The sequence below is a fragment of the Ciconia boyciana genome, chromosome 3, assembly GCF_034638445.1.
Source record: "Ciconia boyciana chromosome 3, ASM3463844v1, whole genome shotgun sequence".
NCBI lineage: Eukaryota > Metazoa > Chordata > Aves > Ciconiiformes > Ciconiidae > Ciconia > Ciconia boyciana.
In genome coordinates this window covers 107,474,256-107,545,053 of record NC_132936.1, presented here as the reverse complement: position 1 = coordinate 107,545,053, position 70,798 = coordinate 107,474,256, and the positions used below count along the sequence as shown (strand labels likewise).

General features: G+C 46.8%; 1 protein-coding gene across 1 annotated transcript; it reads left to right on the top strand.

The window, feature by feature from the left end:
- Positions 1-15,546: 15,546 nt before the first annotated feature.
- DUSP10 (dual specificity phosphatase 10) lies at positions 15,547-42,742 on the top strand. The gene is made up of 4 exons (XM_072856986.1): positions 15,547-15,656; positions 17,244-18,089; positions 36,660-37,037; positions 40,488-42,742. Exons 2-4 carry the CDS (start codon positions 17,288-17,290, stop codon positions 40,751-40,753), a joined length of 1,446 nt encoding a protein of 481 aa, XP_072713087.1. The 5' UTR covers positions 15,547-15,656; positions 17,244-17,287; the 3' UTR covers positions 40,754-42,742.
- The last annotated feature ends 28,056 nt before the right edge of the window (positions 42,743-70,798 follow it).

Below are 70,798 nucleotides of genomic sequence, written 5' to 3'. Positions count from 1 at the left end.
ACCTCTGTGTCAGTTTTGATTTCTAAATGGTTAAAGCTCATGAATGATCTTTCGTTTCTCTTTTCCATAGCTTGATAACAAATGTTTTTCCCTTAAAGTGTTTCCTGTACTGCGAACTTCTGACCATGACTGATCAACTCCAGTCATCACCGTCGTGAATGATTGCAAATTGTGCAACATTGTCCCTTGATGAAGATGAGTGAGCTCATCGTTTGGACCCGAACGTGACTGTTCTCCCAGGCATTTTTTCATTAGCAGGAAAATAAAGTCATAGAGGAGCAGGAAGGCTCCCGTAATGGGAAAGATCGAACCAAAAGATTAGGGAACGTCTCACTGAAACCGCCTGAGATTATAGCAGCCCTTTTCACTCGGCTAACTAGCACGTGAATTAGGGAAGTTAGGTCACCAAATTTTTATGGTGCTTCTTGCAGTGTGGGAGTACCCCAGAAAAATTAGGAGGCAGCAAATGTGTGAGGAGTAATAACACTCTGTTTTACACACGGTGTAATTAACACGTGGAAATTCCTTTCAAAGAGCATCTTGAGGTCAAGAGGCAAGCAGGATTAAGAGAGTGAATGAAACACTTAGAGGTCTAATGAGACTGCTCCTAACAACTCTGTTAGAAGGAATCAAAAGCACTTGCCTTCAGGAGCATTTGCCAAGGCTTGGATATTGTAGCTGTTCCTTGGTTGTCCACTGAGGGGTTCATTCAATCTTTTGCTGACTCTCTTTGCTCTCAGAGGCTCAGTATCAGAGTAGGTGGGTCACAGGGATAGCCCGCAACGCCAATTTATTTGTATAGCATGCAGAGAATCACCAAAAGCATTTTGTGTCTGTGTGTGTAAATATACCTATGCACACTCTGTAAACTGAAACTATTTAATATGCATAGTTGGACAGACCTCACTATTTTTATGGCTGAAAACTCCAAAGGCATGACATTGCCAAGGAGAAAAGTTGCATTTATCACCTTTTTACTTGCAGGCTCCATTTTATATACTGACCTCAGCAAATGTAGCAATGAAGACAGCAGTATCAAGGAAAAAAATCAAAACAAAGCCTCCCAGCTGCTTACCCGTGCATGTTCCCAAATCCTACACTGAGCTAGGTTTGAATTTTGCAAACCTTTCCTTTATAATGGGCTGAACAAGCAATAAGGTTAAAACAACCTCCTTTTCCCTTCCTCTCCCCACTCCCTCTCCAAATCTGCACTGTGTAAGATCCTCACACCAAAGTTTGCAGTTTAAGCTAAAATTTCCGAGCTCTTCCTGATATCCAGATTTCTTTGGAGTGCCTTAGTGGAATGTGCACGTCCCAGGCCTCTGAGCAGTGGCTCATGGTCCCTGCTGTTCCCCGGCGGGCCGGGCTGCGGGACGTTGATCCAGCTGGGATGACAGAATGCTTGGAAGCCCCCATCGCTCTCCTGAGCCCAAGCTGAAGTTTTATTTATGCAAAGTTTGCCAGAAAAATGTTAGTCATGAATGAAATATCCATAAGATCACACAACTGTCCTCCTAAGCTTTTATTTCATCTATTTTGAAAGGATGTATAATTTTATAATACAATGCAGTCTTTTAAGAAATGCTATGGATGAAAGATGACTTATATTTGCAGTGATGAATGGAACAGATGAAGAGACCTGTTGTTTATTGTCTATCATGGCAGTTGCATACATCCTTCCTCTGATGAAGCAATTCCTTATTTGTGTATTGAGCACTAATTGTTTGTGTGTGCTGTGTTTAACACAGAGGACATTGCTCACTCCCGTGGCATTTACAATCAGTGCTAATCACAGGCAGTGTAGTCAGATGTAGGTGGTATCTAAATCAAAAGCCAAAGGGGTGCTGATTTTGTTAAACCTATAGGCAGGAATGTCACTATTTCCTTCACCAGGAGCAGTTTATCCCTGCCACGGGCACACTGTGCTATCCGAGCTCCTCCTGGGAATGAAGTGTGATCCGAGAGTTGGGAGGGGGCCAGTCAGTGGACAGGACAAAAACCGGGATGCCTGGGAACTGCAGGACCCCTCTTCTCTTCTGGTCTTGACGCCCTGACGAGAGAGCGGCGGGAAGACGAGGGCAGAGGAGAAGCAGTGCTCGGGCTGTGCTTCGGATTAGAAATATGTTCCCTGGCAGGGAAAGCTTTGGTGATTCATTATCAGAGCCTCCATGGGTCTGAAACAATTTTGCTGCACATTTCTCAATCCTTGTTCTGCTCGTCCTGCAGATAACTAGGTGACAGGCAAAGACTGAGAAAAAAAAAATGTTAGAAGCGAGCAACAGCACCAGAGCAGCAGCTGGCAGAGCTGCTGCAGATAAGGGCTTGTGACGATTTCCATTACCCTGTTGTCTGAGTGCTTACGGTTCAGCCATTAAAATTAGTTTGGAGCTAAAAACTGACGTTGAGTTGCTCATCTCTAACACTGAACACACACAAGGTACCTTTTTTATAGCGTAGGTTCCCCATTCTTGGCAAAATTTATAGTAAATATATTTGCTGCCATCCGTTAGCTGCAGGCACAGACTTACGCACGCCGTTTGCAGGTACGGGGCACAGAGCTACAAGGGAAATTATCCAGGTTTGGACCCAGAGCTTGTTCTCTGTCCTCAAAACGGGCAGGTTAACCTATGGCTGAGCGTATAACATACCCCAGAGCTTCTCCACTTACACCAGTGAGAGCAGCACATGAGCACACAGTGCTGGTGTACTCAGCTGTGCCTACTGGTGATTCTGGACGTGCGGCTGGGCTGAGTTGTGACATTTGCTGGCCCCTGTTCGGCCATGATGCCAGAAAGAATTTATTTTTTTTTTTAAAGATAATGCAAACCATAAGTTTCAGTCCTTTACATTTTTGGTTTTGGAACCTGTTTATTTGATGATGTGTGCCCTTAAAAGGGTAATAAAACTCCAGTTCCCATCTCTTTCTATCCTCCAGCTGCCCCTAGGCAGCGCTGCTACTGCTAATAGTTGCTGAATCGTCATGTAAGGCTGCCCATGTGGGCAGGGAACTACATCTTCAGTAATATAACAGGAAAAGTCCCTTTGGAGTGCTTATTTCTGAAGAGGTTGTTCTCCACTGTAGGAAGTAAAGAAATAGAGAAGATAAATCTTCCTGAACTTGTGTTGTGCCTGTACAGGCACGCGGAGATCTGGTAGCTGCTACTGTCAACGCGTATGTCTACTGCAATGCCTCTGGAAATACCTCTTGGAAAAATTGTTCTTCCTTAGTGATTTTCTGTGCTGTTTCCGAAACACCACGCGTGCCTGACCACTGCTTATGGGGTGGATTTTCCCTGGCCAAGCAGCGAAGCAGAACGGGGCCGGGATGTGGAGGGGAACCGGGATATCTTACACCAGATGAAAGGTCTAATCCCCTCTTTGGGAAGGGGAAGAACCAAAAGGGATCAGGGAGATGGTGAGAGAGAGTTTTCTCTCGCAGGATGAGTGCAGGGATGGTAACTGCCCCTTGCTGAACATTAATCCCATAATGGCCGTAGGGCTCAGCAGACCCACTGTTGCCCCACCTGAAGACCATAATCTACTCACAGTTCCTGCAGGGGCTGTGTGACCATGACTTAATTAATGCTCATCAGGAAAGAATCTTTCACTTCATTATATCATCACTTTTTATTTTTACACTCCTTCAATTAAAACAGTGAGTAATTACTCACACTGTTGACTTTGGCATCTCCTCTTAGATCTCCTGCGATAAGCAGTGGACAGGGGGGTGACTCAGAGCACTGGAGTGATCCAGGGGCTGCGTCTAATTTAGGCAGCGACGGTCAGGTGCCTCATCTGGGTGGTTTGGGTGCCTCATCCGGATGGCATGGCTGCCTAGAAAGGAAGGGGACTAAAATCCTGAATGAAAGTCTCTTTGCAGGACTCAGAGCAGACCCACGTGATACCTGGAGTGACAGTGTTTGCCGTAGTACCGCTGCATCTGACGGGAAAAAAAAAGCTGTTATTTACTTTCTTGCTGGCCAGATGGGATTAGTCATATTTGAAAACTACTTTAATCAGACTAATAGTAAATGCACTCGCTGGGCTAGGAAAAATCCTTTTCCTTTTTGAGGAAATCCGCTTGATTTGCCTGATGCAGCACGAATGATTGGCACAGCTTGGAAATATTTGCACAATGCTCTGTCCTGGTGTACAGGTGATTATTTTACTTGGCTTTGCTATCAAAATCTTTCTCTTCTGCTAGGTTACAGCCTCTTACACTGGCTTCCGCAGCATTTTAAGGCTGAGTCACCACCTCATAAACAACATACAAAGTCCTGCAAGTTTACTGTGTCTTTATTATTAGAGCTCTGTACTTAATGGCCTTATTTTGGAGAAGAAGGAGGGGAAGTAGTGTTCTTTGAGCATGTTTATAAAAGCAAAATTGAGCAGGGCTTTAGGAAAAAGAGCAGAATTTGGAAGCAATGGTGAAAAACACCCAGGCGTTGTTTATGCCATCAGCCCGTCTCAGTCTGTTGCTGCTGATGCGGGATTCACATAGAACTGAAATTCTGATGCGTGTCCTGGTACACTCTTACTGGTTTGATCTTGGGGCTGAGAGACATCTGCCCTGGATTCTTCCTTCTGTGTCTGCTCCTCACCCTTTTATGTCCTAAACAGTCTGTTATTAAGTCACCTGGGATCTCTAAGCCACCATGCCCCCCCACCCCTTGGACAGGATCTTATCACTCAGATGGTCACTTTGGAGCTTGTAGGGCCACTTCTGGGTATGGCACCATCTGACTGGCTTGCAAAGTGCCAGGTCCTCTTTTCCTCATCTCATGCAGGTGGCATGGCGGACTGGTCAACACCCTGACGATGCTCGGAGGATGCACAATGTCTTTCTATGAGCTTGCTCTAAGCTCTTCTTCAGTGGTGCAGAAGGAGGCCAGCCTGGGGGTTGGTGAGGTTGCAGCCATGTGGGTGGCGTGGGCAACACTGACTCAGCTGTAGAGGACTGGCACTACCACTGTTTTCATCTGTAGTGACTCTTTCCAGACAGAGCTCAAAGGATGACCCATAAGTTACGGAGATCACCTGCAAAAGGCCCCTGGGGTGAAGTGATGGAGCAATACAGTGTTGCATGCTAATGATCCTTATAGTAGTGGCAGCCTGTCCCACACCTCCGAGAATACCACATGCACCGTTTCAGGTGCTGCTTTGCTAAAACAAAGGGGGCTGTGATTAAAGCTTGCCCATCCAGTTCCTAATATCTGCAGTTTGCTGCTGAACAGAGAAACAAGGGCTGAGCTGACCAAAACCACCAGCAGATGCTGAAGTGACACTACAGCTGGGCTCCTTGAGAGACTACCATAGGCAGAGCAGAGCTGCGTAACCCAAAACTGTGGCATGAACATCTCACTAAGAGATGTCTTTCCAATGCATTGCACCTGCTGCAGGGCAGAGTGCTGCTGGGATCTGGAGCCAGCACCGCTGCTTGCTGCTAGGGATTTTATGGCCAGCTCAGGAGCAGCCATGTGGCTGCCTAGTGAGAACGGGATACTTATAGAGACTGAAGGAGCTCATTAGAGGTCAGGAGAACTACAGGAACTGGACTAGAGTAAGGAAAAGGACTGGTCAGCTGTTGGCTGCATGCTGAATTGCTTTCAGCAGGTAGCAGGGGAAAAAATGATTATTGGTCCAACCAACAAATTAATCTCTCAAAGAGGTATCTAAGTAGATGGTAGGTGTGGTGATAATCCTCAGTGGGCTGGGGAAGCAAGCCCATAGTGTGTAATCTCCACTGCTGACATCTGTTGTGTGAGTCCCTGCACTGTGGTTTCACAATCCATCAGCTGCAGGATCAGCAGCGTGGGAAAACAGAAGTTGTAAGAAATGCCTGGGACATTAATATTAATTCTAAATAAACATGGTTTTATTTTTTGTACCTTGCTATATAAGAGAAGGGCACTGCCATTTCCTATGAGGAGCAGCCAACCTAACCCAAGCGTGGGTAATCTACCTTCTAAGCAAGAATAAGCATTTTGCACAAGATCTATATTTACAGCCAAATACTGCTTGCTGTAGTCTCACAAGTGGGCACGAGGGAGCCAGCTTCTGCTTCTCCCTCGATTACGTCATGTTGTTTTCCTTCTACCAAGAGTGGTAAAAGTCCCTTAGGAAGTCCCTTAATCCCGTAAGTCAACTCAGCAGGATTTGCCTTAAAATTTTTATCAGTTGCAAGCATTGATTATACTGATTAGCTGATTATACTGTCCCACTGCTCTGTTATCTGAATGACCCACACTGATATATGTGCTAAGAGCATAGTCTGCCTGCCTAAAGTTTGGTCGCAAGCATGAACCGCACAGACAGGCTCACCTGGTAAGAGCAAAATTGATCTGTAGTTTTCTCCTACCATCTTTAACCCTCAATGTCCTTCCCTCATCTCCCGGTGGCTTTAATATATTTACCTCACAAAGGAAGAGGGGACACCTGAACCACGGCGAGAGAACGTGCCGCTCCCCTTCGAGCAACGTCCTTTTTAGAGGCTCGGCAAGGCCAGTGCATTGCGCTGAGCTAAAAGTGGTGGTCACCTCCTGAGGAAAGAACTTGGCACCAGCAACCTGTGAGCTGGTGTCCCCCATCAGCTTGCCTCACCTGCAGGGATTAGTGGGGTTGTGGCCTCCTGCATCCCCTCCGGGAAGTCCCGGCAGCCCCTGGCGTCGCAGTCGACGGGCCGAAATTAAGGGGGATCACGGGCATGTTGTGGGACCCAGCTGGCAGCTGTGAGAGCAGAAGGAAGCAAGGAGTGGTTTTTCTGGTGGAAGGGAGGCTCTGTGGAGGCAGGAGATGCTTTTGATTAAACTGTCATCCCTTTCAAAGGGAAAATCTCTTCAATGAAAGCTGCATAAACCTGCATGGGGCTCACTGGCCTTTGGTACAACAGGCTGGCAAGAGAAGCACCCTCTGTAGTTAAACTGGTTTGTCGTATTAGTGTAAGGAAGATGGTGAGCGTAATTATTGCTCATCGCCTCGGGGAAGCGGAGGATGAGGGAAACAAGCTGGTCCTGTGACCCAGAGCACTTTGCTCGTTGACTAGCGAGATGAAAATCTGGAGCCCATTAATACGAATTCCACTTTCCCTGTGGCCTGGCTTTGGCTGCATGGGGGTGACTGCTGGTCTCTCGACCGTGGTGGGAGGCATGGGTTTTGTGAAGCAGGGTGAGAGCCCTGGGCGGAGGGTGCCGAGGAGCCTCTGCTGTACCTGCTCGCCCTGCACTGGTGGTAAAGCAAACCGTGGCTTGCGCTGTGGTAGTCATAAGTAGAACAAGGTCAACTGCCTATTTCAGTCAATGTGACAGAAATAGAGTTGATCTCAATAAGATCCCAGCTCTTTCTTCCTGTTAACTTCTCAGTTCCAATTTTAGGATTGCTGTAATCAAGCCGAGGAAGAGGCTGTTTATCCCACGGAGGGGAAGTTGCTTGAAGCCCAGGCAGGAGGAGAGGACTCGCTTGAAAATGTACTTCAAGAAATGAGTCTCTGGCCCACAGAGAGGGTCTGTGCAGTTCAGGAGTTGTTCCCGTCCAGTCATCGGAGTGGCCACACAAAAGGTACACAGGTCAGAAGAGGACCTGTTCTCCTTCCCTTCTGGCAGCCACACCGAAGGAGGGATGTGGTTGGGCTGAACCACCTAGTCTGGCTGAGCAAAAGTTTCCAGGTTCACAAGTCTGCATATCCATTAAACTGTTAAAACTCTGACTTTGCGCAGAGCCTCCCCTGCCTGCTGCCAAAGAATATTGATGCTCTTTTCGTTGGAGGCGAGATGCTGACAGCTCTGTCTAATACAGACGGAAATGGGGTGGAGTGGAAACTGGCACTGAATGCTAATCTAAATGAGCAGCAACTTACAATACAAAGCCTCTGCCGTAAACAAATTACTTAGGATGTTCTCTTAGGACAAACATTTGGAGTGGTTTTATGATAGTTCTATTAGTTTCCTCCGAAACACCTGCGAATGCCAGAGCGCAGCGCTGCTGACGGCTGACTTCACGTTGCAGCCTGCCTGCGCGTGTCCTCCGTCCCCTCGTCTCCCCTGGGCTGGAGGGAGGGCTGGGAGCCCAGGGTCCTTCTCCCTGGTTAAGGTGAGAGTGAGCCATGTCGTTGACACCCCTGAGAAAGGCTGGTGCAGGCTCAGGCGGTCTTTGAGCAAAGGAGCAGAGCCAGTGGTTTCCCTGCATGGGTGGTGCTTTGCCGGTGAAGCTCTTATGCTCTGTGCCCCTGGGCAGGGGCAGAGCTGCCCACCCCGGTGGCTGCTCGCTGGTGCCCCTCTGCTGCTTTGGCACAGGTGCTGGTGCAAATTCAAGAACTGACCTGGTGCGAGAAGAGGTAGAAGAAGGGGGATCCACGCCTCTTCTGCTGGTTCCTGTCTCCGTGGGATGATCTCCCCACGCCACGTGCCTGTGCGCGTGGATGGACCAGCGAGGCAGGAGCAGCAGCCAGAGGTGACGCAGGCACAAAATTCTGGATTAAAAAGTTGCTTGCGAACCAGGACTGCTAGCGCTGGTTATCTGGGCTGCGATTTGCCCCCTGGTAGGCAGGTCGCTCATGGCAGTGAGTGGGGCTGGTAGGATGTCAGCTGTGTTAGAAAGGCACATCTGCTGTCTAGCGGGGCTTCATCTGGCCATGCAGCGCTGCGCTTTTTCACACCCCTGACCTTCAGAGCCTGGCCAGTATTTGCAGCCGAGCAGGACCAAAACTGCGGTCCGGGTGGAAGGTCTGATGTGGAAGCTTGTTCTGGAGGATGAGAACCTTCTCACGTAAGACAGGAGCTGCCCTTCCCGAAGAGGGGCCGAACAGGGGCTGCTGCTGAAACAGCTACAGCGGCAGTTGAAACAAGCGTCTCCAAAGATCTCTTCTGGTACACTTCCAAGCGTGGATAAGCCATAAAGGTCATATTCCCATCCTGCTTCTCCTTTTGTTTATGGGGGTGGAGGGAGAAATATGCAAGACAGAGTATTCTCACTCTTGTGGCTCAGGAAGGAGGAGCCGCACTGGCCCGTGAAAGAAAAATCAGGAGGGAGAGCACACAAAAGGCAAGAGCTGTCACTTCTGGCCGGCACGCAGCCATCCTCCCCAGCACGAGGAGGAAAGGGCTTGGCCTTACCCGGCTTTGCAAAGGGGCACCAGGGTTCAGGTTTGCCTGGGAGCACACCTACAGCATCTCTCAGCCAGGGGCCTGGAAGGAGCCTCAGAAGCCCCCTGTCCCGTGGTGTTAGCTGTGGCATGCCCTCGCCTACCCCGTGCACATCCATCTGCAGTTCCCAGGCTGCAGGGACAGGACAAATGGATATTTGCCTCTGGGAAGGAGACCTTGTGCCAGTGCACCGAAAGGCAGAGTTTGCTCTCACTGAATCAATAAGGTGGTTTGGGTGCGATGGAGAGCGGGATTTGGCCCAGCTGGCTGTCAATAGCGCTTCAGCTTTCTCAGCTCACAGTTATTGTCAGGGCAGCAACTATTCATGCACTTATTTTCCGATAGAGCTGATTTGAATAATTCATCTTCCCTGATCTCTTTTTGAAGCCAGGAGGGACTAGCCTTTCTGACCCCAAACTGCTGAACAGAGCAGTAGGAGTGACTCCAGCTGGACTTTCTCCAGTCCTCTTGCTTCCTAGCTCTGCTCCCCATCACCGGTGTCTTCCCCTTTGGCTCTCCTAAGGAGAGACAGAGCAAGGGATCTCACGCAATCTCTAAGAAAAGGAAGTAAGACCGTGTCTGGCCTGTACGTGATTTATAAATAAAGACCTTCAGAAAGCAGTTCCCTTTTTCTTTTCACACTCTCCTACTCCTTCCCTCCGTGGCCCTCATGTCCCCTCCTGCACAGCACAGATGTGCCGCCTGTCCCTTCCTGTTGACGTGCTCCTGGCGTTGCTTCGTGCTGGCGGTGTGGGGGCTCCAGGAGCACACCTGAAGACTTCTTGTGACCCGAGTCTGTTCTGCTCCCCGTGGTACATGTACCCTGGGGAGGTTACTCTCTGCATGCTCACTCAAACAGCCATTGCTTAAACAAGGAAATCATAATGATAAAAAGACTGCTAAAAAAAAAAAATCTGGGTCTGTCCTGCTGAGGTTCCTGGCCAGGCTACAGCCAGAGATGGTTGGAGAAGCTTAAATACAAATGAGCAAGTTGGACACAGGCAAGTTTGAAAAACTAGCTGACTTTACGGAAGCAAACTTCTATTTAATCATTCCTCTGTTGCTTTAAAGGTGGCATATACTGCCAGGTAAGTGGAAATATGTTTGTTTTGAAGCCCTGGGTAAATGTCCTGTAGAGGAATTAAAATGTCAATCTGTAGCTGCATTTGTTTAATGAAATTGTATAAACAAGGCTGTGAACACAGATCATCTTCTCACTCGAGCGCCGCTTCTTAAAGGTGTCGAACCACTTCCCACTCCTCCCAGCACGCAGCCGTCCCCACGCTCTGCCAGCAGCAGAGTCACAGGGGTGCTCACGGGGCTGCTGGAGGCAAATTCCCCCGGGTTACCTTGTCCCCTACTTCAGCTGCTGTTCAACCTAACCCATCCCACCTGCAGCGGCTCAGGGTGCTTGCAGCATGGTCTCGAGCTGAGATCTGCCACCAAGCACCAGGAAGGCAAGGATGTCTGCACGGGCTGCGGGGTGAGCGTCCAACCGCAGCCCCACGGCAGAGGCTGACAGCTAAACTGGAGGAGGCATGGAGGTCAGCAGACATGGGTTGACTTCATCTGTCCAACCGCCTGCGTTGTTGCTTTGTTTATGCAATACTGCTCACTGCCGTGACCTCCTTGCCCAAATGGTCCCATGGTGTGGTCCGGGGAAGGGACACCGGGCATCACCCGTGGCTTACCAAACCCATGCAGGCTGCTTACTGTGCATCAAAAGCATCCATGTGGAGTTACAGTGCCATAGCTATTGCATTTTAATTTCTCACCTAGGTCATTTTATAGCAGCTTCCCCATTGGGGATAAGGCATAAAAAGCAAGCAGGACTACAAGGATACCTCTTTATGCTTACTACTGGATCTCATTTTCCTCATAAACTCATTTTGTGCACGGTTTTAAACCCCCTCCCCTTCCTTAGAAGATGAACTGTTTGTCTAAAAGGGGTTATGTTTCCTCTCTTACTAGAGGATCAGTTAAGAGGGAAGTTTGTATTTTACTGAGGAAGGTGCCTTGAAAGCAGACTTCAAAAAATAAAAAAAAAAAGAAAATAAAAAAGGGGGTATCCTTTTCTTGCAAAAGGCTAACAGAAATGAAATCAAGTGGTTTCTCAGCTTTGCCTGTGTAGTGAACTGACATTCCTAATGAGGACAAATGAAGGCACGATGCGGTGCATTAAAACCTATCGAGAATCAAAGAGTGCTTAAAAAACCAAATGGGGAAACTTAAGTAGTGAACACATAGAAGTTCAGTCTGGCCCCAGGGAGATCTGCTTTTAGCCAGTTCATGCGATACCTGCTGAAGTGCAGGATACTGGTTTGCAATTTAAATACTGTGCTGGTTAGCACCTTTGCTTTCCCCAGGTTTCCCCATTTTCTGCTCCACGGTGTAAGCTGTTCTGGAGCTTTGGGCAAGTCATTCAACCTCTTGCTTCCCATTTCTGTCGGTAAATTTGGGAACTTTCTTTGCTCTGTTTAAATCCCAGTCTCAGGAGGGACAAGCGGCTGTCCTTTATTGTCTTTACACAGCCTGTTACAGTGAACACCTAACTTTGGTTGTTACTCTCGTCCTAAAACCGAAATAACACTACCACTGAGAGGGCGGTGCTGACAGCAGCAGACACAGGAGTGCCCGGTCCTGCCATCGTACGGAGTACACAGCCTGCGGTGGTCGCGGCGGAGGGACGTACCATCTCGTACATCAGGTCAAATCCTTTCCTCACACATCATTTCAGAGGAGATCTGAATGTTAAGGGGGGGACAGGACAGCAGACCTTCCTCTCCACTTAAACACAGGGTCGGTGCTGTACATGGCTGTGTTGGTGAAGGTAATTATTATTTTTTTTAATCCCAAACAAGAGAAAAGGTGCCTGATTGTAAAGCAGAAGAATGGTTTGACATGGAATAAATCTTTCAATAACAAGGGGCTCTTTAGTTTGAGAGCACTTAAGGGATGTCTGTGTTATTGGCGAGAATTTTGATGGCTTCTTTTTCACATCTGTTCAATATTCAGTGTGTGTTTTTAGCAATCTTTACCCTTTTTGTGAGGTTGAACGGGTTTGATTGGATTTTATGCAATTAGTATACTGTGAGAGTTTGTGAGGATTTGCTTCAATTCTGAGATGATTTCTCTTTGTCTGCTTGTGGTTTTTGACAAATATCTGAGCAAGTGCACCATGATGGCAAAAGCATTTGAGGAAAATGAATGTCAAAATCCCGTGTGCTGCTGCTGCTGGAAGTGGGAATTTAACTAAGATCTGCCAGCTTTCGTAGTAAGAATTCTTGCATGCTTTTTAGAAAATAGAAGTTTAATTGTTAGGGGATAGATAAGTTGTGTCTCTTATGGGTGTTGAATTACAGAAAGCAAAAGCATTTAGAAAACTGTTCATTGAATATGCTCAGAAAAAAAAAAAAACACAGCAGGTTGTGGTTTCTGAGAGCAGGAAAAAGGCCAATCTTATGTCATAGGCTAATAAAATATATTAAGGATGAAGTCAGTAAAAGTTCTGTAGGAAATCCTCTGAAACCAGGGACGAATAGCAACTTATAGTCAACATTCTTAGAAAAATATAAAGTTAAGTCAAATATGAGACAAAATGACATTTGGTCTCCCTTTGTATTGGAAGAAAACCTGGCAAAGGCTGAGTATCCTTCAGAAGGGAGCAGTGCTTGCCACGGGTGAGCTCTGCACAGCTCTTCTGCAAGGTGAGCTCCTCCATAAACAAGTCACAAAACATTTCCTTGGTTCACATTGGTAGTACTGAGAAATTTGGTCAGAAAGTAAAAGATAGCTAAATCAATGATTCCAAGGGTTTTCTAGCAAATCTTTGCTTCAGGACACATCTAGCTTTGGGAGGATGCCCACATACAGAAACACCATTTCCAGCTCCCCTGGTTGGAAGGACCATTTCAGGCGGTGAATCAAAGACAAGCCCATGGAGAGCTCCTTCCCCAAGCCCAAGCGTGGATTGAAAGGAGTTTTGAGGGAAGCATGAGCTAACCGTCCTCTCTGTGGTGAGCCCGGTGCCAACCGCAGCAAGCCACGGACAAAGAGGAATAGAGAGCATGAAAAAGACACAGTGGTGTCTCACGCTGGCAGCTCTGGGGGACTGAACCATGTTTGTGGAGAGAGTCTGCGACCGATGCATTTCTCCATTGATCTGTTCGCTGTCTCGTTGTGGAGGGCAACTGCTAATGCAGTAATTACATGCCATTATTAGAAGCCCAACTTGCCTTTATGCTGGGTATCACGGTGAGTTATATTTTATAAGTCTTCAGAAGGGGATACCTCCAGACTGCAGTCTTTGCCAGTGTGAGGATGAAGCCACTCCACGACTTACTTGCTCAAAGCCCTTGCCCACGTGTTTGCCCTCAGTGGGAGCAGATTGCTGGAGGTGAAGCTGTTGCATGTGAGAGCCTCGCTCTGGCTCCCCTTTCTCCTCCAGCGTGCAGGAGAACTGGTGCCCTACTGTGGCATTGCAGGACTGGAAACCAAAAGCCTGAGTTTGTGCTGGATGGGTCACTGTCCTGCAAGGAATGTTTAGGGGAAAGCAACTGATTGTTTAAGGGATGGCTGTGAGGCGAATGACTCAACTTGCTGTTTAAGTTAGAACTATTCGTCAAAAAAATGAAGTATTCAGTGCTTCTGAAATATTGTTATCTGTTTTTGTGAGATTTTTTTACTCTGAATTGCTGAATGCTGATATTACTGCATTTGACACTATTTTTGGTAATAGTCCCGGTTGGATTGGTAGTCACAGCTTGAAAATCCCCATTGAAAAACGAATTCTCCATGTTCACCCCAGAACTAAAATCTTTGGGGGCTAATTTAGGTTCAATGTTATCATACTGACAACACCTCATCTGCTCTAACTTCACCCTTCCTTCTCTAGCTCAAAGGGTTTGCATTCCTGGTTGTAGGTGAAACTCTCCGGCACTCCCTCCCTCAGGGAGGATATGGTGGGATGCATCGTTCTGGCAACGCCGCTTTCCCTGTCTCTGATGTGACAGAGTGATGTGTAATGAGATGTGGTTGCTGAACCAGGAAATGCTAAAATGGATTGCACGGTGGGGAAGGAAGGGGTGCAAAAATCTCATGCTGCTGCCAGGTACCCTCCCAGTGTTTGATGAGTTGATCCATAGGGCTCGAAAATCAATTTTCACCTTTTGGCTGGTAGTGCACCTGTAGCAAGGGTGAGAGCTCATTATATCACCCATACCGAGGTCTGTGACAGAAAGGATGAAAGGGATTTACGCTTGTCCTTGTACCAGGTCCCTAAAATCTTGTCCTCAAGCCTGTACCACTTCCCTTTTTTACGCTGGGAGAGTCCAGTCTAACCCAAACGCTCACAGTCTTTGCCGGACAAGGATGGACTGGCAGTATGCCAGAAGCTGGATTTGATCTGAATTTGCATGACACAGAGCAACTAGGATCCATCTTTAACATGGAGGTCGGGCAGGTGGAGACCTACAGGCCTAGCCAGCTCCGAGCTGCCTGCGGGGAACACCTCCTGCCCTTCCCGTGATTTGTAGCTGCCTTTCAGGGAAGTTACTGTTTTTCTACTCGAAGTCTCTTCTGCGGGCTTATTTTTGTTAGAAGAGGATTGTTTGGAAAAGCATCTAAAAAGAGGCCTCCTTGATTTGACATCATCGAACCGCTTGTTGCGGGGCACTGACACGCAGCACTGCGCCGCTGCCCCGAAACGCCAGGAGCGGGGGGCTTTGCTCTCCCCGCCCTGCCTCGCAGACGGTCGGTGGTCTCGCTGGCCCTTTCCCGTGGGCTGCGTGGATAGCTCTGCCCGTGGAAACGACGCGTGGGGGCTGCGGGCGCCTGCAGCCGCTCTCTGTCAGCTTGCTCTCTTCGCCGGGCAGTTTGGGGGGGGTGGTGACGGGGAGGTGGCACATCCCTCCGAGGTGCGGCTGCCTGACGCGGCGGCGCGGCCCAGGAGGCGGCAGGCCGGGGGTTGCTGGGATGTTCGTGGCTTTTCCCGCCGAAGGGACCGATCCGGGACGTTTAATGGCTATTGGCTTTTGCAAACGGTTTCCCTCAGCGGCCGCGCAGGCGGCTAGCACCGGCGACCCCACTTCACCAGCCCGGCGCTTCCAGCCCCTCCGGCAGCGCGGGTCCCGCTGCCGCCTGCGCACCGCCCGCCCTGCAGGGGGCGCTGCGGCGGGGGGCGCGCGGCCCGGCCGCCTCCGCCTGTCAACGGGGAGCAGCTGCTGCCCCGCGGCGCGGGCCGGCGCCGCGCCCTCCCCATTGGCTGCCGATGACATCACCGCCCCGGCGCCCGGCGGGCCGGCCACGCCTCGGGCCCCGCCCCGCCGCCCGCCGCCGCGCGGCCATTGGCCAGCGGGGCCGCCCGTCGCCGCCCGCCCCGCCCCCGCCGAGCCGTACATTTACGCGGTAGCAAAAGAGAAAGTAACGAGGATGGTGCAGGCGGCGCGCGGGGCAGCGGGCGCGAGACGCAGCGGCGGCCGCGCGGGGCCGCGACGCACCGGGCCGGAGCGCGCCGCGCCGGTGAGTGAGGGCGGGAGGGGAGGGGAGGGGAGCCGAGCCGAGCCTCCCCGGGGCTGCGGGAGCCCGGGCAGGGCTGCGGCGGCAGGGAGCACCGGCCCGGCCCGCCGTGCCGGTAGCGGTGGCCACCCGTGTCCCTGCGCTCGGGGGTAAAACTTCAGTTTCCCGCTTCTCTCGTGCTTTGTTTCTTGTTTCCCCCGTCCCTAGCTAGAGGAGCCGGGTTATCTCCCTCGTTTATTTAAATTTTTTTTTAATTGCATCAGGCGAAGACGCTCAGGGCTTGTTTATCCTTTTTCTAAACAGCCAAAAGGGCGAGGGGAGGTTTGGGAAAAGAAGAGGAGGCTGGAGAGCCTCCTGGGTGAGCCGGCGCCGCTCCGCCCGGCCCCGGGACCTCGGGCGGGTGGGTCGCGGCACCTTTCCTCGCTCCGGAGGTGCCCGCGGGTTTGCTCCGGTGGCTGCTGAGGGAGAAAAGCGGCTTGCGGGCCGCCCCGGGAGGAGGTCTCGCTGTTCGGGATGGGGCATCTCCGTGCCGCTGATCAACGGGCCCGGTGCAAAGCTGGATGGGGAGGCGAACCAGCGCTGCAAGCGCTCGCTCGGTTTTTGGGGCTTTGGTGGAGTTCGTGAAGTTGCTGCTAGGATGTGTTTTCCAGCGAGAGCTGCAGCGGCTCCGAAAGTTGCTGGGGAAGGGGAGGCACTGTCTGGGCTTTCTCAGGTTGTTTTGCTCTTGTTTTCCTTCCCTCCCGAGGGGAAAGGGCGGGGGGTTCTGATCCTGTGTGCTGTCTCTTAGCAAATGGCAAGCCAGAGGTTGGGCAGGCTGTGACCTTGGCTGGGGTGGAGGGGACCCCCTCTTTCTAGAAGCTCTGAAACATGCTAGGGAGGAGGGAACTACTGCTCCGGGACTGCTGGAGAACAGCAGCCTTCCCGGGCCTGGAGCTGGGGGCTTAACTGGGGCTGGATTAACCTCTCTGACAGGGGGATGGAAGTGTAAGGCACACGCTTACTTCATGTAAAGATCTCCAGAAGCTAATTTTCCTGTCTTCTCCTGGGTGTTTTTTGTTTAGCTTTATGTGTTCAAGTTTGTAACCATCTTGGAGAATTTATTCACAAGCTAATTTTATTCCAGCTTGCTGGACAAGTTGTATATCACCACTTGACACATTCAGCTCCTGTGTGTTCCTCCCAGTAGTAGAGTCAGCCCAGTAGTTGCTTCCCTTGCAGTAAGCGATGGGAACAAGAGAACTTGCCTCTTTGTCGTTATCAGTTGTGTGCCTTGCAGCCTGGGGTTTCAGAATAGCTCAGCACCATCTGCATGTAGACAAATGCCTCCTCCTGGGTGTAGCTGCACAGTCCAGGCTAGTCGTGTGTATTCTGCGTGCCATGTGCGTGCACGCAGATAGCCAAAGTATTTGCTGCAGGATTGGAAAAGGTTCTTTAGCAACTACTGTGAGCTGATAACTGTCAGAAGGGGTTGTTACCTGTGGGTAATGGGTGTTAGCAAAGTGAGTTGTCATATCTGTGGGCTTATGTGATTTCATGACCTGTTTTCATCACCTTTCTCTTCCCGTTCCCCTTCCCTTTTTTCTTTTGCAGGGTGATCTTGAGTTCTTTTTAACTTGCTAGTGCTCAGCCTCCTCATGCCTCCATCTCCTTTAGACGACAGGGTAGTAGTGGCACTTTCGAGGCCAGTGAGACCTCAGGATCTCAACCTTTGTTTAGACTCTAGCTATCTTGAATCTGCCTCTTCTGCTGGTGAGAGCCACTCCAGTCTGCTCGGCACAGCTGTCGTGTCCCTAAAGACTGCTAATCTCACGTATATGCCCTCATCTAACGGCTCTGCACGCTCCCTGAGTTGTGGATGCAGCAGTGCCAGTTGCTGCACTGTGGCAACGTACGACAAGGACACTCAGGCCCAAACTCAAGCGAGCACCAGCAGCGTTAACGCCGGAGCCTCCACTGCCTGCTCTGCCAACCAAATGGTCAACAGCAATGAGAACGCCGGCAGCTTGAGCCCGCTGGGCGGAGTGGGGAGCCCGGTCTCAGGCACCACCAAGCAACTCGCTAGCATCAAAATCATTTACCCCAACGATCTGGCGAAGAAGATGACCAAATGCAGCAAGAGCCACCAACAGAACCAAGGGCCTGTCATCATTGACTGCAGGCCGTTCATGGAGTATAATAAGAGCCACATTCAAGGGGCTGTCCACATTAACTGTTCCGACAAGATCAGCCGGCGAAGGCTCCAGCAGGGCAAGATCACAGTCTTGGACTTGATCTCCTGCCGGGAAGGCAAGGACTCCTTCAAGAGGATCTTTTCCAAAGAAATCATAGTTTATGATGAGAATACCAATGAGCCAAGCAGAGTAATGCCTTCCCAGCCACTCCACATAGTGCTGGAGTCACTCAAGCGAGAAGGCAAGGAACCCCTAGTCCTAAAAGGTAATCCTCCTCTTTGCCCACACATAACCTCATGGTTTGCTTTGCAGTGCGTGTACTCTGGTGTCAGCCTTGCTGATGGTTGAACTTTGGAAGTGTCTGCTTATCTCTCTAGGAAGGCCTGTGTGCTTTTGAGTCACCAGTACCAAAGCAAATGCCTTCTGTGGGCTAATCGTGGAGCCCGTAGCAGGGAGATGCTTGCTTTTCTGACTGTTGTCCTTGAGTAGCGGAGGGGGTGGGAACTGGAAGGAGAAGGAAGCGTGCTTCCTGGTGTCTGTCTGTGTAGACAAAGAATTTCCCCCAGTACTTGCTTTGAGTATTTATAGCCCAAGGGGCAGAGGTCCAGGAGGGTATACTTCTCTTTTAGCTCATCAGACTGACCTTTACTTAGCAGCCTTATTTTAGTCTGCATAAAACTGAACTCATAGGTGCTGGAGATGGGCAGTGGGAGAGTAGAAGAAGGGAGGAGTAAAGATGAGGGAGGCCACTTGGTCCAAGGCATTGCATCATGGACTAGTCAGCAAAACTTGAGGAGCAGTCAAGCCTTGTTTTGGTGGGATGGGGTCAGAATAATGGATAGAGGGAGATACCTTGTCTAAAAAGTGATCTGGAAGTGTTGTGTTTACATGTATGCATGCTTATGTATGTATATGGCTTTCCTGTAAAGGCTCCTGTTTTAATGTGGTGTTTGGTCTATCCCTTAATGCTTTGGGGGAAACAAGCCCCACCAATTAAGGCAGCATCCAAGGACACTTGCTTTTCTTCACTTTATTCTGTAGCTCCTATTTATAACAATGCTGCCCTCTAGATTGAATCCCCTTTCCCCCATGTGTTTATGCCATTCAGAGGCATGGTTGGCAGAGACTGGCTGTGGCACTGAGAAACTATGGAAGGATTTGTTGCTTAGCTCATACTGTATGTTTAATTCACTCAGTTTTCCTGTACAGCTTATTACTTCCAACCTGCACAACGTGGCAGGAGAATGGATTGGGCTGATGGTTTATTGCCTTTCCTCTGTTTAGTTTCATAGCTTTATAGGAGCTAAGGGTCCTGTGAGATCCTCCGCTGTGGGTGTATCTTGTGGAAGCTTAAAATTGCACTGAACTTTCTCCTTGCTCCCAGCAAGCGTGTGGTCATGCTGGGCTGGCTTTGACGTTTGCTACAGGTTCCCAGTATGCTTTTACTGAGTCTTTCAGGTCATGATGGTGCCCTTCATCTGTAAAAGAAGGAGAGGAGGTGCTTTGCAGAGTGAGGTTACTGCTGATGTCCCACATTTCTGGTGATAGTCATTCTGTTGTAACAGCCCTTGCAACCAGATGTATGCTTGTAGCCTTGCAAGCCTTCCTATGCTTAGAAAAGTGGGATGCTGAAGGTGTTTTTCCTCTGTGTTTCACTGAAAATGCTGAAGCTCCTGTGAACCTCAAACTGGCAGTTTTTTCAGTGTCTGAAGTAAGATCCTGGCTGAGATGGAGCTGCAGAGCCATAGTTGGGCAGCACCAAGCTGTCGAGCCCCTTCTCCCGCTTTCCAATGCTGGTCGCTGCCCCTGGGTGCTGCGCTGGATTTAACTGAGTGCTTGCGGGATTGCTTGGGCCACTTCTGGTTTTCAGCCACTGAGAAATGTTAGCATCTGCCTTGAAGACCTGCTTAGCAGAAATCCCCTCCCCAAACTATTCTGCCAACAGATCTGGAAGCGTGCTAGAAGGCAGAGAAAGCCCAAATCCTTTGCTTTTTGGATGTAGTGATTGGCTGGGCCAGAGCAGACCTCACCTGGGGAAGTGTGTAGCGAGGAGCTCCCCCCGTCACCTTAACTCCCCTCCTCTCCTTTGAAGTGGTCTCAAACTGGGGTTGAATGGAGTCTAGTGTGTGATAAAGCAGCATTTAGGAAGGCTGTGGTTAAGTTTCCGAGCCGGAGGACGGTTCTGGAAGCGCTTGTTATTTAGTTTCACTTGTCAGATAGCGTTTTTTCCATCATGCTTCAGCAGCCCAGGAGCTGGCGGGTGCACACCCCTGGGTTCAGGCACCGAAATGAAACTGGGGGTAGCTGGGGAGCCCTCTTTGCCTCCATCTGTTATTTTGGGAGATTTCTCCTGCTCGCAGCAATCTGGTCCTAATTTATTGCTGGCCCATCTGATCCCCCGTGTTGTGTTTGCAAACACTGGTTGCTAGCCTGGCCGTCCAAGTTTATGTCCCCCTGATCTGGTGCCACCTTCTCCATGTTTGGTGCTGCCTGTCAGCCCGCGGCCCCGGTGCCGTTTTCGTGGCACGGTGTCATGTTGTGGGGCGAATCTGATCGGCGAAGCTGAGGGTTGAGTTACAGCTTTGGCTTACAGCGCAAGGGGGTAGCAACGTGGCCATGCCTGCATTTAGGTTTTAGGTGCCTGAGTCTTTTCAAGCAGCAGAGAAACTCTGTGCTGTTTCCAAAGGCCAGAGCTGTGATCTATAGATAAATGTATGTATGGGGCACCTTTTTAGGCTCAAGTTAAAAAGAGGTGGCCTGATTTATTTTTGATATAGCAAACCAATATATAAACTAGCACTGTGATGAGAGTGTTGGTTTTATGTATGCTGTGATATGGGGGGATTTTAAGACCTCTGTTCCTCCCTTCCTATCCATGCCTCTCTTTGCTGCTTCCTTTAACATGGAGCATTTATTTTGTCATAAATATAACATTTGCATAATTTTGATTTAAGCTCTTTAGAAGCAAATCTTTGCTTATTTCTTTGTTCAGGAGGCACAACAGCACTTGAGACGGGCATAAACCCCCTATTTTTACAAAAAGAAAAAGAAAAGAATCATGTACTTCACAGGGCTGCCACATGGGCTCTAGCAGCCTAAGGTGTCAGGGCTGAAGCTGCTGCTCAGTCTGTCTGTATACAAAATAGGAAGAAGTCATGTTTCCCCACCCCGCACACCTACACACCTTTGTACTAGACCATGGTGTTGCGTGCTTACTGAAACCTAAAGGCCTTCCTTTTTGTGGGTTTTTTTTTTTGCTTAGTTTTGGGAAGGAGAGGAGGAAAAACCAGTGATGTGAGCTCAGCGTCCCTTCTGCTTGAGGCCAGTGGCAAAGCTGTTGCTAAATTTGGGGAGGAAGAGCATGCCGGTGCAGCCCCAGGCTGGCTTAGCAGCCCTGGCCCTCCTTGGAGGGGTTGTGCCCCTTTCTCTCCCGTAAACCCAATGCTGAGGCATCTCTGCCTTCCCCAAGTGCCTCAGCTCATGACAAAAGTGGCCTGGAGTCTTGGGGGCTTGTGTGCTTGAGTTTGCTACTGGGACCTAAAAATAGGAAGTGGGAGATTCATTTGTATTCAGATGAAGAGTATTCTTTTTACCCAGAATTAAATGTTTAGGTTTGGAGTTGAGCGTCTCTCTTCCAAGTTAAATTGAATTTACTTATGAAATAAAAATGAAAAATGGAAGCATCCGTGCCAACACATTTCAACAGCTTTTAACGCAAGAGGAGTTGCATTTGTCTCCCTGGCTGGTGTCTAGCAGTGTTGTCTTCATCCTGCCCTTCCTCCTCTGCCTTCGAGCCCCAGCAGTGGGAGCCTTGTGAACCTGCCGAAGTCTTGTGTTTCTTTTTTAAAGGCTTCTCCGTTTGACTGCAGAGAAACACCAAATTCAAAAGCAGAGGTGCAAAACATAATTTGGTGAATAATGATTCCCCCCCCCCCGCCCCGAGTGCTGTAAACTAATGGCCGGACTGCTGCAAGGGGGATGGGGAGGAACTGGCTGGTGGTGGTGGTAACTGGTTGCTTCTCTGTTCTTGTTCCTGGTCTGAGGAGCTTATTTATGCTCTGGCTTTCAGTCTTCTCATTGCTCATCTAACAGGGAAATAAATGAAGTGACTTGTTGTCATTATAGTGGGGAGTATAAGACCTGCCAGCAAACCACTTCATGCTTTCTGCCACAGTCTAAGAATAGCTTCAGATCTCTTACCACACCAAAGTCTCATATCAGTGAAGTTGAAACGACTACAGAGGGACTGAGACACCTATAAAAGGAATAAGTACCTGTTTTATGTTGTCCCATGTTCGTATAAAACACTGTCATCAACTGCCTTTGGAATACCTGACCTGGTCATAATCTGTTACAAATACATTATTAATTATTATTATTAATGATATAATTTAACAGTGCTGGTGTTACTTTAAACCCTAATTGGATTACACTGCACAAGTGTATTTGAGAGTAAAACTAGACTCCGTGGTCAACAAATCCAGCTGACTAACAAAACACGTGCCTGGCACTTATTTCCACCAGAGATCTCCACTGAATAATTATTAGGTCATGGTTGTAATAGGGAAATGTGTATTTTTAAGTGTTAAGTAATGCGTGTGAAGTGTCCAATGTGTTTAAAACTAAAGCATGTTCCCTCTGGGCTGCAGAGGAAATCTGGCCCCATCAGTCACTGGGGGGAAAAAAACTTCTGCTGGCTCTAGGGCTGAGATTTCACCTTCAGTTTTCAGACTCTGGTTGCTGGAGCTTAAAAAAGTATGTCTTTCTCCACTGGAATAGATAATCTTATTGGCCATAACACTTGAAAATTGGTTGTGTGTGTCTATACCTTTTGCGTACAGGTAAATGGGGGCAATAGTGTGGTTGGAGACCACAGTCTTTTCTGTACTTCGAGGGGATGCTTCTGCAGAGGAGTGTACCTCTAAACTTTGCCTCTTCAACAGTAATGGAAAGTGTAGCATTTCCTCCCAAATGATGGCATCTGAGAGTTCAAAGCGCTGGCTTGCACAGTGCCTGTCACATTTTAGCTGTCCTTGGGGGGAAGAGAGCAATGACCCTGCCTTGGAAAGAGAGGAACAGGAAGGAGATTTTTTTTTTTAGCTCTCCAGCTTCTCATACCCTTGGAAACCAAACTAAGAGTCAAGAAGCAAACTGTTACATTAGGCAAATATCTCTGCTTGTTAAAAAAAAAAAAAATCTGTCTCCAGCTCTGTTTAAACTGGGGGGACATCCCCTGCAATGTTCCTGGTAGGTAAATGTTGGGTTATAATTAGCTGAATGCCTCATGTGCTGCCCTTATCCTTACCCTGTTGGAAGCGAGACACTCTACTAGTAAAATCTTTATAGAGTTGCTTGCTGGTGTGTCTTCTGGCTTTTTATTCTTAAGCTGAGCACAGCCTTTTTGAGAGAGGCTCAGGGTGGGAGAGTAGCTATATTTGAGGCTTGAGTGGTGTCTGGATGTTGAGTAATACAGATAGACTTTTTTTTAGGACCTATACATGGGTTGTTTTCCTTCTAAAGCAGCAGCCAATGTTTTTACTACACTTAGGAGCACAAAAGTGAGATTACCTTGGCTTTACAGTGCATTTGAAGTGGGGGATCAGCCACTTGTCTTTAGGTTATGACTCTTTCTTCACTGTGTGAAAAGCCACATTATAGTTAGGTTTTTTTATTTATGCAAGCAACTCTGAAGTGAAGAAATGCCATAAATAGGAGCAGCATGCACATCGTCTTAACTTTTGTCTGTTTTGTGTGTTTACCAGCCAACCAGGAGGGAAATATTTCTCAAATATTCAGCATGGGCTTGCAGGGCTACAGAAGTCATGCTGTTTAAAGACATAAATTATGGTAATCTATGAAGATGACCTAATGCATTGTCCCTTTGCGCATAAGATAATCTTATGCGTGGATCCTTGGCCTTGTTGGGAAGTCTCTGGTGAGCCTGGGAGATCACTGGCTACAGAAATCACAAGGCTGACCTGAATTATCACGAGCAGTTGTTTGCCTGGAGCTTTGTTTCTAGGTACTCACCTGAATCTGTCTTCAGTGGTTTTTAAACACCTCTATACTGTAAAAGTTAAACTTTTTTTGAGGTTCTTGTTACCGCAAAGGTGTTTGGTAAGCCAGGGCTTAAAGAAGAGTGGTGGATATTGTGGATGTCACCTTTCCCCTCCTCCCCTAAAAGTCAGAGCTGGCGAAGAGTCCTGTTGAAAGGAGCTGGATAAAGGTGCTGTCTTGAGCATTGCACTTGCTTCAGCTGGCAGGTCTTCCCCGTGGCTGCCTTGCACCTGGTCTTGATCCAGTGAATGCTATGGTGCACCAGTGCCTTTGGGTTTGACCACCAGTCCTGGCTGTGCCTCTCAATGTACCCTGTGTGGAGGCAGGACGGGGGGCTCCTGTGAGCAGGAGGCATGGAGGGGTTCAGCAGGGTTATTTCTGCAGCTGGAAAGTCCCAGGGTGCTCATGGTTTCTGTGCGGGGTGGCTGATCAATGCTCCAGTAGCTTCAGTAGTGAAGCTGCGGGGTTTGGGGTTTTTTTAATGCCTTGTGACTTTTTAGTACAGGAAACTCTTTGCTTCAATCAATACTTATGGTTAAGGCAACCTTGTGTCTGGAAGCATCTCAGCCCACTGGAGGCTGGTTTTGATGTGTCCTCTCCTGCTCTGAAAGATGTTGGTTCCCCAGGAGCATGTGTCCCTCCAGAACGTGGTCTCTGACTTGGTTCTGGACCTGTATAGCAGCATTTTGGGGCTTGAAGGAGAGGAGGGGGGAGATAGGAGAAGTAAGTGTCTCTTCTGTGTGGTGCAGAAAGGGGGTAATCTGGCTAGAGGGATAACTCTGTGCCTAGATAGCAGGGCAGTCTTGGGGCCAGGGGAGCTCTGGCCAAGGCCGTGCAATGGTCATTCTCCTGCTCTGTGACTAAGCACACACAGCAGACTTGCTGTGAGGCCTTGGACAAGTCATTTTAATCTGTCTGGGTTTTCTTTTTGTCCTCTCTATCATTTGTAACACTGAGCTCATCTCTCTTGTTGCCATCAGTGTTAAGCGTGGCCAACCCAGGTTCATCCACTGTCCGAGCAGCTGCCTGTTGCAGAAAGTTGGAGAGGCTTGTGAGCACCCCCTTCCCCTCCTCTCTTAAAAGTATGTCTTTGCTAAAGTGATAAACTGTAGGCTCTGATTTGCCTCTAGGGGTTTTTTGTTCTTTTAAAAATTCAAGGTTCATTTTCATGTCTTTCTCTGCTTGGGTGAGCAGGTTACCTCCTTTCTACAGGAAAGCTCCACTCCCAGTGAAGAGACTGAGATCCAGAAGGGGCAGAAGCTTATGATCTCCTGGTGCTTGTTTTTAGTGGAGCCCCTAAGAGCATGTCCCAGGGGAGTGCATGCAGAGAGGCCAGAGCCAGCAAGTCTGCGGGGAGTAACTGGGACCTTGCAGGTCTGGGTGCTACCTAGTCCCTCTTGTCCTGAAGGAATGAGCCTCCGATTGCTGCTGCTTGGGGCAACGCTAGCCTTGTTCAGCTCAACTACACCCACAGTTCCCTTGGCTGGGGTCCAGCCAGCTCATGTGTCCCTGCGCTGGGCTGTCCCCCCCAGAGGGGTCTGGGGTTAGTGCAGTGGGGTGATCACCTTCTGCTGGGGGGACGTGAATGCGCTCAGTGGGTGGGAGGGCTTGGGAGCCACTGCTCCCACTACGGTTAGATGCTGCTTTGCACGTGTGCACCACTCTTTCAAAGATAATGGCTTTGAAGGAGGAAACTGGAAAAAATAAAAAAGAAGTAGTGATGTGAACACGTTGGTTCCAACTCTTTTACTATGCTCTAGCTTTAGAAAGCATACAGCATACCTGGGTTAATTCCCACTTGATTCGCTGCAACAGAGAAGAACAGCTTCTAATTAATAAAATGAAGAACAAATGTTACTCCTTGTCCACACATGAATTATCATATATATATTTTTATGATGGCTTAGAGATTTGGAAAAAAGAAGATAACTTGCAAGCTTCTGTCATATCAGGTGAATTGGTTGTCTCCAGTTTATTATGCCAAAGTGCGATACTAAGCTGTATGTAAGCAGTTGACCAATGATGTTTTAAAGCAAAAGCTGTTGTTAGAGCAGTTGACCTGTGCTGTGTTGGAGACGGGCTCTAATTCTTCTTGGTCTCTGCTAAGATAATGGGAGTCCATCTGCTCAGTTGATGGAAACTAAGAATAAGCCACCACTTAGAATTTGTAGGCATATTTTAGGTACAAAACTACTTAATGTGGTTGTTTAACATGAGGTTAATCTTAGGTTCATAGGTGTTTGTTAGTCCTGTAAGGCAGGGTGACATCTCTGTTGAGGGATAACACAGTGCTTTTGCTTACTGGGAAACATTAGTGTTAACTCACCTGTGGAGACAAGGAGACCTGGGTTGGTTTTGATCTGGTTGGAGATTCCTTGTTTGATTCCTGTTTAGCTCTGGATTCTGTAAATGTGTCTCTTTTGCCTTTTTTTTTTTTTTTCCTCCTTCCCTTGACTCTGGAGTGTATGCATGCAAACTGGGTCAACTTTCTCTTGCCCTTTGGGGTTTTTAGGGTCTGGCCTTGCCTACCTGACTATTAGGATTAGTATTTAAGTGCCTGCAAGGCTGGCCTTGAAGTTTGTGTCGGTGTGGGGGCTGGCTTGCACCATGCTGGTTCCAGTAGTTTGCTGTTTTTATTTTTGGACAGTGTGGCACTGGGATATGTCAAGACAGCACCCTTCACTTTCTCTGGGTTTTCTTCATGTGCTTTGAAATACCTTGCTGGAAAGTGTCAAATCAGAGCCAGATATTTTTATTATAATTTCTATCCAAAAGGATAGAAACTCTTCACTTTTTGAAAGAGTTTAGATCCAGCAGGGATGGATGGCACTCCCAAATGCTGGTGTGGTATATCAGCATCCTGTTTTCCTTTCATATCAATGCAAATGTTGCTGGTGTTTCTGATGTGGAGGAGCAGTGGTTGGGACTGGAAAAGAGCCTGTGTTCATCCTTGGGAGAAACAAAGCAGCCTGCTCTGTTAGAAAGAAGCTGCCCTGAAGAGGTTGCCCTTAAAAGAGTAAAGGGAATAAATGGATGGCTGAACCATGAAAATGTCAGTGTTCTCTAAAACATGTGAATTAAACAGAAATGTCCACTCCTACGCATCCAGTGTTACAGATGTCTGACACAGTGCCGGGACCCTTCTCCTTCTTCAGACGTCCTGAGCCAAAGCCCTCGTGTGCCATCAGACTGGCTGCGGGCTGTCTCCAGGCCAAGTGGGCCAGTTGCTTCAGGGGTGCACATGGTGATGGGCAGGGAGAGAATTGGTAACTGGTTAGGTGGGTTTTTTTTCTTTTTTTAACCCAACCTGGTGTTTTGGGCAAATCTGGTCTACTGTACCTCTGTGAAAACAGACTCGTAGCTCTTTGTCAATATAAAACCATTTGTGGTATCCTTATTGCATTAAAATAGTTTCTGTTCCCTCCCCCCTCACTTCCGCTGCCTCCTTTGTACATAGCTTTAGCATTTCTTGATGACCTTTTTGTTAATATGATTTCCAGTGGGAGCATTTCACAGTAGAAGTATGTATTCCTTCAGGGTTTATGCTGACATTTCCAGTGATTATTTAATTGGACTTCATGTTAGCCTACATCCCCACGGGTATGCATACTTTTGCTATGAGAAGTTGTAATGTGTCTAATTTTGAGTTTCTGCTATAAATGCCTGCCCTCCAGGGAGGGCAAGTCCAATCCTCGTCTGTCGCCACAGAATTGTCACCATATTGTGTTTGGGATGTGGGGTTTCTTGTCTTGTTCTTAATTATATTATTGTATAGCTTAATCCTTGTACCAAAATTGAGAGCAGGCCTTCTCCTCTCTTACCTTCCTGAACATTCCCTGAGGATAACTCGGAGCTTCGAAGGATTCTGTCATGTGGTTTATTTTCCTGTGAATACTCTTCCCCCCCCCCCCCTTTCTTTTTTCTTTCAAATGGGTAGACTCTGGACTCACTTAGCATAGTGGGATTTCCAGTTACACGCTGGAACCACTGTCTTGAATTCAGAGGTGTGGTCCAGAAGTATTCATGGTGGCTTCTGGACAGGCTGAGTAGTCCAGAAGTTAGTGGCATCTCTTGAAAAAGCTGGTGAGTAAGGTAGGGAAGGGATGTGTGGGATTTGCATGGGTGGCCTGGGCACAAAACATAAAGGCAGAGTTAAAGCTAAGTTTAAGACAAAAAAAAAAAAATCCCAAACTGAAATCCCAAGAAAGGTTCCCTAGCAGCAGGTTAAAAAACAAAAAAAAATTATTGGTGGTTTCTGTTTGTAACTAATTGGGATGATCTAGTGGTCCTCAGAAGAAGAAAAGCGAAGGGGTGAGAGCTGATGGCGGAAAGAAGCGAGTCATGTGTTGGGGTGTGTTAGGCATCGGGGTGACAGGGTGGCTGAGAGGAGGGGATGGTGAGGCAGGAGGAGCCGAGAGCGGAGCTGGGCAGAGCCAGCATCTCCAGCACAGCCTGGCAAGGGAAGGGGCTTTCAGTGACCTCCCTCATGCCCCCCTGGGATGTGTCCCTAGGGCAGCCGGCTGCACTGTGCCTGGTGTCAAAGGACAAAATAAAAGTAGATGAGACCAGGGACTGCGAAGGCCAGTGGGAGAGGATGTGCTGTGGCAAGGGGCATGAGCCACAGAGAGATGAAATTAGAAATAACGTGCGAATGTGCGCGCGTGTGCCTCGATGCTGAGGGGAAACCTTTCCTCTTTTTCCAGCATCACGCTCTTGACTTCTAAAGGGACCTCAAAGTGGTTGTGTCAAGGATGTGCTTGTAACTCCTCTAGGCCAGAATCCGTGTACAAACTGACCTCTCGGGATAGTTCCCACATGGAAAAAAACCTGACCTTGCAAGTTCTCCAGAATGCAGGGTTTTGCCTTCCTTTTTTTTTTTTGAAGTGCTGTTGGCAGCTTGATTAGAGGGAGAGACTAGATTAGATTGAGTGTATTGAGGTGGAAGCTGTTCTTTGTGAACTATGTTTACCTTTTTTATGTTTGTTTAAAGCTTAATCTTTTGCGGCAAGGCTGATGCTGAATGCCGTGTGGGTGACAGGGAAAGAAACCCTGCGATGGGTCTCTTGAACCTCCTGCAGACAGGTGAGAAATATGCTCGCAGGACCAGAAAGTCAGACCTATTCTACTTGCTAGTAGCAACGTAAGTAGAAAAACTTTCAGTTATGCCTTTGCTCCCCTCGTTTTCCAGAATCAATGTCGGTCGTTGAGGTAAATGTGGATACTTATAAAAGGATGATTCTTTTGATCTCACTCTGCCCTCCCCAGTTTCTTTAACAGCAGGAATGGTAGTGTGTAAAGCAGTCCTGGTGTCACTGTGGTCTCCTTGTACTGCACAAGGATGGGCTCCCCTCTGTTGTAGGCTTGACCTCACATAAATCTCCTAGTAGTTTAAAAACAAACAGACAGAAAAAACCCAAACCACAATTTCCGTGAAATCAAAGGAGCAACTCCTAATGTCACCTGGGTGAGTGTGCTCTGATCAGTCCCCATCCCTTTTGACAGAAGGGAATTGCCCTTCTCATCTCAGCTTCCCTCTGTGGGGGCCAAACACAGTATTTTCAACAATGTCGAGCTTTCTACAGCGGCGAGGGCAAGCCCTGAGCGCTGCCGAGCAGCAGCTGTGGTGAGGAGAAGGACATCTGTCTCAGAGTAGGAACACTCCTACAGGGACCTGCTTGGATTAGCCCCATTGCTCTAGAAGAGGTGTGGGAAGCACAGTTCTTTGCCACAGCGCATGGAGCCCTGCTTGGACAAGGAAAGCGGCTGCCTTGTGTTGTTTAGGAAATTTGGGCATCCCTTCTTTCAGTACTTCAGGATGAACAGAGAATGATCCCCAGTATGCAGTGTGAACCATCTTTGCTATGGCTAAAATGGTGCCAGCAACAGCTGTGGGAAAGTGTGATGGCCAGATCTTCTACTGCAAGGTGGTTTTAGCTCTGGTGCTCTATGGGGGCACCCCCAGTGCCTCCGTGCCCTCCCTGCTAGTGCCTTTGGTACCCAGTAGACCTATCCCTGCTTGAGGCTAAGGGAGTACTGCAGAAGAAGTATGGAGAGTTAAGTGCTGTTCTCCTGCTCTTACTCTTTCCATGTCATCTGGTGGTGTTGCCTTGGTAGTGGGCTTTCAGTTTGGTTATGGCCCAGATACACGATCCTTTGTGCACAGCCATGAACTTCTGCAGACATGGCTGTGTTGGTTGGTGGTATGAAGAGATGGTCTGGGTGGTTGTCCGCATCCTGGGAGTGGATTTGGCCTATACTGGCTGAATTCTGCTTCAACCTGTACAGCTCTTCCTTTTTCCTTGGTGGAAGCAAGCAAGCCGTGATGGGTTTGCTGCTAAAAGCAAACCTGTGTTGGATGGGGAGTGGTCTCCCTTGCAGTGCCTCTGTGCTGGAGCTCGCTGCTTCCCCGTGCATGGGAAAGCACTCCTACCATAGACCTGTGACCTGGGGACAAGCCACTGCCTCCAAATAAGCTCAGCTGGCTTTGGCCCTCTGTAAGCCTGTCATGTGAAGGTCAGCAGAAGGAAAGTGATGCTACCTACCAGGTGAAGCCAGTGGGGACTGTAGCCTGAGCCAAATGGGAGGAATATGTGACAGTAAGGAAAAAAGATGAGCAAGCATGGTGCTCAAAGGTAAGTGCATCTCACTCGAGCATGGTGTTACAGTCCGCAGCGTGCCCTGCTGTGGTACAGGAGCAGCCCGAATGCTGGCAGTAAAGCGGTGGTGGCTCAGCACCAGCATGCCACCCTGCAGCAGGACCTTGGGGCACCGCTGGTGGCACAGCATGGGGGTGGCCCCGGGGCCCTGACCCTCCTGCCCGGGTGGGAAAAGGGTGCAGCACCAGGTGGGTGAAGCAGCTGGCAGTACCTGGCCTGTATTTTTACATGCCGGAGTCAGGTTTGCTTAACCTTGAGGCATCCTGCACTTTGAATCAACTTGACACAAAGTCATCTGTTCATTAATAACACAGGAGTGGTTTAATTGTTGTCTTAGTGGAAAAATACATGAGACTGTCATCAGCTGTTGCTTCTGGCAGTGCTTTTCTGCAGTAATGTAAATAAATGAGGTCACAGGTTTAAAGGAACAGGCTGTACTTGCACAAATTCAAAGCGTCATCTTAAACAGATATACGCCAATTGTCCGAATATCTGTCCTGCACCCCAAACGATAGCTGTAACATTTTGACTTCAAACACACTCAAATGCAGCCGCAGGGGCTTGGTCTGCTGTGTCGGTACTGACAGGGCACATGCTGAGTGGGCATTTTATAACTTGGCTTTGTTTCTGAGCAAGTGAAGCTTTTGGTGGCCAGAACCCCAGTATCGCTGAATTTTCCACTGCTCCCCCTACGAGAGCCCAGCAACTCAAGAGTAGGGGAAGTTAGACTGAATGTCTCTTCTGCTGATACTTCAGTGTCCTGGGATTTCTGCTCTTGTTGCGCATGTGTGTTGGTTTTATTTTTTTGAGATGGCTTTGTGGTATTGTAATCGAGGATGAGCGGATCCAGAAATCTGCCTGGACAGCTTTGAAAGCTGTATAAAAGGTCTGTTTGTCTCCCGGGACCACGTGTTCTGTCTAAATGTGGGTCCCGCGTCTGCAGTCTGTCATGTATAAAAATATGTTCCTGTTTGTAATCGTAGCGGGAACACCCAGTACCTGCCACGCTCAGAACAAAGTATGGCCATTGCCAATGAGGTAATGCAAAGGTATTGCTTTATGATGAGCGTATTTCATGGTAACTGCCTCTCTAAGCTCTCTCACTATAGGGGGAACAAGGTCACTTACTCCCTTTGCTGTCGGGTAAGAGCCTGTTTCCAGATAGGAAACCTACTGCAAATCTACCAAAACATATTGTAAGCCCACATCTTAGTTTGTATATAGTCAAACAGCCGTAGAATAGCAGTGATGGTTGAAAGAGGTGCCAAAGAAGACAGAGGAGGAGGGCAGGTGTTACTGTACTACTTGTACTTTAATTCTCAATCTTCTCTTAAAAAAAAAAAAAAAATCACTTGTGTAAAATGTGTGCAGGTAAGGTTTGTTTCTCTTGCTTTCTTTGAAGATGACTGTTTCTATTGCAAGGTCATGGTCCTTTAAGAGCTGGTTGCCTAGTTCCTGCCACACCTTTTGTGCCTGTTTTGCATTGTATTTGCCCTCTTCTGATGGCAAATGACAGACACCGTGTTTGGCGTGATTGTTATGAAAGCACCATGCTGCTTGTCTTTTTTATTTGTTCAGAGCTGCTCTGGCTCCCGTCCAGCTGCTCACCTGGCCTCATAGTGCTGGTGCAAGCCCTGGGCTCCTGGGTGGCTTCGGAGCTGGGAAATCTGTGTGCAGCTGCTGCCCAGGCGCTGCTCAGCAGGGGATTTTGAGGAGTGTTAAGCAAGATGTTTATGGGCAGATGGCTGCAAAGGAGTTGAACAAACAATTATGAATAGCTGGAGCATATACGGTGCTGACTTGAGACTTCCTAAAAGTTTTGAGGTCTTGGACAATCCCAAGTCTGTCGCTCGCTAACTGTTCTGGCAGGGCAGGATGCTGGAAGATGTCATGCAGTGATAACTGCAAAAATATCTGGCTCTTGCATCAGTGGTGAGCAAGAGTCCTCCATCTTCTGTTATGTTGCACTGGATAGCAGGTAAGACTGTCTGCCGTGAAGTGTTCTGCTTCATTGATTTATTTCCTTATGGAAGAAATAACTTGGGTTCCCCAGTGTCCTGGGCATCCTTGCATGTCCATCTTCATTCAGATTTGGGTACGTTCAGTCCCCCCTGAAAGCCTGCCTGACAGCTGTTTTGGAGCAGAGTGTGCACAAAAGCACTTGGGATGTTCTCTGCATCCATGCGTGGGCTGCATCAAACTGGGTGGATGGTTCAGGCTTTTTGCCATATTTTGGTTATTAAAGCTATGTGGTATGTTTAAATCTAGAAGAGACAGGTTACAAGCATGGCATTCTGTAGAAGTGAACATTGGTGGCTTATCTACCTGCTGGCATTTTTTTTTGTCACTGAAGGTGGCTACACAGCTGAGTCTAGGCTTCATGGCTGGTGTTCAAAGTGCACTGCTATGCATGCTAATGGTCTTTCCTGGTGGATATATCATATTGCCTCTCTGCTTAGGCTGCCTGTATATGATGAAGGCTTTATGCATGTTGCAAATAGCAGCTGAAAAGCTGCTTTTAAAATGCAGCTTGCTTTTGTGCTAGTGAGAGGCTTCTGCCAGGTTGTGCTTCTCCTCCACGCTCCTTGTTACTGTCCTCTGTAACACTTTTGTCATGCCCCAGGTTTGGGAAGCCTTGAGCAGCTTCAACAACTTCTGTTGCAGCCTCGAGGGGAGTCTCTGCATCCATGCCTTGAGCTTCCTTGTGATCTGGAGTTGCAGTCAGTAGCAGTGATATGTATTGGTCCTTGCTGAGTTTAATGAATCATCTCTTAGACCAGGCTTGCAGTAGCTATGCGCTGGCCTCCTCTCCAGGTACAGCCTCTTCTTCCTCACTGCACAAAGACTTTAAATGCTGAAATAGCAGCTGTTTGACAAAGGAATACAGATGGACCCAAATACACTGTACATTATATTTACCTTCATGTGGAAAGTCCATCCCTCTTTGACTCTTTCTGGCTGGTCATAATGAACTTTGCTTGGACCCTTTTTTGGGAAGTAGTCTTACTTTAGAAAAACTTGAGCATTATGCATGCATGAGCTCCACTTAAATTACACTAGTGCCTCATAAATCAGCTAGGAGCAAAGATTGTGTGGTGAGCGTGGGGGGAGTGGATTTAAGGGAACAGCACTCATGAGGTGTCTAGATCCTGTTTTGGGACCTGCATGACTTGTATGGCAGTGCAGATCTCCAAGCTAAGCTCCTACTTGTTGACTTTAGAGTTCAGCTTCCCTCTGTGCCTGTCCAGTCCTCCCTTGTTCATGTGTCTGAGCCAGTTCAGGTTAGTAATCCTCTCCCTAGTAACATGTTGTTTCAGGGACGTTTGCTCTGAGAGTTGCATGGGTATGGTACTTTAAATATTGCTTGAACTGACTTTTTAACTCCATACCCAGATGAGGGAGGAGAACAAGGAGAAGCGGGGATGTGAACTGACATTAGGAAGGGTGACCTCTTCATTGGCGAATGTCCGGAAAGAAGTTGTAGATGAAGCTATTGTATGTTTGGCTACTCCACTTGTTTGGGCATCTTCCACATGGCATATTTGGGATCGCCTTTCCATCCTTTGGCCTGATGCTCCTGCTGGAGTGGTGGGGATTGCCCTGCACCTCTTGCTCTCTTCTGGGTACAGTGATAACAGAGGAGCTCTGCACAGTGTGGTGGACTCCTGTCCTCTCCTGCCTGTTCTCGTCTGCTGGACCAAAGCTTGCACTGTGGAAGAGTGGGTAACAGGAGTAAGGGTGTGTTCTGGCCAACAGGGCAGGCAGAGGCCCCAGAAGGAGGACATGGGTGGTGAGGAAGGAGCTCGCTCTAGACTCTCCAGCTCTCCTGTACTTTACAAGGTGGCTGGTGAAGCAGGATGGTGTCTGCCGTGTCATCAGTGTGTCTGCACCTGAGTGATGAAGCAATGGGATCCTATGGCTGCTTACTCCCAGAAGGCTGCAGGAGAGGTGGAAAATGAGCATTGACTCTGGAGTCACTAAAGCAGCTTATTCTTCAGGGGTTTTCTCGGGAATCCCAGCATGCTCTGGTTATTGTTTAAACAGCAGTATTTAAGCTGAATGGATTGTGTGACCATGCAGAAGGATGGGAATGTGGGTTAGGGCTTAGCCTTTGGCCCAGACTGTAGGCTGGGGCTGTCGGTTTGGATGAGACTTTAAACATCCTCAGCTTGGGGACCATAGTCTTGTTTGTTTTTCTTGAGTGGATTGAGAAGACTTTTCAGACCCTGTCAAGGCCAGGTGGTGCCGTTGGCAGTCGAGCTCAGATTTTTGTCCTTGCTCTTCCTTCTGTCCTGCTCCCCTGTTATCGCAACTTTGTGAACAGAGGTCTTTGAGGCAGATCTGTTTGCTCTGTGTCTTGTAAACAGCAGAAACAGCTGAAGACAAGCATGCTTTTGAGGCGGGGAAATACTCTGGTTTGTGGGCGATTCAAGGGTTTCTGGGAAAGTGAGTTACTAGTGGCATGTGAAGAACAGAAGTCTGGATGTTAAAAAGAGCACTTGTATTAGAGGGGCTCAGATGGCTGTGACCTGGTCTGGGTACCTCATGCCCATCATGTACCCCATAGGGCACCAAGATGGGCCCTGGGTGGGTCCCACCCTATGGGCAGGCACATGGACATTTGGAGTGGCAGCACTTGAGATGCAGGCGTGGAAGCCCTTTGCTGTATCTAATCCAGAGCTGGTGTGACAGCATGTCTTGCTCTGTTTTAAAATTTTCCTTTGCCAAATCACTGTCAAAAAGCATGGAAAAGACAAATAACCTCTTTTTTTTTTTTAAAACAAAATAACACTAGCAGGATGGTGACATTCAACATTTATTTTGGCTAGTGTAGCTCTTTCTAGTAACTTCAGTATAGCTCTCCCCCCTCCTGGGTTTTTTTTTCTTTTTGGCTTGCATTTGACAAAGTGCAATTGAGTCTGAACACTTGGCCCGTCTTGATGCGGTGCATGACTCCAAGTATCCTGGTACAACAAACATGCGCTTTTGCGGGCGAGGCAGGGGGGATATATCACTGCATTTCTCCTCTTTCCGCCTTTTTCTTTTGGAGGAGCCACCTGTTAGCATTACATCAGCGGCTCCCAGGAACGCCGCCTCCTACCAAAGGCCTTACACAAAGTAGTTCTTCTTGTATTGTTTGCGCTCAAAGAGCTGATGTCATGCCAGCTGATGTCATTGTGTGCTTTGTGTAATTGCTATGGAAACCGGGCAGGTGGGGAGCCTGGGGCTGATGTAATTGCCGAATGAGGTGTAGAAAGAAGGTCTGCTTTTCTCGCTCCAGTTCTGCGGAGCCACCCTCCTGAGGGGAAAAAAAGGAGGGGGGGGGAGGCGGGAAACGCTGCTTGAAAAAGCCAGCAAAACGTGCAGGAGAGCCAAGGGAGGCACAAGCCAAAAAAATTACTTCTCCCTTGCCCCTCGGATCCATTTCCTAATCCATATTAATGTCCTAAAAATAACTCTTGCTAGATATTTTCAGGCAACCAGGGCAGAAAAAGGAGAACTGTTTGCCACATGTTAAGTGAGCACCTCAGTTGCTGTTAGGTTATGCAGAGCGTTTTTCTTTTGTTCGGTCGCACAAATGCGTATGTGCTGTTCCCCGGAGCGATGCCAGCAGGAGCTGCACCTGCCCCTCCTCGGCAGTGGTGCATGAGGGGTTGCCCTGCAGGGCTGCTCCCGGCAGCCAAATCTGCCGTGGACAGGTAAAGCTAAAAGACTGTCCCAGCTGGCTCGCTGCTCTGCTTTGGTGTGCTGCTAGCCCATTTGCTCGTAGTTTTGGCAATGTTTTCCGTCTTGGAAAAATGCCTTTTGTCTTCCCCCCTGCCTTTACCTCCTCCCACGGGCTCATAGGCGAGGCAGCCCCAGCGCACCGATACTGCACAGGCGTGTTTGTCTGAACCTGTTCCTTGGCACCTTGTGGAGGGGAGGACAATGTGTGCCACTGATTCATGCCACCCTCGCCATTGGCAGCCGTGCCCAGCATCAGTCACCGTGACAGTGGTGGTGGACAGTAGTGCCAGCTCCAGCCCTGGTGGCCCCAGCATGTGCTCTAAAGAAAGGTGGGTCCAAAGCATTGCCAATGTCGGAGTGTCTAACCAAAATATCTGCTTGGCCTCTCTTCCCAGGAGGACTCAGCGGTTTCAAGCAGAACCACGAAAACCTCTGTGATAACTCCCTCCAGCTGCAAGAGTGCCCAGAGGGGGGAGGAGGGGGCGGCGCGTCTGCTGTGCCCCCCACGCTACCTCAGTCCATCCCCACCACGCCGGACATCGAGAACGCTGAGCTCACCCCCATCCTGCCCTTCCTCTTCCTCGGAAACGAGCACGATGCTCAGGACTTGGAGAAAATGCAGAGGATGAACATAGGCTACGTAATCAATGTGACCACCCACTTGCCCCTGTACCATTATGAGAAAGGCATGTTCAACTACAAGCGGCTCCCGGCCACTGACAGCAACAAGCAGAATCTCAGGCAGTATTTTGAAGAGGCTTTTGAGTTCATTGGTAATTACCCTTGACTGGAAATAGTCCTGTTTTTTTTGGTTTGGGGTTTTTTTACCTGTTGTAAGAATCTAGAGTGAACTTCATGCTTCGCTAACTACCCTGAAGGCTGCATAAGGCCATATTTACTTTTGTTTAGGTTGTCAGAAATGCTGAGCACCTCATGTTTCTACTCTCTCTCATCTCTGGCATATCCAGTTAAGTAGCCTGGGGGTACAATTTTTATCCATTGATAGTGATGCCTACCTCCAGGCTTCCAAACTCAGGAAACCCCAGAGAACTGAGACTTTTGTCATCCCCTCTTCTTGGTTCCTTTTGCATTCCTATTTTCCACAGTGGCTTCCAGCCGATTTTTCATACTAACTATTGTTAATGGTGGCTGAGTCTTTCCTAACTTAATTTCATGAGAAAACTGACAAACTTTCACACTTCACTTGTTCTACCATTAGATCTATAACTTCAGAGTGTATGTGTGGATGAGTGGATTGTGATGAAAACTTGTATTAAGAAGCCCCTAAACCCTGTAGGCTGTGTGAGGGAGTTCACCACAGACATGCAGCTTGTTGGGGAGGTTGCTGAAGAAATGACCCAGCAACGTTACTCGCGTTGCTCTCAACCTTGCTACGATCCACGCAGCACAACCCTCAGCCAAGTTTAGGGGTGCGTTCAGCTCTGGTTGGTCATGTAGGCTAAAGCCAGATGGCTTCTTTAAGCAAGGCTGGTCAGTGAGGACATCAGCATGGGATACTGAAAGCTTTTGAGGACCTTCCCTTGCCCCTCTATATGGCTTTGTGGGCACAGCTTTTGCAGCGTAGTGAATGTCACTTGTGCTTCCCCCGCACAAGTATGTGTCCTGAGAGGTTTTCTGAAATATGCTGGGAGGACCACTGACATACAATTTTATTTTCTTGTGCTGAGGCTGGGCTAATCTCTTTACCAGTACTTCAGGCTTGATGGTGGGGAGGACTAGACAAAGGAAGCATGCTTCTGTGCTGCATCACAGCTTAGGTCCTTAGCTGACCGCATGCTGAAGTGGGTGCAGAGCCGTCTTCCTCCCTGCCCTCAAACCATCAATGTTTATGGCCCTTGAGCCACGGTGTGGGTACATGGCTCCTGAAACTCAAGCCTGCTTGTGCTGGCACTGTGGAGGTGCTCTCATGTTCAGCAAGGGTCGGGCCCCAGTCATGGGACTGGGTCCCAGGGCAGGAGGTCCAAGCTCAGCATATTCTTCTGAGCCCATCTGCCCCTGCTGTATGCCTGGGCAGGGGGCTCGCTGCTCTGAAGTAGACAGCTTGTCAGCCTAGTCTGGCTGTGTTTTGGCTGGCAGGGGGTCACTGTGTGCTGATGCGTGCGCTCTGTAGCCATGCTACTTTAGTGAAGGTGAATAGGCAAATTACTGCTTACACTGCAGTTCAGATGGAGTGCAGCATTAAAGCTTGAGTCTTACCACTGAGAGCTTCTACCAGGAGCCCTTGGGCTTGTCCTCTACAGTGTAGAGGATCAAAGGATCTCTAATTAAAACCAAATTTTCCCTAGTGTTCTTAACCCAACCCTGGCTCTACCACTAGTCCTGTCAGCTCCCCAAACTGTTGATTACTATGTGCATGGGAAGGTGAATGCCCCTTTTTGGGTGAAGGGAGGCCCCCCCTGAGGGCAGTGGAGAGGGAACCTTGCTTTGATCCTTTGGGAAGAAAAGCTGGGTCAAAACATACAGTAAAACCTTAAACTTTGAATTCAACAAGATGAGGAGATGCAATAGGCTAAGCTTACATAAAGAAACTGCAAAGCTCAGTTGAGGCCCTTTGGGGGAGGGAGGGAGACTGCTGCACCCAGCATCCCTATGAACTGCAGGATTAGAGCTCTTGAAACCACTAAAAGATACTGTTTGGCTTATGACCTTACCAAGGGCAGAGAAAGCAGCCTTGCTCTGAAGAGGTTTAGGAAGTGTTTCAAAACCCATTTTACTTTCCTTTTTAATAATTACAGCTTGAGGGTCTGTCTCTTTTTAATAAACAAATATTTCTCCATTGAGAGTTTTTCTCCATAGCAAATTTAGCTAGCTGGGGAAGTAACTAGTCAAAGCTTTTCCTTCCTCAGGGTAAACTTTAAGTTGCATTTGAGAAGACTTGGAAATGTTTAAACAGTAGATCATTGGCCTATGTTTCTTTAAATATGTCTTGAAAAAACCACAACCAAACCCAGGTTTAGCTAAGACTAAAGCCATCGGAAGTGAAATCATCAAAAACTCTCTGGGAAAGGGTGTCAAAATGCGTTAGAGTTTCAGCTTTCTGAAATACTAACTGGCAAAAACGTCTAGAGGGAAGTTGGCTTCATTTATGCTTTCACAATACAGGTTGAACATGTGGGTAGGATGAACCATACTCTTGGTGGGGTTGGGTTCATGCCAAAACTTGCAAACTAAATTCATGCTCCTCCTGCAGATTAAAACAAAAGAAATATAGATTGAAGTGTCACATCTTAAACTTTATCTCCAAGTTTTAAAAGCAAGCTGTGGGAGATGAGGATGGTATGGTAGTGACTCTCCTCTTTCTCCTGTCCTATTAGCATGTGATTCCAAGGGCTCTGTCCTCCCTAAATCCTGCCCAGGTTGCATCCCTCCAAGTGATGTATGTTGGTGGAGAGCATGTATGTGAATTTGCGTGTGTGTGTTTTGTCATTTCCCTCCCTCCCCACTGCTCCCCGTGAGAAGCTCTGGAGGGGTAGCATTCAGCAGAATGCGATGCTGTGCTCCAATCATGAAGAGACAGGGATGGTAGTCCCTTTTTCACACTGCTGAAGGTAACCAGCTCAAAAAAACAGAGCTTGATATGCAGGAAGTAAGGAGTCAGAATGTGAGGTCTCTTACCACTGAAGTCTTGCTGTGGTATAAACCAGATCCAGCTCCTGCTTTTGCAGAGACACCACAGCGGAGTGCCCCCTTGAAGCTCATTTCAAGAGTAGCTTTATAAAAGCCTCAAAGAATAGGCTTTAAAACAGATGTATTGTTATGAATTGAATCTGAAAATACCTGGTTTTTGGAAAGGTGGTGTCCTGCTTTGAAAGACAGGGAGGTTGAGATGCTGACGTAACGCAGTGGCATTGTGACAGAGGTGGAGATGGAGCCTGAGCTGCCTTGTCATGGGCCTTGACCTCCTAAAGAAATGTGCTCTGGCAGTGCACGTGAGCAGCACAGCAGTGTCTCTGTGTGCAGTTTGTCTAATAAAGAGATAAAAGTGAACGTGAGGATTTTCAGTGTTAAACTGGCCTGTGTTTCGCATTCAGTAACTCCTGAAACCCCAAAGGAAGATGGACTGGAGCGGAAGGGCAGGAGACGCTGCTGTGCTTGTAATTAAATAAAGGGACTCTTCACATTAAGTTACTCTTCATTGCACTGAGCTTTTTCTAATTTATGAACTGGCAAAAACCTTACTTTCTTCTCTTTCTCGTTTCCAGAGGAAGCTCATCAGTGTGGAAAAGGTCTCCTCATCCACTGCCAGGCTGGTGTCTCCCGATCTGCCACCATAGTTATCGCGTACTTAATGAAGCACACGCGCATGACCATGACGGATGCCTATAAATTTGTAAAAGGCAAACGACCAATCATTTCCCCTAACCTTAACTTTATGGGGCAGTTACTGGAGTTCGAAGAAGATCTAAACAATGGTGTTACACCGCGAATCCTCACACCAAAGTTGATCGGCGTAGAGACTGTTGTGTGACAGCGAAGCTACGAGGAGGCAGTCAATGGAGGGGTTAACCTATTCTTCACCTGATTTGGGGAAGTGATGGGTGGGTTGTGGGTTTTTCTTTTTAGCTTTCAAGGGGGGTTTTGTGGCAAACTTTTTGTGAATAAAAACCTTTTTTGTAAGGAAAGGTTTTTACAAGAGATCCAGGAACTTTGCCGTGTTTGGGATGCTGTTGTGATTTCCTTCCCAGACGCTGGCAGAGCAGGGAGGCTTTGGAGCAAAAGGAGTAGTTTTTAAAATCAAAACAACAACAAGAAGAAGAAATACTGGGCTTTTTTTCTTTTTATTTTTCCTTCCTCTCCAGCTACTTGTAGAGTTTATGGCTAAGTAGTCTGTGCAGGTTCATAGACTGAAGAAACCTAAGTTGAAGATGAAACACAAACAGCCAAAACAAAGCAGGAAAAAACCTACCTGAAACATAAGGGCCTTCGTTCTGCAAAGGCTTTGCTAAAGATAACTTGGCTAAATGCTCACTGATGCAAAGGAAATTGGAGCAGCTTAAAAAGGCTGCAAGGCACTTTTCACACTCCTGACTCAAACTAAAGAAGGAAAAAAAAGTTTATTTGGCGTGTTTCATGTTCCAGTTCTATTTTTCTATTTTGGGGTGTAAGGTTTTAACAGTAAGGGACTTTGATCATTCTATGCCATATGCCTTCACTGGCTTCTTGTGCAATAATAATTTGGGGTTTGTTTTGAGTGTTCAAACCAATTAGAGTTGGCTGCCCACTAATAATAAGATAATTTTTAAAGTCTAATAGTGCAATGGCAGCTGGCTTGGTTTAGAAAGGATAAATGAGAGCAATTATTTGGTTCCTTTATATGATTTTGATCCTGGTTACAGTGCCATAAACCTTGTTACATATGTATATCAGAATGTACAAAAATCAAGAATGAGCAAAGTTTATTTAAAATATTTTTCGCACAAAATATTGGTGTGTTTCAGTTGTCTATGTAAAAAAAAATTTGATTATAAAACAAAAAATCTTTTGGAAAACGTGTGTCCTTTTATTTCTTTTAGCAATTTTCCATTTTCTTTCTATGGGATGGGGTTTTGTTCTGTTCTTTTTGTTTTGTTTTTTTTTGTTGCAGTGTACATCTCCCTTTGACAAAACTGATATCTCTTGTTTGGCATCTCCTCTTCAGTGTTTTGTTCCTGTCCTCTGCTGGTGGAACATGTTTTCTTTATTTTCTAGTGTACTCCTGCATCCTTCAATTTCTGTAACCGGATTTTTCTCTCCTGGAAGTACATCAGTTTTGGAGCTGTTCAGCTGAATTAGCGCTATTGGTGAGGGCTCTTTTTGGACAGACTTGTTATTTCTACAGCTTATTAGCCATTTGGAAAAAATAAGAAATAAACATTCTCCACCGATTCCTTTTCATCTTCCTACAATTAGCTTATCTTCTATGTTACAAAATTGTCCGGTTTCTAGAAATACGTTGGTCTCTTGTGTGCTTTTCCCTGGCCTCTCTATAGCCTGCTGCTTTAGCAGTTCCAGGATTCCTGGGAATCCTCCTCCTCCCCCCCTCTCTTGCCCATCTTTCCTTCATCCCCCTCCTTTTCCAGCTGTGTCAGTGTTAAGTGTGGTGTGTATTGTAGGGCTGATGTTTCTGCCTGACAGTGTCCCTTAGGTGGCTGACTTCTGCTTTCTTTGTATTTACTTTTTTTTTAATTATATGGTATAACCTGATCTCTTCTGGACTGTTACCAACTCTAAAGTTTATTTGTATGAGCCTAAAATGAGATAGAAAACATTTCTTGTATGATTCTGTTGTGCAAACTGATATATCCCAGGAAGTCTGGTAGCAGTGAAGGTTTTTCCTAGATGAAAACCTAGATGGACTGAACCAAGTTTAAAACAGGACCTGTCAGAAAACAAATGTATAATCACATTAGACATGTATATTTTTGTGGACATTTTACTTAAAATGTTGTTACTATACAGATATTTTCTTGAAACTTATCCCTTTATTAAATTATTTTTCTACTGGAATTGATTTTTTTTTTTAATCTTCTACTATCAATATTGGTCCTTTTGCTGAGAAGCCCTTGGCAGCGAGCGTTGTCCAGGTGGCAAAACCTCTCGGCCTGTGACCGCTCCTGGGCTAAGGAGAGTGGCTGGACAGAGGAGTCACTGTTGGCTGGTTGGGAGCCTTCGTGCTCCAGGAGGTCCCTTAGCAGAGATGGTCTCCTTCCCTCCCCCCTTTCTTGCATTTGGTCTCAAGCTCTTCCAGCTGTTCTCCATGAACTGCAGGTGCAGGTTGCTTGATAGCAGGGAGGAGGTTAGAGAACCTCTTCATTTCTTGCCAGAGAAGCAAAAGCAGCAGCAGGGCTGAGGGCTGCCTGAAAAGTTGGTCCTTGCAGTCTGTGTTTGTGGCCATAAGTGCTGCGTAACAGGACCGATGCGCTGTGAAGGAAATGGGTTATTCAGCAAGGGGAGCATGTGAGCTGCCTACCTGGGACACAGCTCTCCTAAGTGCGAGGCGAAGGAGGACTAAATTCAAAATCGGTCTTCCCTGTTACTACTGTTTTCTTGTTACTGTGCTAAATGGCCTGATGCGAATGTCTCCAGCCTGCCGTGCCAAGGTGACTCTCAGCATCCTCTCTGGTTCAGCCTTGGCCGCCACACGCTGCCTTGGATCAGGATCGAGTTCACAGCCATGTAAGTTCTTGTGTTTGGTTCTTATTTAAGACAAAGAATAGCCCTCACAGCCCTGAGTAAGTTCCTGCCAGCGGGGTGTCCGATGCATTTGCCTTGGTAAGGCTGAGCAGGGCTGCTCTGCATGCATGAACGTGGCGTTTGGAGGGCTTGCTCCCTGCTGCAGAAACCCTGTCAGCCTTTGTGCTCATCGTGGTGAGAAGTAGTGCCTGATTTTGCTCTCCAGTGTGATGAACTTGGAAACGATGGGGCAGAGCGATGCGAGGTTATGAGTGCGCAGTTTGCTGTGGGTCTGTCGGTAGTGGAGACGGGCTGGATCAAACCCTCCTTTGTGTGGACCCGTTCCCTTGGAGAGGACTGGCACCAGGCTGGAGGACAAGAGCTAAGGAGGGTTATGTCCCACTGAAGGCAATGCTGGGAAATGGCAGCCTGGGAATCACTTCACTGGGGGACAGGCTGGGGAGAAATGCTGGGGTTTTTTCAGGCAGAATTTATTGAAGCTAGTGAATGATCACTTGACATCTGTATGCCTGCGGGCAGGAGAAATTCAGTTAGGGTTTGTATGAGAGGTAGACCACCTGGGAGCCCTGCCTGTGGGCACATGTGTTGGGGATGCCTCCTTTTCTGGTACCCGATACGATGTACTGTGAATATGTACCTGCATATCAGTAGAAAGCCCCTGTCTGAGCATCACATGCTCCTAGCCAGGAAAAAAAAAAAAAGATTTGCCCTCATTTCTAGGAGGAAGCAAGGCTGAAGGGGTGGGGGCCAAAGTTGTGAAGGATTTTAAGCAGACATCGGCGTTGCTTTGCCACAGAAACCTCCAGAAAGGTTATTTCTGACTTTAAGGTCAGAATTGAGGCTTGGTCACCAGTCCCCTGCTCTTACCACTGCCTGCAACACACTCCCAGCCTCTCCGAGATGGGGCACAGTTAAAACACAAAACGGGAAAAACATTTTATAGCCTTTGATGCACATGTGGGTGTCAGCGAGGACAGGACCTGTTTTTCCCGCTCAGCGTCAGCATTGTGTGCTTGTGCACGAGGTATGCTAAAATAGGTATGGTCCTGGAAAATCGATTACTTCATAACTTATTTTCCATTTTTCCCCTTTGGGAGCTTGGGGTAGGCCCCTGAGTGCTTGTTTCTGAGAGCATTGCCCTTGAGGCCCGGGTCTCGTGAGCGGGTCCCTGAGATCCAACTTGCAAAGCAAGGCAGGGTGTTTGGAGCAAGTGCTGCTTCTGGTTGCGAATTTACTTTCTCTTTACAAACTGGGAACCCTACCGAATGGTGAACTACCAGTGCGTGAGAGTGTTAAGACCTGCTCTAAAGCTCTATTAAAGCTAAAACTGTTCAATTCATTGATCTTGCAAGCTATTGCGATTTTAAGGTTGGACTTTCAGAGCCAAGAGATTGTTTAACTTTCCGTGCTAAGTATCTCGTGTGTTTTATTCTTCTGGGTCACACCAGGGACCGAACTGAATCCCCCTTTTTGTCTTGGCAGTCGATTTTCTGAGGCTTCCTGTGACTTTACCTTTCACAAATGTGCTAACATCCTTTGGGGAAAGACGAATCAAAGGTCCCTCTCCTACCCGCTTGACAGATACAGGCTCGGAGTGTTTCAAGATGAAGCAATCGTGTAGGAAGTGCGTTGTTACCTTATGGTCACAAGATCTGCCAACGACTCACTGTAGGGAGGTGTGTTCAAAAGCACACGCAGGAGCTGACGAGACCGAGACAGGAGGCACAAGGGGTGTGAGAAAGGGCCGAGCAGACTGGGAACATTTTGGCCTTGGGTCCTGCTCGGCCGCGGTGGAGCTGGCTCCCGGCGCGTGCACTACCAGCAGCAGGAAAGCCTCTGGGAACTGAAGATGCTGATTCAGCAGGGAGGACAAAAAGCCTCTGGGAACTGAAGATGCTGATTCAGTAGGGAGGACAAAAATAAAGTGTGCTATCTCTTGACTGAGTTAAGGAGGTAATCAAAGAGAGATAAGTGGTTGATGACTAGCTCATTAGCAGGTATCTGCTTTCCTGTGGCATGTTTGCCTGCTGCTCCTGTAGGTACCACAAAGGAGGTTACTGATGAGCAGGTTTCAAATAGTTTGAGCACAGCCTGATGTCAGTAGCCGATAATTCGAGCCATTGGTTTTCCCCCCGAGCGTGCTGCTGCTGGCAGCAAAGGGTTCAAGCCATGCCACGTTCCCAGGAGCGGTCCTGGGTGCTGCCAGCCCCCGGCATCCTCCCGCTGCTGGGTGCAATATTAATCTCTCTGCTCAATCGGGTGCTCCTTTTGCTGAGGGGTTTCTTCTGCTATCCCCATGCCCTCTGTTGAACTCTTGTCCCAGTGGAGCATGAGATGGAGGAGCAGGCTCCTTTCTTGTCTTGCTTTAGCTGTCTTCTGCATCTTTTCCAACCCTGTCATTCCTCAGACTAGAGATAAGCAACTTAAAGCCAGCCATTTTCAAGGTGTACTGTAGCAGAATGAATGTTTTCAGCCACCCTGATGGTCTCCTGGTTTGATTTGGCTATTATCCAGGCAGGATCTCTCCCAGGGAGGCCAGAGCCCGAGACCTTCTCCTGCAGCAATTCCTGCTTGCAAGCTTGCAACCACCTTGTTACTAGAAACAAGGGGACACTGTTGGGATGACAAAATGGCATATTGCAATCACCCGCTGAGTAGCACACCGGTGTCTAGTCTGTGCTGCCCAGGGTGGGGAGGCCTGTCAGGTGTGCAATGAGCTGTAAGCAGGACTTACCCAGTGTGCAGCCAGAAATCCTGCTGGTGACTCAGTGACTGATCTGCTTTTTGCATCTTTATGGAGCCAGCATCCTGGAGTATGTCGAGATATGATCCCTTGCCTCAGAAGCTATCTGAGCTCCTGTTGAATTTGGCTGGATCCAGTCTGGCTTAAATCCTCCACCATGAGATGCCCATCTGTTCGGCGTGTTCCCAGGCTGTGACGTGAGCTTGTCAGAGGGAGCACAAAGCCTGTGAGCTCCTGCCTCAGGCCTGGATTCATTTCAGTGATGAGGAAAAATAACCTGAAGTTTTATTCCTGGGGATAAGCATTGCTGTATCTGGGAGGGGGAGAGTTCAGCGCAGTACAGAAACACTTAAGAAAACCTAACATGAATCAGGGAGTAAAGTTAAAACATGTAACAAACTATTTCTGATAGATAAAAGCACTAAACCAGAGGTTAAATGTAATTTGACTCATATGCCTTGTCTTCACACTTCTGTACCTTAGCTTCTTTGATTGTCTATATATAAGAGGTGACATTGGAGAGCACGGATTTATCATGAAGATTCATTTGTCATGGAGAGATGAAGGAGCTGTCTGGCCCTTGGGGGTTTCGTATCAAGTTGCACTTCTGGCAGACGCCAGTGGAGCGTTTAAAGAAGATCACATTGTAGAGCACAGTAGTAAGTTGCTATAAGGATGGACAGAGGTTTGTCTGTGATGCAGGAACTCTGAATAGAGAGCCACTGGATTTGTAAGATCTCTCTCTGGTCCAGGACGCATGGAGACACAAAACGTCTAGCCAGAGGCATAGGCAGCGGCTTCCCTGAGGGCATGTTCTGGTAATTTGTTAAAATCCATTGGGGTGATGGAAGAGGATGCTGGCGTGAAAAACCGTGAGATATTGGCAGCTGGGCTGAGGAGCTTGCCTGGAGCAGTTTACATTTTCAGAGGTCTGAACAAAGTCTGGCAGTCCTGAACAAAGCTTTGCCCTGCTAGCATCCATTTGAAAGCTGTTTTCAAGTTTCAGTGCAGTGCTGTGCATCTGCCTCGCATTGCTTTGCTCTGCCTTGTAATACTCCAACACCTGAGACCAAACTTTTGCAGTTACTGATAGTAGCTTGTAGGGATTCATTTCCAGCGGGAGGCAAATGGGTGCTGAGGAGCACATTGACAGTTTGTGCTCCCCCAAACCCTCCTCGGTTTTCAGCTGCGCTCCTTGAGTGGCGAGGGCTGCGGTGACTGTCAGGTCATGGCATGGAGTCCAGCTGTGCTTCGGCTGTTGATCCCACTGGAGTGCGACCTATGGAGAAACCCTTCTGGGCCTGGGGTCTGTGACAGTGCCTGAAAGGGAAGCTCAAATGCACTGGGTGGGCTGTTGCTGCCAGCTGACTCAGCTGAACTCCTGCCCATGTAGCATCAGTGAAAATCTCAGAAAGCTTGAAAGGAGAGCCCAGTTCCTACTCTGAATTTTTGATGCGTATTGAGGATTTGGTGCACAGTCATGAATACGTAACCTTTTTCAGGGAATCTAGGCAGATAAAATGTTTACAGCTCTATAGGATCTGTATGAAACACAGTACATTGGCTATAAGACAGGATTGGGTTTCTTTGGGAGTCCTCTCTGCCCCTAAGTATGACCCAATGCTTGTAAATAACACTGTGGAAGCAGGAGGCAAGACCTCATCCTTTAGACGGGTGATGTCCCTCCCATTTTGCAGCTGGGGCAGATGAGGGGGATGTCCATGGCCACAAAGCAGAGTGAGGAACAGAGCCCAGGAGCTAGAACTCCTCTTGCTTTACTAATGTCACAAAACCATTTCTTAAAACTTCATCTGGTTGCTGATAAATGTAGTGATTAGCTATAGCTTCTGACGCTGAGGCCCTTTTCCTTGAAGCCAGAGCAAATTAGGTCCTCATTGTGTCTGGCTGTCCTATATACACTGAAAATGCCAGAGCAATTTTAGCTTCAACAAAGTGACGCTAAAGTCTTATTAGTTGCATTCGCTAAACCCCTTTCTACTGCTGTATGAGCATTAGCAAATGGTCCTCTGCACCTTAGCTCTAAGTGAAGAGCAATGCATACGTATGGCAGTTTACTATCCTATATTTAACAAAGCCACGATTACATGGAGATGTAGAAGGGGCTGATAAGCTGTTCGAGTACTCTGCAGAGAAATGGCACCAAAATAGTTGTGTTGTTTCTAATTGCAACGGATGAGCAGCCTGGCTCATTAATCCTCCCTATCAGCAGCACATAGCCTGTCTGCACCAGAATAGCCCTGATCTCAGCAAACCTGCATCCAGCCCTGGCCTTCTCTTTTCGACGTATTTGGAAAAGACGAGCTTCCAGCGCAGCCCTGAAGGGACTTCCACTTGGCTGGGCTGCCTTTCCACGGCAGAGGTGACCTAGGGCGTGAGGGGCTTTGCAGCATTTTGGGAGACTACTGGGGTGCGTGCGGATGTCTCTGCAACCCCGACTTTAGGCTGAGCAAGAGCACTGGTTTGGCATGTCCCGCAGCGTAGGTGGTCATGCCGGTGAGTGGTGAACCATTGCATCACCTCATCGCTCAGGGGCTGTCAGGGCTGCTGCCCGTGCCGGTGACCATCAGCTGCCAGCACAAGCACCTGCGTGGTGGGAACCATGCTCCCTGGCCCCACCAGCCCCAGACATGGCTGGCATGGCTTGACACCACTACAACCTTGGCTTTAAAGCCAGAGGACATAATTCAGAGGGAGCTGTTGGGCAAAGGGCCCATGCTATCATGCTTCTCCCTCCTCTTTTTCCCCTTTCTTCTTGGACACCTGCTCAAAGTTTTTCCAGGGGCTATAACGAGTGCTTTTAACAAGCCAAGTCTGTGCTTTCTTGCTGTCCTCAGTGACTTCATTCTAAGCTGTGTTTGCAGAAATTTTGTCTCAAGAGACGGTGCGAGCTACTCTTGAAAACTGAACCTGAGTCTTTAATAGCACTCAGTACTGTTGCAATCATGCTGAAATCCTCACAGTAAGAGCCTGGAGTCAGGTACTACATGGATGAGAAAGCCGAGGCTGGGGTCAGATGGTGACTTGGGAAATGTTCCTGCTTAGGGCAGAGGCTGTGCGGTGCATCATGAGATGCAGAGCGCTGCCTATGTGGTGTTACAGGACGTAGGAAAGTCGTGCAAAGACAGGGACCACAGCGACAGGGCAAGCATAGGTGTGATGGTACCACTGTTTTGGCAGCTAAATGGGGATTTAGTCTTCTGCACCCATACGGTATGCAGGTCACTAAGTATTGTGCTGGCAGGCAGTTTGGTTTGGGGACAGGCTAATGCCTGTTGAAAGCTAGGAATGTTTTCCTCTTCTATTTTCTTAATTTTAATGGTGCGTATCTTATTGGCTTTGAAGACTGAACGGCTAGACAGCAGCATCTTACAGCACACCCCGATGTGGTGGGAATGTGTCAGCTGAATGCTGGCAGCCAGCTGCAGCTGCTTGATCGGTACCAAGTTCAAGACACGCTTCTGCAGAGCTGAGCCCTTTCCCACTCACCACCTTGCAAAGAGCTGCTTCTTGCAAGCCATTCCATCCAGGGTATGCTGGACCTAATGTCCCTCCCAGCTGAATTCCTGGGATGACTGGGCTGGATATGGCTGGATAAACCACTGGGGAATTAAGTAAATAAACTCCTGCTACCTTTGCCTTGCTTTCGCTAGTATGACCGCACATTGTACATGAGGAAGCAGAGGAACCATGACTTAGTGCAATCTGTCAGAGTAAGGGTCATGTATGGAGAAACTGGGCAAAAGGATTTCTGGATCATCCTAAGATCCCAAGGAAATATACTGTAGTATTTTTGCTTCTTTAATCTCTCCTATTCTATACTTCTGTCTGCCAGATGCCTTCAGTAGGACCCCAGGCACATGGTCTACACCCACAGAATAATGATGTTTTGCCTATTAAATTTCTCCTTTCTTTTTCAGCTGGAGATGGTGTTTCTCTTTGCTTCTTTTTTCACCTTTAAGGTGAAAAAATTTCAGGCTTTTAATGATTGGAGGGTGGAAAAGGCATAACCACCTTGCTGAAAAGTACTATGCATGGGAGATGCTAAGAAGCAGAGGATGGCACACACAGGGAAAACTGGGTGCAGAAGTGAGAGTTCCTCCTCCCCTGGGTTTAAGGGACAGTGCCAGATCTCTGCTGCGTGGTGGGGAATCAGGAACACCACCTCTGGCAATCGGTAGCTGGACCTCTTCAGATGAGCTGCTGACCAGGGAAAGAAATGGGTCCTGGGACCTGGGCTGAAGCAAAACAATAATTTTGCTTCACACGTTTCTTTATGATATCATTGGCCTGGTTCAGAGAGATGGAAACAGTGACCCGGATAGAAAGGGAGTTTCTACATGGCCAAAAGTCTACCTTAGTCCCTGCTCTGGGCAGTGGGGAGGGCTGCGTTGAGACAGGATACCTGCAGAAGGCAATGGAGACATTGTGTGCCCATCCAAGGGTTTGAGATTCTCCTGGAGTCTTCAGCTTCCCAGGGAAGGCCTGGGGCTAGCTGCATCCTGGTGACTGAAAGCCTCTTGGGGCCAGCTGGCATCCTGATGCTGGGAGACAAAGCTGGACGTCCAGCCTGTTGGCAGCTGTGCCCACCTGAGAACCATCTTGGCTTCCCTGCAACCCTTTCACTGTGAAGGTTTAATTCTCTTGCCTTGCAGAGGGGACTTGGGCACTTTGTCATCAGCCTGCTGGCTCTGTTAGTCTCATTGCGGTTTCCTTGCACTTATCATAAGAAGGCTCAGGTTTCAGTTCCTTATAACTTTGCTGAACTGGAGCTATTTGGGGCTAAAATTTTCCATGCTGGGTGGGTGTCAAGGCTAAGCACCTCTTTGCACTCATCTGAAGCTGATATACTCTATTTCCATTGTGTCCTTAGGTAATTCTCTTTCAGCTTGAACTGACAAGAATATTTGGAATAAGATGTTTTGGTTTTATTCATTAGGAAAATGAAAATAATTTAATTTTCATTAGGAAAACGATTCATTTCATTAACAGCAAGGCATTGCATCAAATGCATAATTCTAATAAGGCTTTTGTTTAGAAAATAATTGGAAAGAAACCCTTTTGTTAAGGTCAGACTGTGTCACTTTGACCTTTTTAGTGATGGAAGCGTTCAATTGCTCACCCCAGAAAAGGACTTCGTCTTCTGAATGCATATCTAAAACGAAATAAAGTTGCTGTTGGAAAGAAGTGCTTTGACTTTTGTCAAAACTTTTTGGTCATCTGTAAACGAACCATTTTGTAAATGGCTTGGCGCAGACAGTTTTTGAAATGATGGTGTTTCTTACAATAAGGAATGTCAATGGTTCCCAGTGGATAATAATCCCAAATAGTAAATGTGAGCAGAGAGAGGAGCTTTGCCTGACTGCCTCGTTTGTTTTACAGACTTTGAAGTACCCTGAGGCTGTGGAGGTGCCTGCCCCGGGGCTGGTGCGGGGTCTGTGTGGGTCACGGGTGGGACCGCTGGTGCACAGCGCCTGCCTCCACTGCCTGCGTCATGAGTGTGACCCAGATCTGTTAATGATGTCAGAGCGGCGTGCTGACATCCTGAAATGTGGCTGCTGCTCTTCCAGGTGAGTTCAGGGGTTCACTCGTGGTTGGAGTGAACAGCTCCTCTTCGAGGACCTCCAACCTAACTTCTTCCATCCACACTTTCTGCGAGGAGCACTGAGCCCCGAGACGTAAGCAATTCCCTCCCCTCATTTTACAGGCGAGAATGTGGAGGATGAGAATTAAGATCACGCTTCAGCACATAAATGTCTGCCTGCCCAGAAAAAGGACCAGAATCAAGGAAACCTCCCCTGGCACAGCTGTCAGGTGAGATCCCAGATCAGGGAGATCTGGGTAGAAGTGTCCAGCCTGGCCTTGGTGGGAGAGAGAAAACAGAAAGATCCTCCCATGTCCCGTTTATTGTCTTCAGGCAGTTTGTTCTGTGTCATGGACTCCTAGTCATACTACTGCTAAACCAGACTTTATGGGGCTATGGTTGGGAAAGGAAAATGTCTGTGTCAACAGCTGACAGCACTTGCAAGACTGCTGCGTCTTGCCTGGAGGGTAGGTGTTGACAATGTATTTATTCTACCAAGACTATGTGGTTGCAAAGGGGGGCCAAATAGGCATGTATCCCTGAACTGAGTCTTAAAGTGAAGGTGAAATTCTCTTTATAGAAAATAACAACATTTTCTTACATTCATGAGAGATCTTAAAAAAATACTTACAGAGGCTCCCCAGAGTTTCAAGCTTTCCCAAACTACTACTACAGTCTCTTCAGCCTGCCAGACTTAAAGGGAAGTGAAGCTTTCCTTCTAGATGGCAGTTTCTAACAACATACTCTGTGCCAGTATTTCTTTTCTTCCTTCCTAACGTTTGTTTGCCTGATCTCCTTCGGAGCACTCAGAGTAGAAGCGCTCAGCTATGTTTATTGGGAAAAGCCTTCACTTGATATCCTGAAAGTAGTAGGAGAAGGCCTTAGAGGAATTTTAAGTTTGTAGTCTTGGGAAATGCAACTCCTCCTTCGCTATTGACTCTGGGCATGTGTTTGAGCTGGGCGTTCAGTGTTGGATCTCCACGTGAGGGTCCAGCCCAGCTGAGACCCCTGGAACCTGTTGAATCCAAGCAACATCAAGAACAAACCATGCTGCAGAGGGTGGTGCTGTGGCTGTGGCAATACCACGTTCCCACTCTGAGGGATGTGAAGCTCCTTCAGCCTTTTCCTGGAGCACATCCTGACCCAAGGCTGGCCACCAGCCAGTGCAGGGGTTACAGCAGGGGCTGATCTCCCTGATCTGGGATCTCACCTGACAGCTATGTCAGGGGAGGTTTCCTTGATTCTGGTCCTTTTTCTGGGCAGGCAGACATTTATGTGCTGAAGCGTGATCTTAATTCTCATCCTCCGCATTCTCGCCCGTAAAATGAGGGGAGGGAATTGCTTATGTCTCGGGGCTCAGTGCTCCTCGCAGAAAGTGTGGATGGAAGAAGTTAGGTTGGAGGTCCTCAAAGAGGAGCTGTGGCCTAAGGAGCAAATGCCGGTGCACTTCTCTGGATTCACCCTGAAAGCACTCGAAGAGCACTTGACGCTGCATGTGGTAACAGGATAGGAATGCTTATTAACAAGAGCAGGAACATTAATATGTTTGTGAAACAGTATTATGCAACTGAAGTCAATATAGTGCTTTGAATTGCTAAAGAGCAATTCAAGAAGTAGGGAGTATCAAAGTTCGTACGCTTGGAAGCCAAGGGCCTCACGTTGCCCATGGTTGACTTGTTCAGCTCCATTTTCCTAGTGCTCATCCATGCCGACAGCCTTGTGCCTGAAGTGCCATGCTTGTTCTGAGCTTGAGTGAAAGCATATTTTCCCTATTGCAAGATGCTAGTAAGAAACCAAGGTATGCCTGAATACCAGGCTAGAGATAAAGGCAACACGTGGCTTTTATAATTCAGAGCATTTAATTCATCTTGGAGAAAAACGATCCTGTTGTCTTTTCAGCTGTATGACCCCCATGCCTTTGTGCATAATTATCCGGGGTCATTCAGAGATGCAGCAAAAGGGTTTAGGTATTCACTAGGGATGATTAGTGCTAAATTAAAGGAGGCTTGATGTTTAGCGTAGTCAAGAAAATTGTGAAAGGAAGAAAGCAACATGTTGAAGTTGGTTTCTCTGTGATAAAAGAGAACAAGAAGTAAAAGCTGGTACAAAGACCTGCAGTACAATATAAGAAAATTAGCTGAAAATGTCCTGAAAAGAACAAAATGGTTCGTAATTATGATGAAACTAGTCCTGTGGAGAAGCTGCCATCTAAGGTCGAGTTAGAAGCAAGCAAAGTATGCCAAAAAGGGATTTTAATATCTTGATAATTCAGATATATATTCTTAGTTGGTAGTTTACCTCTTATTTCTTTAAGAAGCATCTGCATATTGTTTGCAGGACAGCTACCAGCGGCAATTGTTTCATTTCACACAGGTAATTCCACTGATGAGGTACAAGGTATCATTTAAAATAATTTTCCAGGAACATTTCTCTATTACAATGTAAATTTCAGAATTTCGTGTCTTCTTTGCATAGTTTTGGTTTTGGTGGGTGAAACTAGGATTGCCTCCTCTGAATTATCTTATAGATCTTTATAGCATTTTTTTGAAAGTTGCTAGCAAAATTTTTACAGACCTGTGGTCACAGCATTAGCAATCTAATTTCCTCAAAAGTGTCCTCGCAGTTAGCAGTTTGAGTAAATTTTTAAGAAAGCGAGAGAGACACAGTCTTTGTGCCGTGGCATTTTCTGCATGTTTTTGAACAGTGGCCTCAGGAAAGATGTGCGTGGTTTCTTGGAAGACCCCGGTTAGAACTTGTCCAAATATTCGGTGTGGCATAGCTGAGCAAACACAAGTTTGGAAACCAGAAAAATGGAGGATACGGCTGAAGTGTCCCATCTGTTGGGCTGGTGACCCAGCGAAGGGAGCACAGGCATCTTCAGCTCTCCAAGAGAGATGATTTCTCACCCCAGTGAGACTCAGTGGTGGGAAGCAGTGTAGCTAGAGACACAGTCTGGTACTTCTACATTTACAGCTCCAAGTCCTCTACCAAAGTCCAGGTGACTGATGAGTTTGCAAACATCCTTTTAAGCATCTTATTTTCCTTTTTACTGCCCTGAGGCTGAAGTCCCCAAAGCTTCTAAGGTCCAGAAAAGTGAAACCCTCTCAAACCACTGATCTCGAAAGACCTGCGAACACTGCCTGAAGCTGAAGCTCTTGGGGAGTTGGAGGCTTTGATGCTCCTTCCACACACCTGGTTCCTGTTGCTTCTCTCCTCAGGTTGTGTTCTGTAAATGGAAACTTAGAGATAATATGTAAAGAAAAAATCTTTCTTTTTTTCCTAGAACCCTCCCCCCTTCTTATTATGTTTTGAACACTCAATTACCCTGTTCCAAACAGAATGCAATATTTCTCAGAAAAGATGGTCCTTTTTTTGTCCTTATCAGCCCCACTCTAACCCAGAAAATAAATCAGTGAAAGTTCAAATTCCAGTCTAGTTATCAAAACCACAATGTTGGAGCGATTACAAAATAAGTCTGCCTCTCTGTACCCATGCTTTTAAAATTACTCACTAATTGTGGCAGTTCAAGCCAAAATCTGTGTACCTATTTGAAAGTGGCTACTTATAAACCCAGATTTTCAAGCTTTGTCATGTTTAGCACCAGCTTTTTGGATTGTGGTGATCATTGGTCATACTTACAATTTGACCCACCTTGATGCATTGGCAACATATTTTTCCCACTACTGGTAGTTCATGCTGTTTATTTTGCTCTTGCTCAGCTTTGCTCCTTCATCATCTTCTCCTTAACTGACCCTGAGGTTGAATGCCACAGAAATAACCTTCCACAAACAATTAGCTAGCCTGCTTTCTGTCATCCTAACCACATACTAGCTGCTTGATTGGCTAATTTTATTTCAAGCTTATTCAGTAATCCTTTAAAGGATTTCTTTTTGAATGCTAATAAGGGGATAATTATTTAATGTAATTATTTTATTAATGTACTTTACATCATTTTTTTACCTTAATTGTGTTGAAGTTTTTATATCCTTACTGCATTACCATCCTAATCGCAACACTGCATTTTGAAATTCCAATGAATAACTTTACTTCTTTCTGACTTAGAAGTTAATTGAACCTCATTTCTTGCTTCTAAGCTACTCTGACCTGACAAATTGAATTTCTGAAGCACCGTGTTCTTGTGATCCCCTCCCTTCCTAACGGACAGCATGGTCTTTAAGTTTCTACTTGAGAAACTAATTTAGCTTTGAGTTTGAGTGTTAACTCTGTAGCTTCTGGTGATCAGGTGACTTGGCAGAAGGGTGATGAGGTAAGTCCATCTGCATTGTCAGGTCATTTATCAAATCCAGTTCAGCCAGCTAGTTTCCAAAAGCTGAGAGATATCCGTGGCATATGTGAAATGCATCAGATAGTTGTGATTTCAGCATCAGTAAAACCCAATTGTAGGTTGGAACCTGCAGTCCTCCATTAAAACCTTCTTTTTCTACTATGTAAGCAACTTAATGAGTGGTGGATCAGTCTGCATAGTTTTCATTTAAAGGCATTGTTGTTCTTGGTCTATGTGTATGGGCAGGGAAACTGAGCTACCTTTCCTTTTATTTATTTTAAAGTAATATAGTGCTACTGCCAGCCTGGATGAAGTTCTTTGGCAATAATACTGTCACCCTCAGTGATCACTTGCAGTCTATGAATGTTACTTAAAAATAACAAACAAATCTGCTACCAGAATATATAGAAGCCTTTTCATAAATCCTGAAACAAACTGGGCCATAGTAGTTGTGTCCAGGCAGGACTGAATAGTGTTTCTGAGTGGCGTAAAATTTGGGGTGAGAAAGGGTTGAATTAAATATCTTGAATGAAGCAAATTTAAGACATATAAAAAAGAAGTAGCTTTCTGGATAATAAGCAGAACCACAGTCCTCTCTCCACATCGGTCCCTGGTTGATCATGAAGAGGGGACTCGGTTAAGAGGATATAGGTTAGGACTCAGCTTGCATAAGAAATAGCATTTTCTAACTGACTGGAAAGGGAGGAAATAGGCAGTTGGGAATGAGAATTTCCATGAGAGGAAATGATGGGTTGATGCAATCGTTACGCAGTGCTTAAAAAGGGACTTGGAAATGATTTTGAGACTGGGACATCTGCACCTTGCCCAAAAACGTCTGCATCAAAAATTGTGATAACAGTTGACACACACAAGTCTACGGGGCCGGATGGGATCCACCCAAGAGTACCGAGGGAGCTGGTGGAAGTGCTCACCAAGCCACTTTCAATCCTTTATCACCAGTCCTGGCTAACCAGGGAGGTCCCAGTTGACTGGAGGTTAGCAAATGTGACGCCCATCTACAAGAACTAGAGGGGAACTAGAGGCCTGTCAGTCTGACCTCGGTGCTGGGGAAGGGTATGGAGCAGATCATCTTGAGTGCCACAGCACAAGCAGGTGATCAGGCCCAGTCAGCATGGGTTTATGAAAGGCAGGTCCTGCTTGACTAACCTGGTCTCCTTCTATGACAAGGTGACCCGCTTAGTGGATGAGGGAAAGGCTGTGCATGTTGTCTACCTAGACTTCAGTAAAGCCTTTGACACTGTTTCCCACAGCATTCTCCTGGAGAAACTGGCTGCTCATGGCTTGGACGGGCATACACTTTGCTGGGTAAAGAACTGGCTGGATGGCTGGGCCCAGAGAGTGGTGGTGAATGGAGTTTACTCGAGTTGGCAGCCGGTCACAAGTGGTGTTCCCAGGGCTCAGTATTGGGGCCGTTTCTGTTTAATATCTTTATCTATGATCTGGACGAGGGGATTGAGTGCACCCTCAGTAAGTCTGCAGATGACACCAAGTTGTGCGGGAGTGTTGATCTGCTTGAGGGTAGGAAGGCTCTACAGAGGGACCTGGACAGCCTGGATCAATGGGCTGAGGTTAATTGTATGAGGTTTAACAAGGCCAAGTGCAAGGTCCTGCACTTGGGCCACAGCAACCCCATGCAACGTTACAGGCTTGGGGAAGAGTGGCTGGAAAGCTGCCCAGCAGAAAAGGACCTGGGGGTGTTGGTTGACAGCCACCTGAATATGAGCCAGCAGTGTGCCCAGGTGGCCAAGAAGGCCAATGGCATCCTGGCTTGTATCAAAAATAGTGTGGCCAGCAGGACTAGGGAAGTGATTGTCCCCCTGCACTCAGCACTGGTGAGGCCGCACCTCGAATACTGTGTTCAGTTTTGGGCCCCTCACTACAAGAGAGACATTGAGGTGCTGGAGCGTGTCCAGAGAAGGGCAACGAAGCTGGTGAAGGGTCTAGAGCAGAAGTCTGATGAGAAGCGGCTGAGGGAACTGGGGTTGTTTACCCTTGAGAAAAGGAGGCTGAGGGGAGACCTTATCGCTCTCTACAACTACCTGGAAGGAGGTTGTAGCCAGGTGGGGGTTGGTCTCTTCTCCCAGGTAACAAGCAATAGGCCAAGAGGAAAGGGCCTCAAGTTGTGGCAGAGGCAGTTTAGATTGGATATTAGGAAAAATTTCTTCACCAAAAGGGTTGTCAAGCATTGGAACAGGCTGCCCAATTAAGTGGTTGAGTCACCATCCCTGGAGGTATTTAAAAGATGTGTAGATGTGGTGCTTAGGGACATGGTGTAGTGGTGGACTTGGCAGTGTTAGGTTAACGGTTGGACTTGATGATCTTAAAGGTCTTTTCCAACCTAATTGATTCTATGATTCTATTCTATAACTGTTCTAATTCATCCTAAGGTAACGGTGAGCTTTCCTAAGAGATCCTGACATTCCCAATGCTTTATGTTGGAAAACGAGGTGCTCAGGTAGGGTGAGATACCGTTTCATGCATGTATGAAGTGCCAACGCTGAGTTACTAAAGTCTGTGTTGCCATGTGCTTTGCCTCCTATCCCTATGGCAAGTTTGCAGAGACTCCTGACTTGAACCTCGGTGACAAAAGGATGGCAAGATGTGGCTCCCATGCTGCCTCTGATCTCAGGGGGATGTGTTCCCCAACCCTACAGGCTGGGAGTCCCAAGGGTATTTGGGAATCCAGCCTTTTGTTATACATGTGGCATGAACTTGGAGTAAAGCTGGAATTAAAATTCATAAAATGGTGGATGTCACATAAAATTAAATAGCTATTGACTGGTGTGAAGTACAGTCTCATCATAAAATCATGTCTTATCTAATTAGATGTATTAGGATCAAAATATCACAATTAAAAATCACAAAATGAAAATAAGTGCAGGAGAGTGTGAATTATAGCATGGCTAAAACTCATGAAACTTGGCGTCAGTTTTCATGTATGCTTTGCTGGAAGTGGCTAAAGCATCAGCTGTGGTGAAACACAGCTTTCTTAGTGCTACGTGACAGAAATGGGCTACGTGGGCTACTCAGAAGCGTCTGGGTTTGGGGTTTTGATTATACACCAGTGCCCTGTTTTCACAAAACAATGAGCTGGCTTCCTCAGGAGGGTCTCCAAAATGACTCGTTCTCTTCCAAAACATGAGTTTTTGGCTGTGGCTAGGCAGAGCTGTGAATATTGGTCAAGTTCCTGCAAGTTCTTATGATCCCGAACCCACATTTTCCCCAGGTTTGTGGAGACCAAACGGGTAAACATGCAGGCTGAAGCTCCCCATAGCTTATATTGTGTTTTCCTGGAGGGTTACAACAGAGTATGACCACAGAGTGAGGAGCCCTTACCTTCCTCTTCCCCTTTCCTTGGAGGGAGGAGATACTGCTGTTCGTGGCAGCAGAGCTGTGCTGTTGCCAACTGAAATGCCATGGTTGCCTCTAGCTCCACAGCATGAGTACGCTGATGTCTGTATTGTGTGAAAGTGCTGCTCTGAACAGGACCCGTCGGGACTGACGGTATGGGCCATTTCCCACCACTGGGTAGAGCGAGACAGGTGCTGGTGGGAGAGAGTTCCATGTGCGGGAGATCGCTAGAGCAAAATTTGGGTGGTTGGCTGCTCTTTGCTGAAGAGGCAGGGAGGCTCTCCTGCCAAGCACAAAGTGATGGACAGGTCAGGATATTGATAAGTGATGGATAAGGTCAGGACATTACCTTTTTCTTTCCACAAGGTGCTTGGTAGCAAAATTTCCAAGGGCAAGAACATTTAGAAACTTTTTGGTAAATATTTCTGTTTTGGCTTGTTTAGTGGATATGTTTGTTCAGTTCCTTCTTGCTGTCTGTAGTCCTAAAATCTTGTAGGGCCCAATTAAGGAGGAATGAGACAGATTTGTGGGTGCTGGGATTTTTTCATAACATGATGGTGTACTTGTGGAGCAATAACTTTGAACAGAGTGGATGTTACCATTTGGCCTTGACAATTATGTGCCTGTGTATGAAAAAAGCAGCGTTCCCAGGGAAAGAGGACCAAGAGAATCGGTAGTTGTTAAGAAGAACCCCAAAGCCAGCAACCAGCAGATGAGATCATTTAGTCTGAGGGTAATGTGGTTCCTGGGAAAGGTTTAACAACTAATTAATTTTCTTTTTCTGCCTATGCAGACACTCTTTTGGGTACTGCCAATGGGTGATTAAAGCACATCCATTGCTTCATGAAGTGGAAGCTTACCAAGTCCCTGCATATGACTCAGTTGATCTGATGGTTGTTGGGGTATATGGGGCTCCGCGCGTGTGTATTCCTACTGATCAAGGAACCCTACACTTTGTGCATTCAGGCTTCCTTACCTCCTCAAAGGCTCTCTTTCATTATTTGCTCTTATTTAAAAGTACACTCTCACAGTGGGTAAGGAGGCAGCTATGAGAAAGCAGTGACTGAATTACTCGATACCTTTGAAGTGTTTGTGGGCAGAGGGAAGGATAGAAAAGAGGAGATAATGACTGTGCTGTTTTTCCAAGAGCAGAGAATGCACAAAGATGTAGAGAAAGACTGACTTGACATTAAGAAACTACGTGCTGATCTAAAATATTTGAGCCTCAACCGTACAGGAAAAGAGGGATGATGCCCCCAAATAACAGCCACTGAGGTAATTTCATTTCATTTTGACCATTAAAATGTAGCACACCAAAAAAGGCTGTGCCTCTACATCTGCCCGTGCATAGACATCTGGTTATACATAGCAGATGTCGAAGAGCAAAGGCAATAAATACCTCCAGGGGTCTGTGTGTGGTTTTGTGTATATTAGTAAATACTCTGCTGTTGTCTTGTAGAAAATTAATGAAATCTAAGTAGTGAGAAATCAGCGTTATGTTTTGGCTGGCAAGCAGCAGTGTGCTGATTTTTGTCTCCTCCCCCTACCCCGTGCAAATTATGAGGTGTGTGGATTAGTGACATAAGAATGAGTAAGGTTTTTCTGCGTTTATTTACATACAATCTAGTCCAAGTACATTTACTGAGGGGATACAGTTTTTCCTAGCATTCAATCACAGCCCGTTACGGCAGCGATTCTCAAGCCTTTCTACTAGGCAAAGCTCCCTTTCCCACCTAGCCATCAAGAAGTGCGGTCTCAGCCCCATCTGCCCCCAGCCCCGTTAATGAGTCCCAGGAGAAGAACGTATGTATTTTATGTATGATTAGTAAATTCCATGGAGAGACAGTCCTAATATTGCTTCAGGCATCTCTTGTGAACGTGCTGCTGCAAATAAATACAGATGCCTTTTATTTATTTATTTTTTTAATGGAAAAACTGTTTGTCCGTGAGGTGTGAACAGGTCCTATCACCACCATCACCACCACCTGGTGAGGAAGGGACACAGCCCTGCTCCCCAGACTTTGCTAGTTCACTAGCTGCGTCTCAACAGACTCTAAAATAGTTTAAGATTTTGACCTCCTTAGGAAAGACCTAGTCAACCTGACTGGGTTATCCTAGATGCCATCTGCATAAAGGATATTCATGTATTTCATGCCAGTGAAGCTGCCAGCCAGCTCTCCAAGCCATCTGAGACCTCCTCTGGGGCAAGGCACACCTCAAAAACCTAAACCAAAAGTTTTCCTCTGACACAGAGGAAAGCTATTGCTTGTGGTCCTCTAGATGAATGGGAAATGCCTAAGGAGAGGGACTGGATTTTAAGATTAAACATAAGAGCACCCTAGAGAAACACAGATTGCTGGAGACGGGGGCTGTAACAGTAGCTTGGCCATGTGGTATATGTCCTGTGACACAGAAAAATGCACTGCTGTTTCTGGATCTGTGCGTGAAATATTAAAAACTGATGTGATGTGCAGCGAACAGCGTGGCAGTGCTCCACGTCCCCCGGCAGAACCTGGGCTCTCGCAGGGAAGCAGGAGAAAATAACAGGAGGGCTCGAGGTGCTGCCTCCATCCCACAGCAAGGGAGATGGTCAACGGGGTGCAATGCTGACCACCAAGCAAGAAAAGACAGGAAGATATTAAGTTACCCGGGAGCTGATTAAAACAAAGCCCTCTTGCTCGTTCCAGCCTTGAGCACAGGAGGCTGTGACGAAGCAGCCACCTGCATCCACCATTCTCCCGGGGCTGGGAGCAGGGGAAGGACAAAAGTTGTAGTGCTGCGTGGGGGAAGCATAGGTAAGAGCAAGCACTTGAGACTAACTGAACCTGCCACAGGATGTCACACCGATGTGCACGGATGCATTCGAGGGAACATTTATCTGGCAGCTTCAGATCTGACTTGTGGAGGCGCCTCTGAATGCAAAGTTCAGGTAGTTCAGTGCACGGTGTTTCCCACTCCTCTTGGAGAGGAGATGAAGTGTGTGTGCATGTTTGTGTCCCTGGCTCTCCGGCATTGTCTGCCTGTTTACAAACTGTGCACTGTGATTTTGTATATATTAATACTTGGCAGCTTACATAAATAGGCTTGTTGCTGATGCACAAGCAGCAGTGGGCTCCAGCTTTCCTGACTGTGACTGCTCTGCTAACAGAAATAGAAAACAGTTTTTAAGTCCTCCTGACTTTGAACACTGCACTGCAAGCCAATCTTTTATATTAAAAATAGCATTTCTTTACAGAGTCTCTTTTGGAGTGGCTCTGTATCTCCGCTTTCCCTTCCTCTTCTGTGCTTAAATTCTGTGCTTAAATAAAGACTGATTAATTAATCAGGATTTTCTCTGCATAAATGATGAGGATTTCTGGCAAGAAATCTGATATTGCTATCTTCATGCTGTCCATTGAAATTTAGGGAAAGCAAACTACTTGCAAATGACTAACAGCGGTGCAAGGCAGTGCTGCAGGTTTTGAGCAGGGGAATGATGTGTAAAATATTAGATAGGTGCTTTATTTGAACTAATCTGATTTTTTTTTTGAACTGAATCATTATGTGATTGCTTGACCTAACACAAATTGATCAGGCTTTCCTTCTTTTTCCACCTGTGCAGCGGTAAGGTCAGCACATGGTGTTATACCTGACCACAGCAATATGAAAAATTTCAACTGTGAAACTGGATTATTTTTTTTTTTTACTTTTATTTAGTAATTTTATATATTTTTACCACTTTGAGGGCATGCAGCCCATGGGCAGTCCCCAAGATGGGGTGCTGTGCAGTGCCGTAGCTGACTAGCCCAATGGCAGGTTTTTGGTGCCCAAAGGGTAGAGTGTCATGCAGGCAATCCCACAGAGGAGCCACTAACTGTTGCAGGAGCTGAACCTGGGGACAGGTGACCCCACAGGTGGGCAGGGCTAAGGCTGTGCACAGAGCAAGTGCCCTCTCTGACTTCTAGTTTACTTCTGGGTGGAAATTGGAGCCATGGCTACCCTACGATGTCAGCTGGCTGGAATGGGGGGCCACCTTCTCTTAGGAGAATGTGCGATGAGGCACAGAGATGGCCCGTTCAGCAAGAAGGGACACAGTGGTATGTCATGGAAGGTGTCGTCTGGTCAGGGAGCCCCCCCTCAGGAGGTGAAAGGAGCCAGGAGATACCCAAATTATAGCTCCCATGAACCTTTGTGCAGTTAAAGGTAAGGCTCATATGTGAAACTTTACTGCAGACCTGAGCCTGATTTTGAATCATGCAGAGGTCACACGAGGTTTTTACAGGGACTTGGCACCATTTCAGTTTTGTTTATGACTTTTGGGGGTGTCTTTTTTGTTTGTTTGGTTGGGTTTTTTTTAACCTCCATATCGATTGGAATTTGTGTCTGAAGCTTTTGGAGCTCATTCCTTCTGAAAGCTCTGCCTAGGAAGATAAAGAGGAAGGATTGTTTTAATATCTCAGTAACAAACTAGATTCTGTATCAGTGTGACTTATTAGATAAAATAAGACCCCAATCTGGTGTCGGGAAGTGTGTGCTATATTTTCATCTCTGTACTGACGTATTAGGCAGCCTTGCTAATCATTTCGTCTCCTCCTGCCTCTTCTTTCTCGCTTGTAAATTGAGGCTGATGATGCTTGCCTCCCTTTGTAACACACTTTAAAACCCACAGAAAAAGATTGCTGTGGATGATCAAAGGAAAGTCTGATTGCACTGTTCAATGCATCAAAAATGTGTTTTATTACACGAGTTCTACTACTGGAAAGCTTGAATTTACATTTACAGTGGTATGAGTCTGACTGAAAGCTCACTGACGTCAATGCAAGGCTTTACGTTGATTTCAAAGGACATTAAATGAAGCTTTATATAAAGATGCATGCCTCATTTTTTTTGCTGACTGCCGTATTTGCCATTTGCCCAAAATGGCACTTAATTCATTTGAACTATCAGAGGATATACAACAGATATAAAATATGGCAGTGGCTGTTCTGGTTTTGCAGCAAGAACAGGGAGAGGGACTCCACAAAAACTTGGAGAAGAGTTCTGCTTGTGGTCATCTTTTGTAATATTTGGCCTCAAGGTCTATTAGAAAATAATATAGCTCTTCCTCATCTCCAAAACACAGCGGATACACCACTATAAAATGGGGAATGGAATCCCAAGCTTCTCACAAGATTCTCCTGCTTCAGACTATAGGAATGTCTGCTGGGTCTTTCATGGCAAATCAGTCACAGTGACTGAGTGGCAGGCATTCGACATGCTAAGAAGAAACAGCATACTTGGGCACATAAAATACATAGGTATATGCACTTTTTTAAAGAAAAAAACCAATATGATGGATGATCCTGAATTAAAAGGGCAAGAAGAGATCATTGGTCACTTATACACTCTGTCCCTTCCCTTTTGTTTGCGCTGTCCAAGGAGTCTTTTATGCAGTAGGCTAGGTGTGTACATGAAACCTCTACCCTTGACGTTCAGACTGTCCATACATGACCTACAGTAGCAGTGAGTCATACATAGTGAACCTACCTCTCTTAAAAAGGCTGCCTTTAAGACACTGTTCTCCCTTCAACACATGGAAATAAAGCAATTAGAGTCTTGTTTTCTAGGTTATTTTTCTGCCAGTCAAGCCTTGATTTTTAAGATCTCCAATTATCCCTTTAGAGGCAAGTAATAATCCTGACAATTTTTTTAACTGATTACAATTACACGATAGCTTTAGTCTCTTATTTTCTGCAGCAACTCAAAGACGTATGCTCAACTGAGTTATTTCAGCAGACAATCAGACCCAAAGAGGTGCAAACTGTGGCTGGGACATGGCGCTGCCATGGACAAAGAGGTACAGACAAACTTGCCATGGACAAATCCATAAGAGTGGAACAGCAACAATGTCTTGGCAATGCCCTTGTGACACTTTTGAAGGATAGATGCTCACCTACTCGTTTTCTTTCTGTATGTTTTCTGGCTCTCAACTCTAACCTGATTCCAGGCATTGCCTGGCTAGAATTGCTAAATGTATCCTCATGTCAATGTCCCTTTCTCAGAGCTGGTCCACCTGCAAGGGCCAAAAGCTTTTCCTCCTGCAAGGTAGTTTATTAGTTTATTCACCCTTCCTTAGAATAATCACAGTTATGGACAGTAGCAATTATGGATAAGATCTGATAAACGTCTACAGCATTTTCTCAGGCTCCAAAACCAAATGACTCTTTTCATCATCACACTGAGGAATATAATAGATTAGAGATTATAATAAATGCATTTGCCAGCCTAAGTCCCTTCAGAAGTCAGACTGTAGTCTTATGGGCTGTCCTAGAGCTTTTTTCTGTTTCTCATGCTTGTCCTACAGAAACTGGTATGATCTTTCTTTCCATCTCTCTGTCAGCCTTCTTAGCTCTGATTTTTTGCCAACCTGGTGCTTAAATAGGACAACCCTTTCTATGGAAATTTATCTTCCTGTGGTCTTCATCATGACCTGCTCTGCTGTTGATGTTTTAAAGAGACTGCTGTTTCCAAGATATTTCCATTTGAATATTTCATGCTTAACTTTGAAATAAATGTCTCCCCCTTTACGCTCCCCCATCAACACAGAGCAAAACGGGAGGGTTTCAGAGCTCAAAATAGGTCTACCAGCTTAGATGCTCTGTTACACCCTTACAGGGAGCAATGGGGATGTGGGCAGTGGCCATTTCAGTAGTTAAAACCTGCGAGAGCCAGGATAGCAATGCTGCCACAAGCACCCAGCTTCACGGCACGGTGGTGTGCGGAAGCAGGATAGGACAGGACAGCTCAGAGGGTGCTGGGACTAACTCTGCTGAAGTTCACGGCGTAGTCCAGCTGCTGGCCATGGACCAAAGTCTCACTTGTGAGGGCCCTTAGGCACACAGACGCCTCTTGTCTTCAGAGGGAGCAACCCACTGTGCTTTCAAAAATCTGCCCCACTTGCTCTCAAAACATATCGAAGACTAGTAGAAAGGCCATTTTTATGATGTGTGTCAGTTCACCTTTTTCTTTTGCCCTGGCCTTTTCAGATATTGTTGATGAGGTGGAGTTGAGCCAAGTATTGAATTCTAATGCTGATGTCTGCTGCTTCCAAGAAACTACTCTTTCAGCAATCAGCATAACAGACGTACAGAAGTATATCCATATGGAGCTACTGTGAGGTCATGGGATAACACAGAAGCCTCAAAATGGGTTAAAAATGTATATTTTGAGGAATTATATTGATTTCCATTTTTAAATTTCAGGGTTACAAGCAGAATTTTTTGGAGAATACATAGGGATGTAAGCGATTAGCTCTTGTGTTGCAAAGGTCCTAACAATTCCCGGAATTAACTTAACACAAAGTCCACTTTAAAGTTGATCTGGAGCATAGCTTTCAGATGATGATTTTTTTTTTTTCTTGATTTAAGGTTCCTGGTGAGGGGAGGTCCATCACAAGGTATGGGATGCATAATCCCAATGATCAGTTATTCCACTCTTGCTTTGTGTTTTATTTCTAGGATTATTTTGCCTAGCTTCATCTTCCATCAGTTGATTCCTGCTACATTTTTGGTTGCTGAATGTAAGAGCCATTAGTTACGGCAATTGTGGAAGTTGGTGATTAAACTGGGATGAAAACATTTGTAATGTTCTTTTCCATAAATTAAATAGACTGAATTGTGTACATCCCTCATTCTTTAACTGTTTTCATTATTCACTGATCCCTTTACAGTTTTTCATCTGCTTTCTAGGCATGTGGATACCAGAATGGAGCACAGCAGTAGTTGCAACAGAGCCAAATGAGACGTTGTTTGGCTTCTTGATATTCCCGTTTGCATGCTTTAAATATACTGATCACAGTAAGTCACAGTGGATTCATAATTGCCATAAACACAAACCTTTTTTAAAAGTTGCTGGTTCCCTGGTGAGCGTGGCCTGAGTTCCTCCCTCAGGGGTGCAGAGCCACTCGGTCGGCTCTCCTGGAGCGGGAGCTGTTTTCTTGTTCTCGGCTCACCAGCAGTTCAGACCACCGGCATCAATGCCTGTCCTCCTCACTTACTTTAGATCTCTCTGTCACTTGTAACCCTGGATTAAGAGTGATTTTGCTTGTGCTGGGAGGTCACTGACAAAAAGTAGTAAATAACACCGAGTGAGGACTGGTTCCTACAGAAACCCACAAAAACCCACCTGTGTTTGGAAATAATCCCTTATTTACTACTGCAGCTGAAGATCTGATTGTTATCTGGGTTGAGAGCTGCTTGGCATGTGCGACATAGATTTGTATTGTTGTCAGTCTTTGGTCCAGAAGGCAAGCTATTGCAGAAGGGTAAAATCTATATTATCTCTGTTATGAAGTCCCACACCAGCCATCCTCTTGTCTTGGCCAAAATCAGGCCTCTCTGGTACAATATATGTGTTCTCGTACTCTCCTGGAGCTTCCCCAAGATTCAAAGGTTTAAAGATTCAGCTTCAGGGATCTAAACAACCCTTTGGATGACTCTTTTTAAAACTTGAATCTGCATTAGCTTTTGTTAAACCTTCTCCTGTTATTTTAATAACACAGGGTATTTAAACACCGTACAATATGAGCCGATGCTCTTTTACCTATTTCTGTAGCACAGAAATATCTGTCGACTACTATGTATTTTCTTTGTTACTACTGATAACTCCACTGTTTCTGTATCGTTTGCTTTTCTTAGCATCCTCAGAAAACCCCAATCCTCTTTATTTAGTGCTAAATTCAGTTTCTTTTTTCAACCATCTCTTATTTTCAATTTAAATTTGTATTATCAGTTAACAACTTCCGCACTTGACAGTATGTGTTATAGCTTGGGGTTTTTATGTTGTTTCAAATGTACAGTTGATCACTTCTCCTCTTTACGCCAAGGGCTTTTAAAATTATTGAATGCCTTTTTTTTTTTTTTAATGTGGAATCTTCATTTCTAGGGGGGGTTTTTTGGAATGTGGAATCTTCATTTCTAGGTTATTTAGTAAAATGGTCTTAAATAATGATAACTCATGTTTTTCTGTGTCTCTTTTCCATCTCACTGTCAAATATTTTTAGCTGTGTGAAATGGCAGGAAGTAGAGTTAGATCAGTGGTTTGGGCTGTGCATTTGTGATGTTCAAAATAAATAGCCAAAGCACTCGCACATACCAAAGTGTAACCACCTGGTTTCTGTTTTGGTTTTGTGTTTCGTTGTTATCTGCCAGATCAAGTGAAGGTACAACCTTTTTGAGTCAGGAAATGGTTGAAATTGTTGTTGATAATTTAAAAACTATGGGCATATTTTAGTTCTGGCAGTTTGACACCTCCAAAACGAGATCCTCGCACTGAAATCCTGGTTGTAATGCTGAACGAGAAAGCTGTATTAGAGAGGGATGCTTCAGGAGCTCGTCGCCTTATTCGCTCGCATGATTTGGAGGTCTGTAGGAGATAATGACTCATTAATCTGTCCTGTGTTTTTTCAGAGCATTGACTCATATATTTGTATTTGTTGCTGGGATGTCAATGACAACATAGCGTCGTATTTGACAGAAAAAGCTACTTCTTCCAATTAAAACCTCTCTGTATACACAGTTGTAGCCAAGAACAGATTTACTGGTTTCCCCAGGCTGTCTCAATTTTTTTTCCATCTTTCTTTACTCCATTTTTCCATCTTTCTAATAACCTGTTTCTGTCTTGTGATATTTACATGCCGCTCCCAATAACATCTATAATTTATAAGCCTTGCTTCCAGTGCACTGAAAGATCAAAATAATGTCCAAAGAGCATGACGCAGTCATCTCAGCTTTGATATTACCTTATTTTTAGTTGTCCTCCCTACACAGAGCAGCATGACATTTTCTGTCAGCTCTTGCTACCAAATTTCTAGCCCGCATTGCCTGAGGCCCAAATGATTATAAATTTGTATTTTTGAGGTGGACTATACACTGGGGCCTATCTGCTTAAGATTTCACTGAGATGTTAGCAGCAACCACTCCTGAAAGAGCTGCTTTTTTCCACTAAATATTTTAGCTGCAGGTTAAGACAATAATTTCACTTCAGCTTTTTTGCATCTTTTTCAAGATGTGTGAGATGAGGTTGCCTTAAAAACAACAGGGCAAATAGTAATGAAAGAAATACTTCTTTCTTTCTTTCTGGTATTAGTTCCAGTTAGCTGCTCGCTAGCTCTTATTGCATACTTTTCTCAGCACTTCAGGGCTTTTAAGAGAGAAGAGAAATGTCACCAGCAGAGAAGCCAAGTCACCAACTTTACACAGCAGATGAGTGGCAGAACTGGAAATGGGGCCAGGTTTTCTAATCCCAGTGTCTAAAATGCTGCTTGATGCCTTACATTGACTTAGCAGGCTAAAAGGTATTTTTCTAACCTAATGTATGCCCAACAGTTTCAGTATCTTCAGCTCCTCGTTGCACTACTGAGAGCTGCTCTCCAGTGAGCTACAGGAAGGGAAAGGACCAGGCACTGCAGGATGTGCTTGCCTGCTGCCCGGCGATGCTACCGGCTGCAGGGAAATTCGGGATGCAAAACTCTATCTGCCCTGTCCTAACCTTTCCAAAAATTGCTTTGTGTGATATTTCCACAACTCTCAGTCCCCAATCACCAGCGGTTTTGTTGTATGTGCAGGAATTGAATGAGGAGCTGAGGCTGCTGAAGGACATCATTTATCATGGGACACTGCAGGTGTTATTTCCATGGAAAGTGTTGGGGTTTGTTTGTGTATTTCTATTGTTACCTTCTGTATGAAACCTAATCTAAAGCACTTCAGTAACAGCTGGAACTGCCAGAAGATTTCTTTGAAAACTTCCATGAGATCAGGTGGTTTTTTATAGATAAAACACCTTCCGACTTTATTGGAAATCAGAAGTCCTAATGATTATGCCATGCACTCTGAATTCCCAGGGGGGTTATTTTTAGGCCTGCCATTAACACTGCAAGCTTTAGCCTGTCAGCTCTCCAGTGGGCATTTAAGCTTTCCTGAAAACTGGTTCTGTGTTGGCTTCACAAGCCCGGTGATGTACTTGGCTTGGTGTGCCCAGCTCCTGGGACGGCTGGCCAAGCATGCCCACAGCACAGCTCCTCCAGGCACCCTTGCTGTGTGCAATGCCAAGCTGTGCTCCGTCTCCTCTAACATAACCTGCTGGACACAGCCAAAGTTGGTAGGTGCCTCAAAATACTCAATAAAAATGTCCTGGCATTTACTAGGCATCTTGCACTAAGGGCAGGCAGGTTGGAGAGGGCAGGAGATGTGTGGTAGGGGCTTTGGGAGGTGATTTGGAAGCTGAAAGCCATGGGTCCATCAAGAGGAAAAACATTTCTGGTGGAGCCAGGAGGAAAATGGAAAGGAGAGAGAGAGGATCAGGTATTTGAGACTGAATTTGA

Coding starts and splice junctions, on each gene's coding strand:
- DUSP10 (XM_072856986.1), top strand. CDS start 17,288: ATGCCTCCATCTCCTTTAGACGACAGGGTAGTAGTGGCACTTTCGAGG. Junction 18,090..36,659: donor GGAACCCCTAGTCCTAAAAG/GTAATCCTCCTC, acceptor CTCTCTTCCCAG/GAGGACTCAGCGGTTTCAAG. Junction 37,038..40,487: donor AGAGGCTTTTGAGTTCATTG/GTAATTACCCTT, acceptor TCTCGTTTCCAG/AGGAAGCTCATCAGTGTGGA.